Source organism: Mesoplodon densirostris, chromosome X (genome assembly GCF_025265405.1).
Source record: "Mesoplodon densirostris isolate mMesDen1 chromosome X, mMesDen1 primary haplotype, whole genome shotgun sequence".
In the NCBI taxonomy this organism is placed as follows: domain Eukaryota; kingdom Metazoa; phylum Chordata; class Mammalia; order Artiodactyla; family Ziphiidae; genus Mesoplodon; species Mesoplodon densirostris.
Genome location: NC_082681.1, coordinates 32006300 through 32078388, shown reverse-complemented (window position 1 = coordinate 32078388; position 72089 = coordinate 32006300). Strand labels below are relative to the sequence as shown.

Here is a 72089-nt window from a genome sequence, read left to right as displayed (position 1 = left end):
AGAAAGGAGACCAGACTATTGCCAAACGGGTCCTGTGCTATTGGTAGGGTTTTATAAAGCACGGGAGCAGGGTAAGTTAGGATGAGGAACAGCAAGGGCTAGAGGCAGAGTAACTCTTAGCCGAGGGCTGCCCCAGAAATCGATCAGGCCTCACGACAATGTTTAGCATTTGTTGTAGAGCTGGTTTGGTGGTGCTGAGTTCTCTTATCTTTTGCTTGTCTGTTAAGCTTTTGATTTCTCCATTGAATCTGAATGAGACCCTTGCTGGGTAGAGTAATCTTGGTTGTAGGTTCTTCCCTCTCATCACTTTAAGTATATCATGCCACTCCCTTCTGGCTTGTAGAGTTTCTGCTGAGAAATCAGCTGTTAACCTTATGGGAGTTCCCTTGTATGTTATTTGTCATTTTTCCCTTGCTGCTTTCAATAATTTTTCTTTGTCTTTAATTTTTGCCAAGTTGATTACTATGTGTTTTGGCGTGTTTCTCCTTGGGTTTATCCTGTATGGGACTCTCTGAGCTTCCTGGACTTGGGTGGCTATTTCCACTCCCATGTTAGGGAAGTTTTCGAGTATAATCTCTTCAAATATTTTCTTGGGTCCTTTCTCTCTCTCTCTTCTCCTTCTGGGACCCCTATAATGCGAATGTTTTTGTGTTTAATGTTGTCCCAGAGGTCTCTTAGGCTGTCTTCATTTCGTTTCATTCTTTTTTTCTTTATTCTGTTGTGCAGCAGTGAATTCCACCATTCTGTCTTCCAGGTCACTTATCTGTTCTTCTGCCTCAGTTATTCTGCTATTGATTCCTTGTAGTGTATTTTTCATTTCAGTCACTGTATTGTTCATCTGTTTGTTTTTTCTTTAATTCTTTTAGGTCTTTGTTAAACATTTCTTGCATCTTCTCGATCTTTGCCTCCATTCTTTTTTCGAGGTTCTGGATCATCTTCACTACCATTATTCTGAATTCTTTTTCTGGAAGGTTGCCTATCTCCACTTCATTTAGTTTTTTTTTTTCTGGGGTTTATCTTGTTCCTTCATGTGGTACATAGCCCTCTGCCTTTTCATCTTGTCTATCTTTCTGTGAATGTGGTTTTTGTTCCACAGGCTGCAGGATTGTCGTTCTTCTTGCTTCTGCTGTCTGCCCTCTGGTGGATGAGGCTATCTAAGAGGCTTGTGTAAGTTTCCTCGGACCTAGAGATTATTATGCTTAGTGAAATAACTCAAACACAAATACTGTATGATATCACTTATATGTGGAAATGAATAAATAAAAGAATGTATATAGCAAAACAGAAACAGACTCACAGATTTAGAGAACTAGTGGTTACCAGTGGGAAGAGGGAAGGGGGGAGGGGCAAGAGAGAGGTATGGGATTAAGAGGTATAAACTATTATGTATAAAATAGATAAACAACAAGGATATATTGTACAACACAGGGAATTATAGCCATTATTTTGTAATAGATTTTAATTGAGTATAACCTATAAAAATACCGAATCACTATGTATGCTGTACACCTGAAACTAACATAATATTGTAAATCAACTATATTTCAATAAAAAAATAAAAAATAAAAGATAGGGCTTCCCTGGTGGCGCAGTGGTTGAGAGTCCGCCTGCCAGTGCAGGAGACACGGGTTCATGCCCCGGTCCAGGAAGATCCCACATGTCGCGGAGCAGCTGGGCCCGTGAGCCATGGCCGCCGAGCCTGCGCGTCCGGAGCCTGTGCTCCACAGTGGGAGAGGCCACAACAGTGAGAGGCCCGCGTAACGCAAAAAAAAAAATAAAATAAAAAAAATAAAAGATAGTATGTTAAAAAAGGAAAAATAGGATGGTTTACAGAAATGAGCCAGTTGAAAGCATGAACAATTTGAAATTTCTTAACCATCAAATGCAAGTTTGAAAATTATTGCAGACACTTAAAAATTTTTTTAAATAATAATACCATATTGAAAAAATAACTTCTTCACGAAGATACCAATGATGCATTATAAAAGGCAGGACTAAGAAACTGCTCAGACTATTTGAATATGAACCAATATTAATTACTGTACTTACGCTATTTTTATTCTGATTTATTTATTTTTTATTTTATTTTTTGGCTGCGTTGGGTCTTCATTGCTGCGTGCTGGCTTTCTCTAGTTGCAGCGAGCAGGGACTAGTCTTCATTGCAGTGTGTGGGCTTCTCATTGCGGTGGCTTCTTTTGTTGTGGACCACAGGCTCTAGGTGCGCAGGCTTCAGTAGTTGTGGCACGTGGGCTCAGTAGTTGTGGCTCACGGGCTCTGGAGCACAGGCTTGGTAGTTGTGGCGCACGGGCTTAGGTGCTCTGCGGCATGTGGGATCTTCCCAGACCAGGGATTGAACCCGTGTCCCCTTCATTGGTAGGTGGATTCTTGACCACTGTGCCACCAGGGGAGTCCCCCTATGCTGTTAAAAAAAAATTTTTTGGCCATGCTGTGTGGCATGCGGGATCTTAGTCCCCCCACCAGGGATCAAACTTGCACCCCCTGCCATGGAAACACAGAGTCTTAACCACTGGACCGCCAGGGAGGTCTTCTTATGCTATTTTTAAATGTTCAGATAATCAATATAAATAACTTATATCTTGCTTTAATATATACAAGTAGATTTAATTTTCATTTTTTAAAGAAGGATTTTCTTTTTGACCCTGGGTTTTGAACTCCAATATAATTAAATCAGTTTGGTGAAAAACTTAATATTTCAAAAATTATAAGGTTATTTTTAGAGTTCCCTTCACTCTCAAAAGTGTCTCGGTTTGGACAAGAAGTTATATTATCACCGTAGCTATAGCACACTTAGCACATTTGCTTTGGCAGCAGCTGGCCAGGGCTTCAATCCAAGCTCTGCAATTTAGTAGCTTTCTGACCTTAAGTAACTTATTTGATCTCTCTCAAACTCAGTTTCCTCATCTTTAAGGTGGGAAAATAACAGAAACCCTTTCACTGAGTTGTTGTGAGGATAAAATGAGATAACATGTATAAGGCACTTGGCACAGTGCCTTGGCTTATCTAGCACTCAATAACCATTATTGAATTATTGATAAATATCATTATCGTTTTTGTTATTATTATTAGGAGGCTATGTTCATGATTGTTGTCAGACTTTATCACTGACTTGGCATCCTAACATTAGCACATTGCTTGCCTGACCTTGTCTTTGGTGATCAGGAAGATTCACCAAACTAAATTACTGCACAGACCAGCATTTTCAAGAATATTTTTTGTAGAATATTGTCATTGCAAGATGCTCTGCCAGCAAAGGGTTCTGCAGTCAACTGACACTGGGAATCTATAGTCATGTCTTGCAAATTCAGAACACGTACTGTATTAGCACTGCAAAATGTGAGAATTCCTACAGTCAAGAAACACTTTTATTTTGTTTAACACCCCATTTTCCAAATTTATTTGATAACATAGCCTCTCCTCTCTCGATTGTGTGTATGTGATACCTCAAAATTAATAGAGTATTCTACAAAGCATATTCCGCAAAACATGGATCTTGTCTAACTTTTTCATTTGAAAAATGGGAGGCCTAATTGGGAGAAGGACTTTCCCAAGGCCACACAGTAATAGTTGACACATAGGTCTTGATTCCAGGTCTCCAAATCTTTGTACCTTTTCTTCTAGGAAAGTCTCTTTATATGTAATAATCTTTGTGTATGGATACAATAATGTGAAATGTAGGTTAATAAGTAGCTATGTGATACCTTTGAAAATTCAAGGCCAAGGACAATTTTATAATAGCCAGAGGTTTTTTATTGTGAAACCTGCAGCTTTAACAGCCTTCACGTTCTCTGGGACTGAGGGTTTCTGCACATAAGCAGAAACCGCAGATCACAGGGACTGCAGATCTGTTATTGGGACATTGTCTCTTGAACTGACACAAGATGAAAGCCAGAGGGCGCGCGTTCCCAAGGCTATCAATTTAGATGCAAAGAGTAGGAAGACACAGAAGCAGCAAGTTTCAAAAAGACTGAGGAAGACAGAAGATACTATCACTGAAGGCATGATAATGTTTAAGATATAAAGCCATGGAAGACAAATTAGAAAAGAAAGGGAGGCCGAATAGGAGTATATCAATGTATAAACTTGTTTCATAATCAACAAAATGAAGAAAAAAATGTAATGTGAAAATAGATATGTGTGTATGTATACATATACATACATACATATATCCTATACAAATCTATGAGACCAGCAATTTTCCAACCAGCCAAAATATGTCAAGTTCATATTAGATGAAATAAGATAGAAATAATAATTGCTAATATTTATTAAGCACATTCTATGTGTTAGGTATGTGTGCTATCTCATGAACACTTAAACAAGCCTATGAAGTATTATTAGAGCACTGTCCTCATTTTACACATATGAAAACTGAGGCTTAAAATTTTAAATAACTTGTCCAAGTTCACACTACTAGTTATCAATAGAATAAACAGCTGAGACTCCAAGTGTCTCCTTCCAGAGCACCCAACTATTCCTCACTCCCTCCCCATGGGTTATAAGGCCCTGTGTGGCCTCACTCTGGCTTCCCTCTGCAGCCCTTCTCATCACAATTTGCATCCAGCAGGACTGAAATACAGTTCCCTGAACAGGTCATGTTCCTTGTATAGGACCCTCTTCCCTCCATCTTTACCTGACTCAATCCTACTTGCCTTTCTGGTCTCAGCTTAGACTTCACTTCCTCCAGAAGTCTTCTCTGCTCTGCAAGTCTGGCTTAGGTGACCTTCCTCTGTGCTTCCATAGCTCCCCATCATTTCATCACACTGCATGGCAGTTGCCCTTTCCTGATCTGTGCCCTCTGTTAGACTGAGAATATGGGGAGAGCAGACACTAGGTATCTCTTGCTCCCGACTGCATTTCAGCTCCTGGCACAATGCCTGGCATATAGTAAAGTTCCCTATACACACAGAAACTCCTCTATTTGAGACACTTCTTAGAGCCACAAAGCTGTATGGAGGGAAAATGTCATTAACTCTGTCAGTCACCAGCAGCTTATTGACTGTCATTTTGGTCTCTGGCATTGGCATTCATTGGATGTGTTTGCTGTGATTTTGCCTAGGTTTGAGCAGTTTAATGAACATTATTAACATATATCTGATACATACAAAAGCAGTGAGAGTGTTGAAAGTCCTAGTAATAAGTGACGTAGGGTTACAATAGAAAGGAAATTAGAATATGAAAATTACAAGTGCTGCACAAAAATATACATGAATAGTTGAAGAATAGTAAACATTCTGATGGGCAAACACTAGATCATGCAACATGTGAACAATGATGAGCCTATGGAGGCCAAAAAAGTCAAGAACTATGTATTTTGTCTGAGGAAATCAGTGTCCTAAGCTAGTTCCTAGAGCACCTTATTTTGGGGAGAGCTAGAGGTCTTTGCCCACTTTCCGGAAGTCATTTTTCAATCCTCTTATGACACTACTATCTGAGCTTCTCTGAAAATTATTATTGTGAAATCTTGAATTTAAAGATGTTATGGGAAAAAAAGACATCATGGCAAAGAACCAGGATAATCAATCTTTATGAAGAAGGGCTACATCCTTTAAAAAAAAAAGCAAGTTCCTCCCATTGCGTATCTCCTTGTTCCATTTGTATAGAATTTTACAAAATATTATCTAGATTTTGTAATTTATTATAATTTCTTGAGTGCCTTTTAGAGGTCAGGCACTTTTGAACTCACTTAATCCTCACAATGTCCCTGTGAGACAGATATTATCCCATTCTACAGATTCGGAAACTATGGCTCTGAAACGTTAAGTAACTTCCCTAAAGTCACACAACTATAAAGTGTTTATATTGGAATTGGAAGCATAATTTTGTTGAATCCAACATGCTCTTTACACTACACCACCAAGTTCTCCCTATTATCTAATTTCATCCTCACAACAGTCATGCAAATGAAGGTAAGAAAATTATTTTCCCCATCTTCAGATGAAGACAGGGAAGCCCAGAAATGCTCAAGGTCCCACCATTAGGTAGTGATAGAGAAGTAAACTCAAATCTTTTTTTTTTTTTTTTTTTTTGCTGCACCTCACAGCTTGTGGGATCTCAGTTCCCTGACCAGGGATTGAACCCAGGCCATGGCAGTGAAAGCCTGGAATCCTAACCACTAGACCACCCCTACGGAACTCCCTAAACTCAAATCTTTTATTTCTAAGTGCAGTGCTCTTTCCAGCTCACCATAATTTTACTTCTTCATAGATTGGTTAAACGCTAATGGTTGGAGCCTTTGCAAGGGTTGGACATTCTTAATGGCTGAGGAGCGTGTGCCTGAGGGGAGGTGGGGGAGGGGCTGGTGTGCTCTTTTGGTGGGATGAGGAAGGGAAGCAGCAGCAGCAGAGGCCCTGGCCATTGGATTTTGTCCCCCAGCTACTAGGCACTTCCCACTGCACTGGCCTTTTGGTGACATTCCTAATCTGTCCAGTGAAAACTGTCCATCGCTGACCTGTACTCTTCAAATGCAATCCTGGCCAGGCTATGTGGGGGCATGACAGATTTCGTGTGTCCTTTCAAAACACTGTGTTCTGGATTATGAGGCCTTTGGACAATTGATTTGATGACAAATTGGTCTTATATGATTAATTGCCAGCTTGTATCTTTAGGGAAATAGAACAGAACGACCCATTTGTGGATTAACTCTTTATATGCTATCCTGGAACCCAAGGCTAGCTGGGAGGGTCCCAGGGCACTGAAGCAGATATTAAAGCCTGAGGACAGATTCTGGTCAAATTTCTTGAAATGATTTCCCTGAGAGTTATATGTTTTGCATTTTAATGAGATTGTACCCATTTCTGATGTGTTTATCCCTAAGAATTCCAAATATTACTATTAGTTTAGCTTGCCATTAATCTGATATTGAACTCTTTCTTATGCAGTTGCATAATACTTATGCACAATACTAATGCATAATACTCAAGATAAATGTATGGAAATGTAGAACACTTCTGCCTCCAGCCAAGATGGAGTAACAAGGACTGAATTCACCCTCTGCCTGAAACAAGCAAAAAAGAGAGAGAAAAAAAACATACAAAATTCATGAAACAATGATTTTTTAAGATACATCAGGCAATGAAGAAAAAGTGATCCCTGAAAGATGGTTAAAAAATAAGGTGAATCCTCTGATCGAGACCGGCTACATAAGCTGCAGAGCCCAGTACAAAATGAAAAAGTAAAAGCCCTTATTCAAAAGGCAGGAAAAGGGCTTCCCTGGTGGCGCAGTGGTTAAGAATCCACCTGCCAATGCAGGGAACACAGATTCAAGCCCTGGTCTGGGAAGATCCCACATACTGCGGAGCAACTAAGCCCATGAGCCTCAACTACTGAGCCTGCGCTCTAGAACCCACCAGCCGCAACTACTGAAGCCCATGTGCCTAGAGCCCGCACATCAAGAGAAGCCACCACAATGAGAAGCCCGTGCACCGCAACGAAGAGTAGCCCCCACTCGCCGCAGCTAGAGGAAGCCCACGCACAGCAACAAAGACCCAACTCAGCCAAAAATAAATAAATAAATTAATTTTTTTTAAAAAGGAAAAATGTTTTCCTTTCTTCCACATTCTCTCTCTTAACCCATCATGGTGGTTTTTATGTGCTATTTAATGTTACATTCCCTCAGACATGGGATACTTGAAGGGCAAGTGTAGACCCTCAGAGGTACCCAGAAGCTGTGCCCTCTGACAAGGCATGCACACACACGCTTGCAGCAAACCAACTGTTGGCTTCTCCCTCATGCCACCAGCTGAATCAGTGCCCCCAGGAAGACGAGCCAGAAATCCCCACTTCCCATGGGTCTGGCACCCCAAACCACTGTGGATAGGCAGCCCCAAAGAGTATTACAACTTCTGTGCCAGGATGGGTAGGTAACAGGAAGAAAGTAGGCAAGAGGCTCATCCCAGCTGAATCTCCTGTTGAATGTACTGTGGAACTGCCAGCTTGGGGCAGGGATGGTTGCCACCATGCCCCAGCCTGAGATTCCACAGAAACAGGCATCTGATTCTCACTCTCCCTGTGCCCATGCGAAAGCCCCCACTGGAGAGAGAGGGTATCATTAGTTGCTGGGCGGGGGATGAGGGAGGAAGCTGAGGTGCCAGGGATAGGAGAGTGGTTAGCAAGAACCTATCCGAAGAGGCAGTGAGACAGAGAGAGGAAGGGCCACATGTGAACCCTGGCTCCAAGCCCCCAGTGTATGCTCTGTTGTCCCACAGGATTTCACTTACAAAACACAAAATAAGATTATTATGAATTTCAAGATGGTGGCCACAGAGCATTAAATCCAAACATGGGCCCTTCTGGAGCTTGGGGCCCTGCACTACCGTCACATGTCCATGAAGCCAGCCTGTCTACCAAAAAGGGGAAACCAAGGCAGCCTGGCAGACTTCCCAGATTGAGTAGGCACAGCTGAGCATCTGGAGACTCCAAGGCAACTGGAGCACATACAAAAGAATACCAGAGAGGAGAGAACTTCACAGAGGCAGACCTCCAAAGATCTGCAGATGGTGCCCCTCAAGTGTTAAGCAGAAAACTAAGCAGTGCATTCACATGAGGAAAATAACTCACACAGAAAAGAACTATCTGAAAGAATCTGAAGAAAGAATGCCCGGTGCTCATATAAGGACAGGAATACTGCCTGTTCCCACCAGCCAGAATAGAAAACCTCATGATTCACAGGGCACTGAGTAGAGTGGACAGATAGGTCTTGCTGGAGTAGCAGAAAATAATCAACACTAGGAAGCTCAAGAAGATTCACAGAAGTACAAAAATATCCAAGACCCAAATGGTAAAACTGACAGTGCCTGGCATCCAATTAAAATAACTAGATGTGCAAATAGGCAAAGAAACACAACCCATAATAAGGAGAATAATCAATTGATCAAAAACAAAGCAGAAATGTTAAAATTAGCAGATAATATTAAACCAGTTATAAATATATTCAACATGTTCAAAAAATTAAGCAGACATATGGAAGATATAGAAAAGACACAAAATGAACTCATAGAGATAAAAACTACAATGTGTAATATGAAATATATACTGGATGGAATTAATAGCAAATTAGACATTACCAAAGAACATATTAGTGATTTGGAAGGCATAGCAACTGAAATTACCTGACAAAAAAAAACCAATGAAACTGGACCCCTATCTTATACCATGCACAAAAATCAACTCAAAATGGATTAAATACTTTAACATAAGACCTAGAACCATAAAATATATAAAGAACACATACAACTCAATAGAAACAAAACAAAACAAAAAACAAACAAAAAATCCAATCAAGGGACTTCCCTGGTGGTCCAGCAGTTGGAGTCTGCCTTCCAATGCAGGGGACGTGGGTTCGATACCTGGTCGGGGAACTAGGATCCCACATGCCGCAGGGCAACTAAGCCCGTACACCACTCAACGACTGCGCCCACACGCCACAACTAGAGAGAAGCCTGTGCGCCACAATGAAAGATCCTGCATGCCGCAACAAAGAAACCACGTGCTGCAACTAAGACCCGATGCAGCCAAATAAATAAATGTTTTTAAAAAATCCAACCAGGACTTCCCTGGTGGCGCAGTGGTTAAGAATCCGCCTGCCAATGCAGGGGACACGGGTTCAAGCCCTGGTCTGGGAAGATCCCACATGCCGCGGAGCAATGAAGCCCATGCACCACAACTACTGAGCCTGCACTCTGGAACCTACAAGCCACAACTACTGAAGCCCGCATGCCTAGAGCCGGTGCTCTGCAACAAGAGAAGCCACCACAATGAGAAGCCCGTGTGCCTCAATGAAGAGTAGCCCCCGCTCGCCACAACTAGGGAAAGCCCACATGCAGCAACAAAGACCCAATGCAGCCATAAATAAATAAATAAATCCAATCAAAAAATGGGCAGAGGAACTGAACAGATATTTTTCTACAAAAGACATGCAAATGGCCAATAGGTACATTAAAATATGCTCAGCATCATTAATCAAGGAAATGCAAATCAAAACAATGAGATATCACCTCACACCTGTCAAAATGACTATCATCAAAAAGTCTACAAATAACAAATCCTGGTGAGGATGTGGAGAAGTGGGAACACTTATGTGCTGTTGGTGGGAATGTAAATTGGTGCAGCCACTGTGAAAAACAGTATAAAGGTTCCTCAAAAACTTAAAAATAGCCCTTCCATATGATTCAGCAATTCCACTTCTGGGTTTACATCCAATGGAAATGAAAACAGAATCTCAAGGAGATATCTGCCCTCCCATATTCATTGCAGCATTGCTCACAACAGCCAAGGTATGGAAACAACCTAGGTGTCCATCAACGGATGAATAAAGAAGATGGTGTGTGTGTGTGTGTGTGTGTGTGTGTGTGTGTGTGTATAAACAAACATGACAGTTATGATTAAGAAGTAAATCTTTCCATTTGTGACAACATGGATGGAGCTGAAGGCATTATGCTATGAGAAATAAGCCAAACAGAGAAAGATAAATACTGTATGGTATCAGTAACATGTAGAATTTAAAAAAAAAGTCAAACTCATAGAAACAGAGAGCAGAAAAATTGGGACAGGTTGGAAAAGGGATACAAACTTTTAGCTGTGAGATGAATATGGTCTGAGAATCCAATATAAAACATGGTCCCTATAGTACTTCCCTGGTGGTCCAGTGGTTAAAAATCCACATGCCAATGCAAGGGACACAGGTTTGATCCCTGGTCTGGGAAGACCCCACATGCCGCAGAGCAATTAAGCCCGTGCACCACAACTACTGAGCTGTGCGCCATAACTACTAAAGTCCGTGCACCACAACTATGAGCCCATGTGCCGCAACTACTGAAGCCCGCACGCTCTGGGGCCTGCGTGCCACAACTACTGAGCTCGCATGCTGCAACTACTGAAACCTGCGTGCCTAGAGCCCATGCTCCGCAACAAGAGAAGCCACCGCAAAGAAAAGCCTGTGCACTGCAATGAAGAGTAGCCCCCAATTGCCACAACTAGAGAAAGCCCATGTGCAGCAGCAAAGATGCAGCACAGCCAAAAATAAATAAATAAATAAATAAATAAATAAATAAATAAATAAATAAACAAAACCATGATCATTACAGTTAAAACGGTATTGTATAATTAAAATTTGCTAAGAAGGTAGAACTTAAATGTTCTCACAGAAAAAATAAATGATGTGATGGATGTGTTAATTAGATGGTGGAAATTCTTTCACAGTATATATATATATATATATATATATATATATATATATATATATACCCATATCAAATCACCACAATGCACTTTAAATATCTTACAATTTTTCCAATTATACCTAATTTTTAAAAATTAGTTATTTTAAGAGGATATCATTTGGGAATATGTCTTTCATTTTGACTGAGGACCAATCTGAATATGAAGATCAACACATGCATAGTGAACAAACATTTCAAGGCTGACTGTACAACTTTTAAAATTTCTCTTCCTATTTGTAGTATAAAATATACAGATAGGGCTTCCCTGGTGGCGCAGTGGTTGAGAGTCTGCCTGCCGATGCAGGGGACACGGGTTCATGTCCCGGTCTGGGAAGATCCCACATGCCACAGAGCGGCTAGGCCCATGAGCCATGGCCGCTGAGCCTGCACGTCCGGAGCCTGTGCTCTGCAACGGGAGAGGCCACAACAGTGACAGGCCCACATACTGAAAAAAAAAAAAAAAAAAAAAATATATATATATATATATATACACACACAAATAAAAAAGGGTTAGAATTTTTCTGAAGACTTCTTTGTAAAGTATGTGGCCATGCTATGTATCATGAAGGGAGGGGGTTGGGGTAGGGAGGGGAGAGGTGGATGAGTTGGTAACTCCTTCACCTCAAGCTTCCTTGGGATAGTTACTTCCATTGAGATGACTTGAAAGTTTGAAGTGTGTTTAGGGCAATTCAGCACCCTTAGACCTGGTGTCTGCCATATGTCTGAAAACTAAAGAGAGCTATGGCAACAGGATGGAGGGATTTGTGTGGGAAGCAAATATACTTTCTCTGATTGTAGAAGTCAAAGAAAGATGGCTACATTCTTACTGACCTGAAGTTTATTGTCATAATACTAAATATGTTAAAGATAATATCATTCATCTAACATTTCTAAGTATCATGTTTGCTATAACGCTGGAAATTGAAGATTTATGTTACTATATAGATACGTAGCTTACTAATATCTTGCTTGAAACACATCAAAGTGGTTCATATTTAATATGGTTTGCCTTTTCTTTTACCAAACAATATTTAATGTAGTGTACCCTCCCTCTTATTGTTGGTGTATTTATCCTAGAAAACAGGCAGGAGATTTAGAAAAGCAGAAAAAATTAAAACAATAAACACTGCATGTTCCAAAGCTGGAGAAATCTTACACAATGATTTATTCATGGTTCCTAATTTATAACTTCTGATTTCTTGATAATATACTACTTAGAGAACTGAAACTATTAACTGAAAGACTTAAAACAGTATAAAATTGTATCCAGAAAATTAATTTTATTGGCTTTAAAAAATTTTTCTCTGCATTGGGTCATTGTTGCTGCACACGGGCTTTCTCTAGCTTCTGCGAGCGAGGGCTACTCTTCACTGTGGTACGGGGGCTACTCATTGCAGTGGCTTCTCTTCTTGCTGAGCATGGGCAGGCTTCATTAGCTGTGGCACGTGGGCTCAGTAGTTGTGGCTCACGGGCTTAGTTGCTCCACGGCATGTGGGATCTTCCTGGATCAGGGCTCGAACCCATGGTCCCCTGCATTGGCAGGCAGATTCTTAACCACTGCGCCACCAGGGAAGCCCTTATTGGCTTATTTTATAATTGTTCATATATCAGAAACATTCTTCTCAGTAACAAGGGACAAGGGATCTATACATAAAGAATACAGCCATTAAGTAAGAACTCTTAAACTTGAGTTGTGGAGATTATTTTCTTGTCATCACCTGTTTAGTTTGTGACCTAGATAAATGCTACTTGCATTAATGATTTAAAGGAAGAAATAAATAATCTATTCTATTAAATATTTGCCCTGTCCTTGAATACTTGTACAGAACAAGGTAGTTTATAATAACAGTTAAATATCAGACGTATATGATCACTAAATCATTTAGTCTTGATTAATATTAAGATATATCAATTTGCACATGACAGCAGAGACGTTTAACCCAACTCTTTAAGAGCTCATTTATTTTTGACCCATTTTGAGGTATAAATTAAAAATTCTTATAATAATAAAAACTGATTTTGAAAACAATCAAACAAGCAAACAAAACTATCCAAAAGGAAACACAGAGAGAAAAATACCAAAAAATGTAAAGACCATTAATGAACTGTGTGACAATTTCAAATGGCCTAATTGGAGTCCATAAAGGAGGGAGAGGGAAGAAAAAAATATGTGAAAAAAAATAGCAAAAAACTTTCGAAACTTTATGAAAATTATAAACCCACAGATACCAAAAGCTCAATGAACCCCAATTAGAAGAAACACGAAGAAACAACACCATAAGGAACACCATAATGAAACAGCTCAAAATATGTGGCAAAGAGAAAAACTTAAAAGCAACCAGAGGAAAAAAAGGCATTTTGGAGGATTGGCAGACTGCAGGAGAGGAGTGAGCGCCTGTGGCTCTACTAAGTTTGGTAATCTGGAAGAAAAGAAGTGAACAGGCAATACTCCCACAGATAGCCTCATCCACCAGAGGGCAGACAGCAGAAGCAAGAAGAACTACAATCCTGCAGCCTGTAGAACAAAAACCACATTTACAGAAAGACAGACAAGATGAAAAGACAGAGGGCTATGTACCAGATGAAGGAACAAGATAAAACCCGAGAAAAACAACTAAATAAAGTGGAGATAGGCAACCTCCAGAAAAAGAATTCAGAATAATGATAGTGAACATGATCCAGGACCTCGGAAAAAGAATGGAGGCAAAGATCGAGAAAATGCAAGAAATGTTTAACAAAGACCTAGAAGAATTAAAGAACAGAGATGAACAATACAATGACTGAAATGAAAACTACACTAGAAGGAATCAATAGCAGAATAACTGAGGCAGAAGAACGGATAAGTGACCTGGAAGACAGAATGGTGGAATTCACTGCTGCACAACAGAATAAAGAAAAAAGAATGAAAAGAAATGAAGACAGCGTAGGAGACCTCTGGGACAACATTAAATGCAACAACATTCGCATTATAGGGGTCCCAGAAGAAGAGAGAGAGAAAGGACCCAAGAAAATATTTGAAGAGATTATACACGAAAACCTCCCTAACATGGGAAAGGAAATAGCCACCCAAGTCCAGGAAGCACAGAGAGTCCCATACAGGATAAACCCAAGGAGAAACACGCTGAAACACATAGTAATAAACTTGGCAAAAATTAAAGACAAAGAAAAGTTATTTAAAGCAGCAAGGGAAAAACGACAAATAACATACAAGGGAACTCCCATAAGGTTAACAGCTGATTTCTCAGCAGAAACTCTACAAGCCAGAAGGGAGTGGCATAACATATTTAAAGTGATGAAGGGGGGCTTCCCTGGTGGCACAGTGGTTGAGAGTCCGCCTGCCGATGCAGGGGACACGGGTTCGTGCCCCGGTCCGGGAAGATCCCACATGCCGCGGAGCGGCTGGGCCCGTGAGCCATGGCTGCTGAGCCTGCGTGTCTGGAGCCTGTGCTCCGCAATGGGAGAGGCCACAACAGTGAGAGGCCCGCGTACCGCATAAATAAATAAATAAATAAATAAAGTGATGAAGGGGAAGAACCTACAACCAAGATTACTCTACCCGGCAAGGATCTCATTCAGATTCAATGGAGAAATCAAAAGCTTTACAGACAAGTAAAAGCTAACAGAATTCAGCACCACCAAACCAGCTCTATAACAAAACTTCTCTAAGTGGGAAACACAAGAGAAGAAAAGGACCTACAAAAACAAACCCAAAACAATTATGAAAATGGTAATTCAAACATACATACTGATAATTACATTAAATGTGAATGGACAAAAAGCTCCAACCAAAAGACACAGGCTCACTGAATGGATACAAAAACAAGACCCATAGTATATGCTGCCTACAAGAGACCGACTTCAGACCTAGGGGCACATACAGACTGAAAGTGAGGGGATGGAAAAAGATATTCCATGCAAATGGAAATCAAAAGAAAGCTGGAGTAGCAATACTCATATCAGATAAAATAGACTTTAAAATAAAGAATGTTACAAGAGACAAGGAAGGATACTACATAATGATCAAGGGATCAACCCAAGAAGAAGATATAACAATTATAAACATATATTCACCCAACATAGGAGCACCTCAATACATAAGGGAACTGCTAACAGCTATAAAAGAGGAAATCGACAGTAACAGAATAATAGTGGGAGACTTTAACATCTCACTTACACCAATGGACAGATCACCAAAACAGAAAATTAATAAGGAAACACAAGCTTTAAATGACACAATAGACCTCATAGATTTAATTGATATTTATAGGACACTGCTTCCAAAAACAGCAGATTACACTTTCTTCTCAAGTGCGCACGGAACATTCTCCAGGATAGATCACATCTTGGGTCACATATCAAGCCTCAGTAAATTTAAGAAAACTGAAATCATATCAAGCATCTTTTCTGACCACAACACTATGAGACTAGAAAACAATTAGAGGGAAAAAAACGTAAAAAACACAAACACATGGAGGCTAAACAATACATTACTAAATAACCAAGAGATCACTGAAGAGACCAAAGAGGAAATCAAAAAATACCGAGAGACAAATGACAAAGAAAACACGATGATCCAAAACCTGTGGGATGCAGCAAAAGCAGTTCTAAGAAGAAAGTTTATAGCAATACAATCCTACCCTCAAGAAACAACAAACATCTCAAATAAACAACCTAACCTTATACGTAAAGGAACTAGAGAAAGAAGAACAAACAAAACCCAAAGTTAGTAGAAGGAAAGAAATCATACAGATCAGAGCAGAAATAAATGAAATAGAAACAAAGAAGACAAGAGCAAAGATCAATAAAACTAAAAGCTGGTTCTTTGAGAAGATAAACAAAATTGATAAATCATTAGCCACACTCATCAAGAAAAAGAGGGAGAGGACTCATATTAATAAAGTTAGAGATGAAAAAGGAGAAGTTACAAGAGACACCACAGAAATACAAAGCAGCCTAAGAGACTACTACAAGCAACTCTATGCCAATAAAATGGACAACCTCGAAGAAATGGACAAGTTCTTAGAAAGTTATAACATTCTAAGACTGAACCAGGAAGAAACAGAAAATATGAACAGACCAGTCACCAGTATTGAAATTGAAACTGTGATTAAAAATCACCCAACAAACAAAAGCCCAGGACCAGATGGCTTCACAGGTGAATTCTATCAAACATTTAGAGAAGAGCTAACACCCATCCTTCTCAAACTCATCCAAAAAATCGCAGAGGAAGGAACACTCCCAAAATCATTCTATGAGGCCACCATCATCCTGATACCAAAACCAGACAAAGATACTACAAAAAAAGAAAACTACAGAACAATATCACTGATGAATATAGATGCAAAAATCCTCAGCAAAATACTAGCAAACAGAGTCCAACAACACATTTAAAGGATCAGACACCATGACCAAGTGGGAATGCAAGGATTCTTCAATATATGCAAATCAATCAGTGATACACCATATTAACAAACTGAAGAAGAAAAACCATATGATCATCTCAATAGATGCAGAAAAAGCTTTTGATAATATTCAACACCCATTTATGATAAAAACCCTCCAGAAAGTGTGCACAGAGGGAACCTACCTCAATGTAATAAAGGCCATATACAACAAACCAACAGCAAACATCATTATCAGTGGTGAAAAACTGAAAGCATTACCTCTAAGATCAGGAACAAGACAAGGATGTCCACTCTCACCATATTATTCAACATAGTTTTGGAAGTCCTAGCCACGGCAATTAGAGAAGAAAAAGAAATAAAAGGAATACAAATTGGAAAAGAAGACGTAAAACTGTCACTGTTTGCAGATGACACGATACTATACTTAGAGAATCCTAAAGACGCCACCAGAAAACTACTAGAACTAATCAATGAACTTGGTAAAGTTGCAGGATACAAAATTAATGCACAGAAATCTCTGGCATTCCTATACAATAATGATGAAAAATCTGAAAGAGAAATTAAGGAAACACTCCCATTTACCATTGCAACAAAAAGAATAAAAAACCTAGGAATAAAACTACCTAGGGAGACAAAAGACCTGTATGCAGAAAATTATAAGACACTGATGAAAGAAATTAAAGATGATACCAACAGATGGAGAGATATACCATGTTCTTGGATTGGAAGAATCAATATTGTGAAAATGACTATACTACTCAAAGCAATCTACAGATTCAATGCAATCGCTATCAAATTACCAATGGCATTTTTTACAGAACTAGAAGAAAAAAATCTTAAAATTTGTATGGAGACACAAAAGACCCCAAATAGCCAAAGCAGTCTTGAGGGAAAAAAACGAAGCTGGAGGAAGCAGACTCCCTGACTTCAGACTATACTACAAAGCTATAGTAATCAAGACAATATAGTACTGGCACAAAAACAGAAATATAGATCAATGGAACAGGATAGAAAGCCCAGAGATAAACGCACGCACCTATGGTCAATTAATCTATGACAAAAGAGGCAAGAATATACAGTGGAGAAAAGACAGTCTCTTCAGTAAGCGGTGCTGGGAAAACTGGACAGATATATGTAAAAGAATGAAATTAGAACACTCCCTAACACCATACACAAAAATAAACTCAAAGTGGATTAGAGACCTAAATATAAGACCAGACACTATAAAACTCTTAGAGGAAAACAGAGGAAGAAGACACTTTGACATAAATCACAGCAAGATCTTTTTTGATCCACCTCCTAGAGTAATGGAAATAAAAAATATATAAACAAATGGGACCTAATGAAACTTAAAAGCTTTGCAAAGCAAAGCAAACTACAAACAAGATGAAAAGACAACCCTCAGAATGGGAGAAAATATTTGTAAACGAATCAATGGACAAAGGATTAATCTCCAAAATATATAAACAGCTCATGCAGCTCAATATTAAAAAAAAACAACCTAATCCAAAAATGGGCAGAAGACCTAAATAGACATTTCTCCAAAGAAGATATACAGATGGCCAAGAAGCACATGAAAAACTGTTCAACATCACCAATTATTGGAGAAATGCAAATCAAAACTACAATGAGGTATCACCTCACACCAGTTAGAATGGGCATCATCAGAAAATCTACCATTAACAAATGCTGGAGAGGATGTGGAGAAAAGGGAACCCTCTTGCACTGTTGGTGGGAATGTAAATTGATATAGCCACTATGGAGAACAGTATGGAGGTTCCTTAAAAAACTAAAAATAGAATTACCATATGATCCCACAATCCCACTACTTGGCATATACCCAGAGAAAACCATAATTCAAAAAGACACATGCACCCCAATGTTCATTGCAGCACTATCTACAATAGCCAGGTCATGGAAGTAACCTAAATGCCCATCAACAGACAAATGGATAGAGAAGATGTGGTACATATATACAATGGAATATTACTCAGCAATTAAAAGGAATTAAACTGGGTCATTTGTAGAGATGTGGATGGACCTAGAGACTGGCATACAAAGTGAAGTAAGTCAGAAAGAGAAAAACAAATATCATATAGTAATGCATATGTGTGGAATCTAGAAAAATGGTACAGATGAATCGGTTTGCAAGGCAGAAATAGAGACAAAGATGTAGAGAACAAATGTATGGACACCAATGGAGGAAAGCGGGAGGGTGGGTGATGGTGGTGGGATGAATTGGGAGATTAGGATCGACGTATATCCACTACTATGTATAAAACACATAACTAATAAGAACCTGCTGTATAAAAATAAATAAATAAAATTCAAATCACACACACACACACACAAAAACCAAAGGTGAAATAAGTTCAGATGTAAGAAAGCAGAAAGGACTCATCAGTAGATCCCCCACTAAAAGAAATGTTAAATGATGTCCTTCAGAAGAAAAGTGATACCAGATGGAAATCTGGATCTATACAAAGGAATGAAGAGCTTTGGAAGTGATAACTCCATGCGTAAATATGTAAGATTTTTAAAAATCATTTAAATCTCTTTATAAGATATGTGACTTAAAAACAAGAACAGTGTTTTGTGTAGTTTCCAACATATATAAAAACAAAACAAATAAAGATCCAGAGGGGAGAAATGGAAGAACACTATTGTGTGATTCTTATACCATAAGTGAAATGGTATAATATCACCCAAAGGTAAAATATGACAGGTTAAAGATGTATAACTATAAAATCTAAAGCAATCTCTAAAATAACAAAACACAGTTATAGTTAATAAACCAACAAAAGTGAGAAAATAAAATGATAACAATGCTCAATTAATATTAACTTGAAGTCTAATTTATCACTTTTTCCATTTATGAATCATATTTTTGATTTGATATTTAAGAACCTTTTATCATAAATCCCCATAGATTTTTCCCTGTTTTTTCCTAAAAGTTTTATATATTACATTTAAGATCATGATAAAATTTGAAACATGAAGCCAATTTAAGAGATAACATTAAGTGTACCAACATTTGCATTGTAAGGGGCCCAGGATAAGAGAGAGAGAAGGGGATTCAAAATGTATTTAATGAAATTATGGCTGAAAATTTCCCAAACCTGAAGAAGGAATCAGATATCTATACAGGAAGCACAGAGGGTCCCAAACAAGATGAACCCGAACAGACCCACACCAAGACATATCATAATTAAAATAGCAAAAGTTAAAGATAACTAAAGAGGTTTTGGGACTTCCCTGGTGGTCCAGTGGTTAAGACTCCGGGCTTCCACTGCAGGGGGCATGGGGTGTATCCCTGGTCGGGGAAAATCCTGCATGCTGCATGGTGTTAGTTCTATAGGCAGCAAGAGAAAAACAAAATCATATACAAGGGAATCCCCATAAGGCTATCAGCTGATTTCTCTGCAGACACTTTGCAGGCCAGTAGGGAGTGGCATGATATGTTCAAAGTGTTGAAAGGGAAAACCCTACAACCTAGGATACTGTACCCAGCAAGATTACCATTTATAAAAGAAAAAGAGATAAAGAACAAGACAAGCAAAAACTAAAAGACTTCATCAATACTAAACCTACCCTGAAAGAAATATTAAAGGGTCTTCTCTAAGTGGATAAGAAGAATGTATAGGAAAGGGAAAATCCCACGAGGAAAGGCAAATATATAGTAAGGACTGAGAATCAACCACTTAAGCCAATATGAACATAAAAAGACAAAAAAAATGGTAAAAGTACCTATAGCTAAAATAAACAGTTAATGGATAAGCATGAAGATATAAAATAGGACATCAAAAACACAAAATGCGGGGAGTAAAAAAATGTAGACCTTTTTAGAATGTTTTTGAACTTAAATGACTACCAGTTTAAAATTAGTAGATATAGGACTTCCCTGGTGGCGCAGTGTTTAAGAATCCACCTGCCAATGAAGGGGACACAGGTTCGAGCCCTAGTCTGGGAAGATCCCACATGCCGCAGAGCAACTGAGCCTGTGCACCACAACTACTGAGGTGTGTGCTATAGAGCCCGCGAGCCACAACTACTGATGCCCGTGCACCTAGAGCCTGTGCTCCACAACAAGGGAAGCCACCACAACGAGAAGCCCGCGCACTGCAATGAAGAGTAGCTCCCACTCGCCGCAACTAGAGAGAGCCCACACACAGCAACGAAGACCCAACGCAGCCAAAAAATGAAATAAAATAAAATAAATTAAATTAAAAAATGAAAAAAAATAAAATTAGTAGATATAATTATAGGCCAACACATGAACCCCATGGTAACCACAAATAAAAAACAATAGATACACAAAAACTAAAAAGATAGGTACACAAGCAAACTACTAAGGAAAATCATCAAACCACAAGGGAAGAAACAAAAAGAAGAAATGAACAGAGAAGAACTAACAAAAACAACTGGAAAACAAGTGATAAAACTGGCAGTAAGTACACACCTATCAATAATTACTTTAAATGGCAACGGGCTAAATGCTCCAATCAAAAGACAAAGGGTGGTTGATTTGATAAAAAAAAACAATACACTTGAATATGTTGCCTACAAGAGACTCACACCATATACAAAAATAAACACAAAATGTATTAAAGCCTAAATGTAAGACCTGAAACCATAAAACTCCTAGTAGAGAACATAGGCAGAACAGTCTTTGACATAAATCATAGCAATATTTTTTTGGATCTGTCTCCAAAGGCAAAAGAAATAAAAGCAAATATAAACAAATGGGACTTAATTAAACTTAAAATCTTTTGCAGAGCAAAGGAAACCATCAACTAAAGGAAAAGACGACCTATGGACTGGGAGAAAGTATTTGCAAATGATATGACCGACAAGTGATTAATATCCAAAATATACATAAACAACTCATACAATATTAAAAAAAACAATAAAAAATGGGCAGAAGGGCTTCCTTGGTGGTGCAGTGGTTGAGAGTCCGCCTGCCAATGCAGGGGACACCGGTTCATGTCCCGGTCCGGGAAGATCCCACATGCCGCAGAGTGGCTAGGCCCGTGAGCCATGGCTGCTGAGCCTGCGCGCCTGGAGCCTGTGCTCCGCCAACGGGAGAGGCCACAACAGTGAGAGGCCCACGCACCGCAAAAAAAAAAAAAATGGGCAGAAGACCTGAATAGACATTTTTCCAAAGAAGACATACAGATGGATAACAGGAACATGAAAAGATGCTCAATATCACCATTAGAGAAATGCAAATCAAAACAACGAGATATCACCTCACACCTGTCAAAATGACTATCATCAATCAGTCTACAAATAACAGTTGCTGGTGATAATGTGAAGAAAAGGGAATCCTTCTACACTGTTGGTGGGAATGTAAATTGGTGCAGCCACAATCGAAAACAGTATGGAGGTTCCTCAGAAAACTAAAAATAGAACTACCATATGATTCAGCAATTCCACTCCTGGGTATATATCCAGAAAAAATGAAAACACTAATTCAAAAAGATACATGCACCCCAGTGTTCACAGCAGCATTATTTACAATAGTCAAAATATTTAAGCAACCCAGGTGTCTATCAACAGACAATTGGATTAAGAAGATGTGGTATATATATACAATGAAATATTACTCAGCCATAAGAAAAGAATGAAATTCTGACATTTGCAGCAACATGGATGGACCTAGAGATTAGTATGCTTAGTGCATTAAGTCAGAGAAAGACAAATACTTAAATGCAGAGTTAAAAAAATAGTACAATGAATGCACATAGCAAAACAGAAACAGACTAAGATATAGAGAACAAACTAGTGGTTACCAGTAGGGAGAGGGAATGGAGGACTGGCAAGTTGGACTATGGGATTAAGAGATACAAACTATTATGTATAAACTACATAAGCGACAAGGATATATTGTATAGCACAGAGAATTATAGCCATTGTCTTATAATTTTAATGGAGTATAATCTGTAAAAATACTGAATCACTATGCTGTACACCAAAACTAATATAATATTGTAAATCAACTATACTTCAATAAAAACATAAGAAAATAAAGTTTCCAAGAAAAAAATATACTTAAGACCTTGTGGTAGGGAAATACTTTTTCAACGAGATACAAAAAAGTTCTAAACATCAAGGAAAAGATTGATAAATGTGACTAAATTAAGAAATTCTGTACATCAAAAGTCACCTACGAGAGTGTAAAAAGTGGGTCATCCCTGGTGGCACAGTGGTTAAGAATCCGCCTGCCAATGCAGGGGATATGGGTTCGAACCCTGGTCCGGGAAGATCCCACATGCCACACAGCAACTAAGGCCGTGCGCCACGACTACTGAGCCTACACTCTAGAGCCCGAGAGCTACAACTACTGAGCCCATGTGCCACAACTTCTGCAGCCTGCATGCCTAGAGCCTGTGCTCCACAACAAAGAGAAGCCACCGCAATGAGAAGCCTGCACACAGCAACAAAGAGTAGCCCCTGCTCGCCACAACTAGAGAAAGCCTGCGCACAGCAACGAAGACCCAACGCAGCCAAAAAATATTTTTTAAGAAGCGTAAGAAGTCAAGCTACAGTGTATCATACAACTGTCTCTAGTCATATGCAGTTACTGAGTACATGAAATGTGACTAATCCAAATTCAGATGGGCTGGAGGTGTAATATACAGTCTGGGTTTTGAAGACATCGTATAAAATATAAAATCTAATAATTTTTATACTGATTTCATGTTGAAACAAAAATACTTTGGCTATGATGGCTGTGATGATTAACTTCATGTGTCAACTTGACCAGGTCACAGTGTACGCAGATATTTGGTCAAACACTATTTCAGGTATTGTCTCTGAGGGTGTTTTTGGATGAGATTAATATTTGAATTTGTAGACTGAGTAAAGCAGATTGCCCTTCCTAATGTGGGTGGGCCTCATCCAATCATAGGCTTGAATAGAACAAAAAGGCTGACCCTCCCATGAGTGGGAATTTCCTCCTGCCTGACTGCTGTGGTGAGACATCAGTCTTTTTCTGCCTTTGAACTCCAACTGAAACAGCTCTTCTTGTTTCTCCAGTCTGCTGGTTTTTTGGACTGGAACTACACCATTGGCTCTACTGACTGCAGATCATGGGACTTCTCAATCTTCATTACTGTGTGAGCCAGTTCCTTATGATAAACCTCTCCCTCTCTCCACAAACACACACACACACACACACACTCACTACTTGTTCTATGTCTCTGGAGAACCTTAATAGATTGGGTTAAATAAAATATATTAAAATTATTTTCACTTGTTTATTTTTGGCTTTTTTAAAATGGCTATTAGAAAATGTAAAATTACACGTGGCTCACATTATATTTCTATTGGCCACTGATGATCTAACATATATAAGGAACTTCTGTAAAAAAAAGAAACAAGTTTATATCCCCCAAGTGCTTTAGATTTTGGAATTACCTGATACAGGATACAAAGTTACTAGTTTAAGAAAAATATTTAATTAAAAGAAAGAACCACAAAAATGAGCAAGCAACAGCAGATTATCAAAATGACTAGGCAGACTTATATAAGAATCAAATAGGACTTTTAGAAATAAAAAAATATAAACTGTTGAAGTTAAAAGTTTGGTGGATGAATTAAAGAGAAGAATGGGCAATGAAGACACAGTTAGTGTACTGGAAAACAGTTCTAAAGAATTACCAAGAATGCAGCCTTAGGGATGGAAAATATGATAGAGATAGAGGATAAAATAAGAAACTCTACATGTCTGACTTAGTTCCAAGGGGAGAAAAGAGAAAGAATGGAGGAGAGGCAATATTTGAAAAACAAAATAATGGTTGAGGGCTTCCCTGGTGGCGCAGTGGTTAAGAATCTGCCTGCCAATGCAGGGGACACGGGTTCGATCCTGGTCTGGGAAGATCCCACATGCCGTGGAGCAACTATGCCCACGTGCCACAACTACTGAGCCTGTGCTCTAGAGCCCGCGAGCCACAACTACTGAGCCCACGTGCCACAACTACTGAAGCCCAAACACCTAGAGCCCATGCTGCACAAGAGAAACCACCGCAATGAGAAGCCCACACACTGCAACAAAGAGTAGCCCTGGCTCCCCACAACTAGATGAAGCCCATGCACAGCAACGAAGACCCAACACAGCCAAAAATAAAATAAATATTAAAAATAAATACATTAAAAAAAAGATGTTATGGAACCAGCTTTTAACTTGGAGGAAGGGACAAAAAAAAACAAAAATAAAATAAAGTGGAGGGAGGGGACATGAGCCAAGGAAATGTAGCTCTAGAGGGAGTGTGGCCCTGTGAACACCTTGATTTCAGCCCAGTAAAGCTGATTTCTGACTTCTGGCCTCTAGAAATGTGAGAGAATTAATTTCTGTTGTTTTAAGCCACTACATTTGTGGTAATTTGTTACAGCAGCCACAGGAACCTAATGCACCTACTATGGCTAGAAACTTCCCTAAGTGTTTGAGATACATCAATGAACAAAACAAAGGTCTCTGCCCTAATGGAGCTTAAACTCTACACTAGTGGAGTAAAGAGACAATATGCCGTAAGTATCGTTAACAAGTAAATTGCATAGTATGTAAAAGGTAACAAATGATATGTAAAAAAAGTAAAAGAGCAGGGTGAGTGTGGAATCAGTAGTGTGTGTGTGGTGGTGTTGGTGGGCAAGTTGAAATTTTAAATAGAATGGCTATGGTAAGCTTCACTGAGAAGGTGGTGTTTGAGCAAAGACTAATGTTTTAATTTGTGGTGTTCATTTTTAAAAAGAGGACAAAACTAAAACACTGGACAACAACACTGTGTTAAGTTGGGGGAGAGGTGATCAGTATTAAAGTGTTTTAACATCTTTATATTAATTGGGAGGAAAATTTAGATATTTTTGACTTTGTTAAGCACACATGCTGACATATCAAGGGTAATCAGTAAAAGAACAGAAATAGAATATATAACTTCCAAATAAGTAGTGGGGAAAATGGAATAAAAAACAAAATAAACAAAACTCAATATAAATTTTTTAAAGCTGAGAAAGGAGAAAAAGCAAAGAAAATTAGAAGAGATAAAGAGCAACCAGTGAGATGTTAGAAACAAATGCAAATGGATATAATCTTTCAGTTAAAGGACAGAAATTGTCTTCAACTATACCTCAATCAAAAATAAATGTATATTATGAAAAAAATGACAGAAATTGTCAGATTAGGGGAAAGATGGGAAAATCCATCTAATATGGAAGAGACACACCTAAAATTTAATATAAGAAAAGGCTGTTAAGCAATGAAGAGATATACCAAGCAAATACTAGACAAAAGTCAGGGTAGTAAGACAAAATACTAAAACTGACTCAAGAAGAAATAGAAAATCTGAAAAAAACTATTAAGAGATTGAATCAATAATCAAAAAACTCCCCGTAGGGCTTCCCTGGTGGCACAGTGGTTGAGAGTCCGCCTGCCAATGCAGGGGACACGGGTTCGTGTCCCGGTCTGGGAAGATCCCACATGCCGCGGAGCAGCTGGGCCCGTGAGCCATGGCCGCTGAGCCTGCGTGTCCAGAGCCTGTGCTCCGCGGCGGGAGAGGCCACAGCAGTGAGAGGCCCATGTACTGCAAAACAAACAAACAAACAAAAAAAAAAACTCCCCATAAAAGAAAGCCCAGGACCAGATAGCTTCATGAATTCTAGTAAGTATTTAAAGAATTAACACCAATCCTTCTCAACTTAAATCTAGACTAGTTTCATACTGACTTTATGAAACTACTTGACTTTGAGGATCTGGATGAAAAATGTTTCTACTTGTGCTTGATTTTTCTAAAATAGAACATTTAAGAATAAATACTCACCTTGAGGATTCCTGGGAATCATCCGTTACCATACCTTCCCCTCCACATTCCTACAGCATTACCATCAAACCACGACAAAAATTAAAGAGAAACTTAAAAAATAACAAAATTGACAACTGTGAATTCACTAAAGAAATCATTAGGAAGAAGACGTTAAGTTCTGTGGTTTTTATAATATTCTTACAATATTTGAATTTTAAAGATCTTCTCCAGAAACTTTTTTTAAATAAAAGTTTTATTGGAGAAAAATAGAACCACCACGTACACAGGGAAAAGAGCACAAAAATTCAACTGATACAGAACTGAAAGTCACAATTATCCAATGTTGTTTGCGATTACTTTTCAATTTCTTAAACAGCTCCCCTCAATTTGTTTAATAGTCTCACCAGTTTTTTTCAGCTGAAATAGCATCAAGTTTTCAAAAAATTAAGAGCCTCAGGGAAGGGACCAGCTTTCAAGACAACAAAGGTAACACCAAGAGTCTCCTAATGGTACCAATTCTACCTAAAAATTCCGTAAGAGTAATTATCGAGTCTGGTGGAACAGTCTACATATCTCACAGACCATCAGGGATGAGTTAGAACACTGACTTAGATGGTCCAGTATGGAGAGAGGGCAAACAAAATAGCTGCATTTCCTTGTCAGATAAGCTCAGTTAAGGAAACCAGGGAGGCTCTAAGAAAATACAGGCAATGGCTGCTCAAAAATAGTTAGGAAGGCATTCTACATATCACATACTGTTGGACAACAGTGTGTAAGTTTGATGTAATTATAAAGAAAACAGGCAACTTTAAAAAAAATAGCTGGTCACAGGTCTTTGAGAACTCAAGAAAACAATCAATAGCAAACACAAGAGCCAAAAGCCTCAGTTGAGGGTTAGGACCTAGGTATTCTTCTTCATGGTTCCAAATAGTCAAGGAAATACACTGTTGCAAAAAAGCATTAAAGCGGGCTTCCCTAGTGGCGCAGTGGTTGAGAGTCCGCCTGCCGATGCAGGGGACGTGGGTTCGTGCCCCGGTCCGGGAGGGTCCCGCATGCTGTGGAGCAGCTGGGCCCGTGGGCCATGGCCGCTGAGCCTGCACGTCCAGAGCCTGTGCTCCGTGACGGGAGAGGCCACAGCGGTGAAAGAGCATTAAAGCAGTTCTGATTTTTAAAAAAATCTAAACAAAATTTCTGCTTTTCCTCCAAGATCAATTCCCTTCAAAGCTTCAAGGAAAAACAAGGAAGCAAAACAGAACCCCAAACCCAAAAAGAAAAAAGCATGATGGTAAAACAGAAGAATTTTACTCACATTATCAATTTGAAAAACAATACTTTTGCTATTTTCTATGTATGAACAATCCTAGGACATTCCCCTGAAAAGTAGGTGTCCAGTGGCTATGAGAACTCTTTATCTTCAAGCAATTTTGAAAGGAATAAGATCAGCATAATACAGAATTTGAAATTCCCAACTAGGGGGTGTACGGGGGAAATGAGGAAGGATCTAGTTCTATCTAGGGCTTTAGGAAGTTAAAATAAGGATGAAAGGAAATGCTTATATGCCAACAAAAAGGAGAGTTGAGGTGCTTCAAAAAAAAAAACTTTGGTAGAGAAAATAGGAATGCTAAATCCCAGGAAGCCTGTAACAATCTACAATTGGTCCAAGTTAAAGACAAAACTGTCCAAACAACATTAAAGTCTAAAGGAAGCTGAAAACTAGTTTATGAATTTTTGCTCTTGTAAAAAGTTACACAACACGTGGGTTTTGGTCTCTTTTGCGATGTTCATATTATATTCATTTTTAATATGAAGAAAGAGTTGGATTTTTCTCTCCTACCATGTTCTTCTAGTACAACTGACCAGCAATTTTCTATTTCAGCTATTTTTATAAGTACCTGTTAATCAGCACAGTAAACTCAGGGCTGAACCATATACACACATCCCATGGGAACATTTTAGGATGTGCGTATATAAGACTATGTAAGCAACTTTCCCTCTGCTTGAAAACTTGTTTCCAAATAAAATTTTTTAAAACATCCCTTTCAGTGTAACAGAACATTACTTAGTAAAATATCAATAGCTATGACAACTTATTTTTCTCTTCAAGGGAAATCACAAAACAGGTGAACAACCAAGTCCAGGGTGGTTTTTCTATTTGATAAATACATCCAGAACTCTGTACAGTAAATAAAGTTTGCATGCAGTTTAAGTATCTTTAAATGACATTTTAAGCAAATAAACCTTTTGCTTCATAATTAATGGTGTATAAGAACCCCCCTCCTCTTTTTTTTAATAGCCATAGGGACCTCTTCCCCAGTTCCAAACAGGAATCATGAAGACCAGGTACTTTCTTAAGAGTTTTCTGCACATCATACTAAATAACATGCAAAGAGTTCAACAGCATTCTTCTTAAAGGTAAGTATTACTCTTTAAATGGGCATGTTAACCACTGAAAAGTCACTCAACTATTTCCATTACACTGCTTCATTTGGTCATTGGTAGTATAAAAGAAGTCAAATAATAACAGGTTAGTTTATTCACTGGCTACTGCTTATGACACCAAATGCTCCAAGGCCAACATTTTAAGCAATATAATTGTACTGGTTTGGATTTTCTTTATCTCTTTCCATGTAGTCCCGGTCAATTAAGGATTCTATTCTCTTCTTAAGATCAGCAGGCTGTAAGAGAAGGCAAATTTTCAGTGCAAAGCTCATAATCAGTGGCTCAAGCCCATTCACCAATACCCCATGAAAAAAAAAGAACAGTTTTGGCTCACTGATTTAATGTATTTAATCTCAATATTTTTTAATTTTTATTTTTAAAATCTTAATATTTTTTAATTTTTATTTTTTAAATCTCGTTTTTTAAAGAGGAAAGTATAATGAAAATAAGCCAGGTTAAAAATGTTTTTACACTATACATACACTGTCACATCTTATATTACTTATTTATCTGTTTATCTATTTATCTACCTATCTATCTATCTGGCTGTGTTGGGTCTTAGTTGCGGCAGCACGAGGGGTCTTTGTTGCTGCATGCAGGATCTTTAGTTGTGGCATGTGGGATCTAGTTCTGTCACCAGGGATTGAACCCGGGTCCCCTGCACTGGGAGTGGGGAGTCTTAGCCACTGGACCACCAGGGAAGTCCCCTGTCATACTGTTATACAATACTTTACTTTTCTATTTTAAAGAGGTCTTCTAAGAACCAGCTATTCTCTGCACAAATACAAAAGACTACCATAACTTCACAAAAGGAACACATTATAGTTTAAGGAAACAGAATGCTATTTAGTTTTGCCAAGATAGTTTGAGAAAATAAGTAGACCCTAAATTTGGACAAAAGCTGGTTCTCAAAGTCAGGTTGCATATTTATAAATTAAATAAAAAATGTACTATGGAAATCACTATTTACAAGAATACTACAACAAATGGTTTGATAAGTGAAGTATCATCTCATAATTCAGATCTTTGTATTTCAGGTTTAAGGTTTAACTATTACCTGCTATAAATGATTGGAGTTTTTGAATCCAAGTTGTTGAAAAATCATTGAGAAAGCTTATAGCTTGTTCTCATGATTGCATTCTTAGCTCTTGGGTAACAAAATTCCACTGTCTTTTGTATCTAGCCTATAAAGAGAATATAATCTTGCTTGCTAACAGTTTTTCAGATTGTGTAAAATGGCTACTTGATCAAGAAATGTAAAGAGGTAAAGTAGTTTGATGGGGCAGCCAAAATTTCACCAAAGTTTGAATTCCAAGATTTGAAAATCAAAATGACTTTCTCTTAATTATGGTGAAAGACCTAGAATATCAGCACAATATTTATTACAGTGATCCTCTACCTTCCCTAGCTAGCTAGCAGCAGTGATCTCTCTGGCTAGAGGTGAAATGATTGTTAAGGCAGAACGTGAGGGTGAGAGTGTGGTAATGAGGAGGCAGTATTAGGTTTGGAGGAGAGAGAAAGCCTACCTTATTAGCAGTGACAGCTAATGAGCACTTATGTGCCAGGCCCAGTGCTAAGTTTTACATATATTATCTCATTTAAGCTTCACAATAATCCTACGAGGTAAGTACTATTATCATCTCCATTTTACAAGAGGAAACAAGCTCAAAAGGTGAAATGACTTACCTAGGCCCAAAGCTCATGAGAACCCTAACAGCCAAGGGTCTATCCAAACTTTACGAAGTGTTTATCATCACAAGAGTTTGGGAATCTTCTAAAACATGAGATACAGTCCAGTACAACACCACATTGTGTAAGGCGCTTTATTACTGGGCATTTATAATGGAACATGTCCATGTGACGACTAATTTGTCTGCCAGAACTACCGCTAAGCTTTAAAAAAGATGCCTAATGATTACTAGTTATCTGTACAGTTTTTAATGGACACTTACAAAAGCTAACTAAACAGATTTAACTTAATTAAAATAACCAAATCTGTCAAATAGCTAGGTATTTCAAGGAGAAAAAGGAAACAAAAATACCAAAGAAGCTCAAAAAAATAAAGTGAATAAACTTGAAAATTTCAAAGACTCACTTAGCAGCTAAACTTTCAGGTATAGGAGCTTTTATAAATTGTTTTCCCCTTTTGTCACAGCTCCCCACATATGTCAACAAAGGTTTTTTTTGGAATCATATATATGAGCATAAGAAATGAAAACTTTTGTCCCTCCAAATGGTCTTGAGGTTTTATTCTCTGTTTGTAAGATTTGTGTCTGAAAAGTCTAATTTTTATATATAATAAGCTCAATATTTTTTATATATAAGCAGCTCAATAATAAAATACAGAAGTACCTACCTTTACTGGAAATTTCAACTGGTTGTACACTTCTGAAACAAGGAGATTGTGGCTAAGCGTCTTTCTCATCTTCATAATTCGAACAATTGCAGCATCAATTTGATACTGTCTGTCTTGAAATACTCTTTCTGTGGTGCTTGCTTGTTCCTCAACCTAACAAAAAAGTTTTAAACTTAGGAACTGTACCTGAAGTGAAACTTGATTACTTATACAAATTGTACATTTTAGGGACATGACACAGTTAATGCTTTAAATATGCTGAACTACCAAAAGAAACCTTATAAATACAGACAAGGACAGATAAAACCCTACAAACATAACTCCTATCTGTCCTAATGTCCTACATCAATGAAGTAATGCCAATATTAGTTAATATAAAAATACCATCTTTGAGCTGCTTTTCTAGAAAGAGACAGCTGATGAAGAATTTATCATTTTCTTTTACTCTCTTCTCAAAATCTTAATGTGTCACAAGAGGTTATTGACCAGATTTCTGTGTGACATTAGCTTATCTGTAAAAGTGACTGATTCTGACATCTGACTCGAAGTATGATACTAACCAGCTAAGCTAACCAGTGTCAAACTTTTTTTAACATTTTATTTTATTGTATTTTATTTTTTGGCTGCCTTGGGTTTTCGTTGCTGCGCAGGCTTTCTGTAGTTGTGGTGAGCGGGGGCTGCTCTTCGTTATGGTGTGTGGGCTTCTCATTGCGGTGGCTTCTCTTGTTGCAGAGCATGGGCTCTAGGAGCGCAGGCTTCAGTAGTTGCGGCTCGCGGGCTCTAGAGCACAGGCTCAGCAGTTGTGGTGCACGGGCTTAGTGCTCCGAGGCATGTGGGATCTTCCCAGACCAGGGATCAAACCCGTGTCCCCTGCATTGGCAGGCGGATTCTCAACCACTGTGCCACCAGGGAAGTCCCAAATTTTTTTTTCATTGATTTTTATTTTGTAAAATATAAATCAGAAACACGCAGTTAAAAAAAAGTCAGTTAACCAATTCTAATGCTAAAGCAAGAATGTTCCTCTTTAGCATCTAAATTAAGAGTAGTTTGGGCTTTTCTTTTTCTTTTTTTTTTTTTTTGCAGTACGAGGGCCTCTCACTGTTGTGGCCTCTCCCGCTGCGGAGCACAGGCGCCGGATATGCAGGCTCAGCGGCCATGGCTCACGGGCCCAGCCGCTCTGCGGCATGTGGGATCTTCCCGGACCGGGGCACGAACCCGTGTCCCCTGCATCGGCAGGCGGACTCTCAACCACTGCGCCACCAGGGAAGCCCCGGCTTTTTTTTTTTGCCTCATCACTTGGCACGCGGGATCTTCATTCCCCCGATCGAACCTGTGCCCTCTGTAGTGGAAGCACGGAGTCTTAACCACTGGATTGCCAGGGAAGTCCCTAGTTTGGGCTTTTTGCAGTTAGTTTCTTTCTGATACAGCACATGTTTTAAAATAACACAGTAATCTAAGGGAGTATCACACCTTTGATGTGAATGTTAACGAGACAGGAACTTGTTTGCAACCTTGACTTCTATCCCTATTATAAAACTTTTTGTCAAGTACTGCATTAAACCTTGCTGGAATTGAAACCAACTGGTTTCAGGAAATGCTGCAGTTGTTGGTTTCCTTAATAAAAGTCTCTTACAAATTCAAATGGTAAAAACAAACAAAATATTCACTGTTGATCAAAGAAACACTAACTGAACCTTCCAATTTTTCACCAAGCAAGCTGGCAAAGATTAAGAAAAGAAAATATAGTCTTTAGTGCTGGCAAGGGCACAGTAAGACAGGCACTCACATTAGACAGTGTAAATTGGTCCAATCTTTCTAGAACACGAAATGGCATAATGTATTAAGACTCTTAAAATGTTCACACTCTTTAACACAGAAAATCTACTTCCATGATAAATTCGTAAGGAAAGGATCAGAGAGATTAAGATTTAGGTACAGAGATGTATCTTGCTGTTTTATTTACAATACTAAGAAGTTATGAATTTAAGTACCCAACAATGGACGCTGAATAAATTATTATAACTGTGTAAAAGAATATTGTGTGGCCATCTGCCATTTTATAAAGATGCTTAATGGCATGGAAAAATTCTAAAGACTTGGGGCTTCCCTGGTAGCACAGTGGTTAAGAATCTGCCTGCCAATGCAGGGGACACAGGTTCGAGCCCTGGTCCGGGAAGATCCCACATGCCACGGAGCAACTAAGCCCATGCGCCACAACTACTGAGCCTGTGCTCTAGAGCCCGCAAGCCACAACTACTGAGCCTACGTGCTACAACTACTGAAGCTCATGCGCCTAGAGCCCGTGCTCCGCAACAAGAGAAGCCACCGCAATGAGAAGCCTGCGCACCACAACAAAGAGTAGCCCCCACTCGCCGCAACTAGAGAATGCCTGCGTGCAGCAACGAAGACCCAATGCAGCCTAAAATAAATAAAATAAATAAATTTTAAAAAATTTCTAAAGTCTTAATTTAAACACACAAAAAGCAGGATATAAAACTATCAGGCCCAATTGTGTACACCCCCGCCCCCTCAAAACCTGCAAAATCAAATACTGAAATACACTGAGCTAGATATAGGCATAGATAATGTTAATGTTAGTGGTAGTATTCTAGGCTAAAATCTTCTTTATAAATCTTTATTATGAACATATATAATTCCAGTACATTAGAATGAGGAGAATGCAAAAGAAATACCGTTTCTTTCATCTGAATTTGATTGATCTTTATCCTGAAAAGTTTGTGCTTGAAATCATCATTACAAATGAACTTGTCACCATCTTCAATATCTTTACCCTTTGGATTTTTCGCCAGAACTCTAGCTTTGCCACAAGCCAATGACTGCAGTGTTCTTCTTAACTCTCCATCCTCTGAAGAAGAAAGAAGAGTGGCTTAGTTATTTGTTATTAACTCATCAACACACACAGCTACATTCAACCTCAATCTAGCTTCTACCCCACCCATCTATTAAAACTGTTTCCTTTTTCCCCCAAGATCATGAACAACTTCCTCTTTGTCCTATCCAATGGCTTTTTTCCTGGTCGTCCTCTAAAGGCTTCAATTATCATTCCGAGTGGATAACCACCACATCTTCAGAAATGACATCTCATTTTCCCCAGTCCTGCATTTAAAGGATACCTCCAGCTGGCTCTTTTACTATCATCAATTTTAGTATGTCCAACATTTTATTCATCATCTTCCCTATAAAACTGTCTTCTTTCCAACTGTTAGTTATGAAGCTACCAACCTCCTCTGGTGAGAATCCCTGGAATCATCTTTTAACTCTTCCCTCTCCTGCATCCTCCACATATCTAGTAGTTGCTTCCTTAGAGATGCTTCGTCTCTCTTCTCATTGGCCTCATTCTAGTCTAAGCTTGTTATCACTTTATGCCTGAATTACCCCATTAGCTTCTGGACTGGAATCTCTTCATCCTTCAAGCTGCCCTACTATCTACTGATTATAGGCAAGCTGCCCAAATAAGTCACTTCCAATATGTCACACACTTGAGATCCTACAATGTATGTTTCACTTGCTAGATTTGTAAGGCTCTCCATATCTTACCTATCTAACTTTGTATCTCACTACTCTATGCTGCAGTTAAACTTTTTATGACTCCTGCCCACACTGTGCTCATTCCTTCCTCCAAGCCTTTTCTCATGGTATTTCCTCTTGCAACATATGCCTTCTCCCTAACTTAAATCTGAAGGCCCAGACCAAGTCCTACCTCCTTCATGAAGGCTTTCCCAATTGTGCCAGTCCACAGTTATCTCTTGCTTCACTGAACTCCTAACATACTCTGTCAGCACCACAGATTGGTACTTATTGGTTGTGAAATTAAGTGTCACTTCTCCCTTTCCCCATGGTTATAAGTGCCGAGGAGGGGGATTATCCCTTTATAGTCCCCCAGAACTCTTAACCAAGTGGAGTGCACATAGTGGACACCAAATAATGCATGCTAATCAAACGATTCAACACAAACCTATTCCGGTAGCCTGCTTGATCTCTTCTAAACTGAACTCTTCTCCCTCATTAAACATTAGCAGCACCAGTGTTTGAAAAAGAGAGACCTGGAGTTCCTTTTTACCCTGTTGGAGAAACAACAGTGTTTAGCCATCATTTTTTTTTAAATGCATGAAAATTAATCAAATAACTAATCTCTTACTGGAAAAGCATTTTTCAATTAGTGGATTTAGAAACTCGGATTAACATTATCCAGAAAAGCCAGTATGTTCAGTGTAGGGTTTAGGTGTGATCCTACCTAAAACAGGAGAAAGGATTGGGTGACCTTTCTCTTTTTTTAAGCCTTATAATTAAAACAACAAAGTAATGAAAATTAATAACTCAGTTTTATGTGTCATTACAGATATTTATCATGAGCAACAAGAAATCACTATTTCAATGCATTTTCAACTCTTCTGATTCAGATTAGTCATGAAAAGCTGTAGGATTTTTTGAAATTGATATAAGAACTGTTCCCCTTGGGCTTCCCTGGTGGCGCAGTGGTTGAGAGTCCGCCTGCCGATGCAGGGGACACAGGTTCGTGCCCCGGTCCGGGAAGATCCCACATGCCGCGGAGTGTCTGGGTCCGTGTGCCATGGCCGCTAAGCCTGCGCATCCGGAGCCTGTGCTCCGCAACGGGAGAGGCCACAAAAGTGAGAGGCCCGCATACCGCAAAAAAAAAAAAAAAAAAAAGAACTGTTCCCCTTAACGCCCACTCTATTCTCTAGCTCCCAGCAACAAGAAAAGAAGTTTCCTGTCAAGAAGTGGCAGCGTGAATTTTGCATCCACAGGTGGGGAAAGGGTGTGGGGGAAAAGGGTTATTGGTTTTGGTTTTGCAGCAGGGCCCAATCAACTGTGGAAAAGACCACATTCTTATAATATACACAGGGCTGTGACAAGCTATCACTATCTCATGCAGATATTCAGGACAAATTTATAAAACACCTTAAACCTTCAAATTAAGAGGGATGACCTCAATATCAAAGATGAAGGTGAAAACTAAGTTTGGGGAACATCCACTTACCTCTTTAAATTCTGCCTTTAGCACACAGTGTCCTAGGGTTGACTGCCACTGAAGTTTCCTGCCACTATGTTTGCCTAGGTAAAAGGTCTTGAAAATCTCCTGAAGTTTTACCATCTACAATAAATAAAAAAAAGCTTTATTTAAGCTCTGTATCCAATATCACGTTCACCACTTTTTATATTTACCTCATGTGTAAAAATTTCTGGAAGTTTTAAAGACTATACAGAGCAGGTCCACTGATCACTTTGATGTAAGGTAATAACCACCAAATCTAATGGCATTAATCAGTCTTTACACTCTCTGATCTGTCTGCAACATTTTATCATCCCCTCTTTTGAAACATTCATCTCCAATGTCTTCTGTGTCTCTGCAACATGCTGGTTCCTTTATCTCACTATTGCTTCTTCATTGGATTCCTTCACAGGTACCTCTTTCTACCACCTACCAAATGTGAGCCTTTTTCAAAGTTCTGCCTTAGGCCTGCCTGTTCTTCCTGTTTCCACATTCTCCCTCTTAATGAGGGAGATCTGCTCCCTGGGCTTCCATGATTATCTCCATGGAGGACTCTCAGTATCTATCTCTCTAGCCTTAACCCTTTTCTAAGCTTCAGTCCTGGGTTAAGATATTTCCCCAGGAGTTAGGATGGATTTACTCAAGCATCCATCACTCAGCAGTCCAACCCCCAGGTGATATATGGCCAAGAATTTTTGAGAGCCGGGCAGAGTGATGGGTACAATCTGGGGAACTGAAAAAAGAGTCAAGGAAATTGGCCCTGAACTCAGAAACTTGGCATCTTTAGCTATGCTCTAATGATATAAGTACAAGAGTAATATAAATAAAAGAGTAAAGTATTAAAAACAGTTGACATTTGGTGGTGGCGTGCTTACTGACAACAAACTTTTAAAAAAGTACATATTTTTCAATGATAAGCAAAATAGAAATGCCATGTATTTCTATGCTTATAACTCAAGTCCTAAACAGCAACTCTTACCTCTGGTGGTAAATGAACTTCCATAGGCACATATGTTGGCCAATAACCCATCGTCAGGATATTCACAGTTAGTTCAATATTCCCAGGTACATTCTGGTTCTGCATATACTACAGTAAGATCAACACACACACTGAGATCTTAAAAAATAAAAGGGCATACATTTCATGCCATAATAATGACCCATTTAAGAAGTTCCCCATTACAAAACTACATGTGAATACTGACGATCTTTAAAATAAAAGGCAACTATTAAAAGGACTATAAATGAAGCCTATATTAAGTGCACTAGAAAAGTACACTGGGTAACATTTTGCTACAATGGCACACAAAGATCATGTGACTCTGTTAGAGGCATTAACGACTTAAATAAATAATTTCTCACATACAACTGGGCTGTTATAGGATTTCTTCTCCATTCTTTTCCCCATACCACCTGCAGTCCCCATCTCTGGAGACCCCTATGTGGCTTGGAAAACCTGGCAGCAACCCCCATTCCTCACCCTACCAGCCAGCCCAAGTCTCCGGTTTTTCACTTGCTCCACTGCCTGTTTGCAGGGGGTGACCTGAAATGGGGAAGGAAGAAGGGGAAAGGGCAAAGCAAATAAACCCTATTCTGTAGCTACTACAGGACCCATGATCCTACTGACCCTGATCTTTCTCTTGAGTCTTCCACTCTCATTTCCCAGCGTAGCAATATAGTGGTAAAGAAGTCATTATTAAAACCCTAGGAGAGGGCTTCCCTGGTGGCACAGTGGTTGAGCGTCCGCCTGCCGATGCAGGGGACACGGGTTCGTGCCCCGGTCCGGGAAGATCCCACATGCCGCAGAGCAGCTGGGCCCATGAGCCATGGCCGCTGAGCCTGCGTGTCCGGAGCCTGTGCTCCGCAACGGGAGAGGCCACAACAGTGAGAGGCCTGCGTACCGCAAAAAAAAAAAACCCTAGGAGAGGAAAATCTACTTTGCTATCACTATTACCTATAATCTCAAATATTTCAAAACCAGCTTCTACCAACACCTGCAAAACTATGGATCTAGCTTTTCATTTCCAATGTCCCTAAAGGCCTTATACAACCACTCTATCACTTCTCCTCCCTCCCCATCACCACCTTTGAACATGCAACTCACCAACAGCGATTAGATGCTAGAAGCCCTGTTCTCACTAGCTACAGCTTTTCTTGTCCTTACTTCTGTTCAATACATTTTATTTCTATTTTTGTGTGTATACTGAGAATAAATTTTGAAGTAGGTCAAATATACTTACATTTCATTCGTGATTTTTTTCCTCTACTGTGACTATCATCTAAGTTGCTATGAAGTATTTACAACAAATACATGTTTCTATTTATCCTCTTCAGTACAAACCAAAGTAAGGAGATAACTAAATACATTTAAGTTGGAGGAATTAAGTAAGAGTTTAACTCACTTTTACCTGTTTGAACTGAATCATGATGTCTTTAGAAAGTTCCATGTCTTTAAACATTCCTTCAAGTTTGCTGGTGAAAGCAGCTCCACATTCTATTAAAGATGTTTGTACATTTACAGTATTTTAAAGTGGTAAAAACACAGAATTTAGAATTGAAAACATGAAATATAACACTTCCTTTAGCATGAAATATGATCTGTAACTATTCATAAGAACAAAAAAATCCTTACCCCAAAGGGTATGCCCCACTAATTCATTGTCAAGTCTTTAATCCTGTAGTAACCTTATCTACTACTTAGGCATAAGATAAATGGGAAACTTTTATACAAATAATAAAATAACAATGCTTTATTTTTTAAAAAATCACAACAGCTCTGGATATGTAAATAGGTTGGAAACCTAATGAGCTTAATCAATTTACGTTTTTATCATACGAACATACAATGATTGACAAAAGAGGCAACTGACTGAAAGAGTAAAAACTAAGCTAACATTTTCTCTCAGAAATCAAAGAAGAAAAGGAACAGAAAGAATGACAAACATACCATGTTTAAGTTTGGACAGCATTGATTTTTCAGCATCCACAGATGCACTCTTCCCAACTAACAGGCGCTTGGCTAAATCTTTCTTATAGAAGGCCTCAAAAACATCCTTGCCTATGTTAAATAATAAAACACAACTCTCATAATACTCCAATATAAGGTTTTGACAAAATTAACTCAAAGTGCTTAATAAATCGCACCATTACTCCAAGTTATTTAAATTTATAGATTTTATCCAAGTTTGCTAAATGCAAGAAACATTAGAGGTAGATTTTTGTGCCAAATCTTTCAAAAGTTCTTTGCTGTAAAGAATTAAGACTGAATTAACTTTTCTTTAGAAAAGCTTTAGTCAACTAGTAGCTTTAGCATCAATACTCTAGAGATTAAAATAAGTAGCAAAATTCAAGGTTCTTAATAGTGGAAAAGTCAAAGCACAAGGCAATTAAGTAACGTTCCTCAAGTACCCCAATAAATTAAATGCAAGGAATGTAACAGAATTTTAAATAGCTTACCCCCAAATAAATATACCTTCTAGGTTGGTTATACTCGCTAGTTTCTCTGTTGAGTGCTTTGTTTTAAAAGAAAAATATTAAAACAAAAATACGTACCATAGATAAATCTAAATATAATCATAATCTTATCCAACATTTTCTCAAGTTCTTCATCTGTAGCTTCTTTGTTGCCTGCGCGAAGCTTTGAATCTACATACTTAGCTAAAATGGGGGGAAAGTTTGTTGTTTAGTGATCATGGGTATCCATGAGGTACTGGTCACTATAAATACCAAATAGGAGTATGATATACTGACTTTTTCAATGTTTCACATGTATACATGCATTTTTAAAACAGTCTCCAAAGTCAGGGAGACCAAGTGACTTGTTCAATGTCACAGAGCTAAAAAATACAAGAGTCTCAATTCAAACCCAAGTCTTCTGGCTCCACATCTAACGTACTTTCTACCATACTGATGCTTACTAAAATGGGATATGCGGGATATGGGTACCCCGGGGGCGGGGGGTGTATACAGCCCTGTGCTGGGGTCATCAAAGCCATTGAAAGACACGGCACATCTTCTGGAGTATTCACTTTACACTGATGGTAGGCAATCTTAAACCCTTTTCTATTAAAACAAACCAGATACATTACAGAGTAAGAGGCAAATTTTGCAAAAATTTTAAGGGTAAGTAGTAAACCAACAAAATTTCATCCTTTTGGGACTTCCCTGGTGGCGCAGTGGTTAAGAATCCACCTGCAAATGCAGGGGGCATGGGTTTGATCCCTGGTCCGGGAAGATCCCACACGCCACAGAGCCACTAAGCCATGTGCCACAACTACTGAGCCTGCGCTCTAGAGCCCATGAACCACAACTACTGAGCCGACGTGCCACAACTACTGAAGCCCACGCGCCTAGAGCCCATGCTCCACAACGAGAAGCCACCGCAATGAGAAGCCCGTGCACTGCAACGAAGAGTAACCCCCGCTCACCACAACTGGAGAAAGCCTGCGCACAGCAACGAAGACCCAACGTAACCAAAAATTTAAAAAAAAAAAATTTCATCCTTTTGGCGAAGGACCTTCTCAGCTACCTCCTCCTCGACATTAAGGGGTACCCAGGTGGGAAAAACTGAGAACTGAAGTATACCACACCTTTTACTCTAAATGGGCCCAGATTATTAGGTTTATTTTCATCCTGGACATTCTACCTTTCTCACTGGCAATTGTAATTTTGTGCTATCCTTTCCTGTAGCCCTATGTGTGGGCCTCGAGAAATGGCACCCTGCCTCACCTCTAAATTGCAGGAGGCTTGTAAAACAGCTATCAAGCTTTTTATAAATAAAAGTAAATAGGGTCTTACAAAGAAAGACCATGTTTGTGACATGTGGGTTTTGAGATATTCTTTAGTGTGAAGGACTTATTCCTTGCATCCAGCTTCTTAGAAACCACCAAGTATGCAACTCCAAATAAATTAGGTGTTAATATATAAAACCTTGTCAAAATTTCAGGTTAACTGGAATTTTATGAGTAAAAGAAGAACATTAAAGAACTGGGAAAAGGGACTGGAGAAATACCTATAAGTTCAGCAGGTTTGTTTGGTCTTTTGTTAATGAATGTTTCAAATGCTTCTTTCATGGCGTTGATAAATTTTTCATTCTTCAGGAAACAGATATCAATTATATGGTCAACCTTATCTTTAAAATCCAGCAATTCCTGAACCATGGTTTTATCCTTTTCAGGATTAATTACAATAGTGCTACCAAATGCCTAAAGAAACAAAAATGACTTTTTATTAGAATTTAATTATCTGCAATGAAAACAATCCCCCAAATCATATTTTAAGTAGATACACATACTTTAAAATCCCAAAAAATTAAGATAAAGCTGGCTTTGAAGTCAAGAAAATAAAAAAATAAAGTTATAAAACATTCAGACTGATACCATTCATCTATAGTCATAAAATAAGTAATGGCCACTGGCTATATAATATCATAATGGGGCATTATTGTAGAAGTCTCTAGGGTCTTTTTCCTACTTTTAAAGAAGTCAGGTTGAATTTTTGAAAACCAGCAATCTGCCTTCAGTGTAAGATCAAAGAAAGGAAAGAAATTTGGATCCAAAAAAAGCCCTCTTCCTTTTTCCACATTCACTGCTATAATTATTGGAGCTAGAAATCACATCAGACATCAAGAAGAGAACTGTTTTATTGCTAATTTGCCACACAGCTATCATTCTCAGGTTGACTGTTCTCAAAATGCCCATTACTTTAAAAAAAAAAGGATCTAACAAATAAGAAATTCTTGCTGATATGTACTCTAGATGTATAGATTATAAGCCATGAGAGAGAAAAAAAACAGGTTAATGTTAATACCTTAATGTATTCAATCCATTGCTGCAAGAGAACCTGAACGCCACCTCGAACTCTACTGAAGAGCTGATACAGGAGAGATAAATCTTGAATTCGGTTTTCATCAAGGAGGCTATTTAAACCTGAATTTTGAAACATTTGGTATTAAAAAAGTGAACAAAAGTGTCAGATATTTTAATGAAAAATAAGTTATTGTGATACTGGTCTGAACTATGACTAGTCTGAGATTTTAATACAGAGATGTGCTTTGAATTAAACTCAAAGAAACAATCACCTTTCCAAGTGAAAACTAACTATAGGGAACTTTATATATAAAAACAAAAATTGTGTAATGGTTTGTACCATTTAGCATAGTAGATGAGATGTATAAACCAACTTATAAAAATTGGTTTACATAAATACACATTATAAATACCTCATATGTGCAATAGCCACATTATATTTGCATCAGTATACACATGTATATATATTTCAGAGTATTGGATATGGCCTATGGTATATCAAAAACCATGCATCAATAGGCCAAGTTTAAATGAAGTTCTAAAGTATTCGATTTTCAGAATGAAATAAAAGTGTAACTGCACTAATGTACTAAAATACCTTAAACAAAAGAAAAGATGGCTGGAGAGAAAGGTAAGACTTTTTTGCCTATTTGTAGCATTGTCAAAGTAAAATTCAGGGTATACTCATAGATCACTTAGGATTAATAGAATGCTTGGTTTTATATGCTAGAAACAAAAACATTTCAGTGCAAAAAGGAACGCATTTCCTTATTACTGCAGTCTTAAAAATTAAATCAAGAATTCCCCAATTCCCACTGTTTCTTTACTGGAGTTGGTAGTTTGCTCTCATCTCACTCCCTGTATCTTTAAGTTAAGGAAACAGGCACCTCCTGAAAGTATACTGTGATGAATAGGGAAAAGGGGTTGTGTCCCTCCTCAGAAATGCAGCCACACGCTACCAAACTTTTAAAAGGGCAATCTTTAAAAATTTTTCTACTTGTTTGCTGCTACCATTTTAAAAGTAATCTCTTATTTGTAAACTACCAATTACCTTTCTGAAGAATCGCTGTTAAGTGTTCACCTAGAAGTTGTTTTTCCACAGTAGCAATTAATGACTTTCTACAAGGAAAAAAAAAGTTTAGAACTATTGACTTTGACTTTGCTGAAAATTTATAGTCTCTCCTGGGGGCAAAAATCAAATAGCTCATTATAGGTTAATTTCAATATTCCTATTCCTATGTATAAATTTATTGTGCTCAGAGTTACTCTACTTTATGACTAGAAGGAAAACATTGCATATTTCAGAATTTGTTACATCACAAAATAAATATTTTAAGGGTCTTGCTATGGCTGGCTTTTCCCAAATTTCTCTGCTTTCATTAGGAAAGTAAAGAATTTATCTGTGCTGCTTATAGGAACTCCTTGGTTGGTAAAATTCAGGAAAGCACGGAAATACTTTCTCCTATGAACACCCACTGAATTTTAATCGGCCTGAAGATTTCAAAGATCACATCAGCTTGTAATACTATTTTTTAATTACATCCTAAACACATATAGACAACGAATTATCAAATCCTTGATTAAATCTAATTAAGTAGGGAAAATAACAACTCGAAGGTTGCATTATGAAAACAATTGTTAAAGACTCAAGACACCTGAAAATAGTTACTAACATGTTTGGGGATGCCCAAAGTGCCTTAAGTGATTCAACAACACAGGTTAAGGCTATTAGGCTGAGCATGTAATACTTACTGGGTGGTCTGATCTAAGTAAGTAATAAGTCTGTCTGCTTCTTCTTCTAGACGTTTGTTAACATGATGAAGATATTCAGGAACCTACAAAGATAGTTTTTTATATTATTGTTTTCCTCCCCATAAATCATTCAGAAAATGTCAACTCCAAAAGATCCCGGGAGCAGCCCTGTCAAATGTGACAGGGTTGAATCATATGTAAAATTATAGGTAGAGTTTATGATCCAGAATTCTGGCCTTTAAGAAGAGAGAAAAGAAAGGAGCACCTAAGTGAGAGAAAAGCAGCATAATGATGGGAAGATAAATGCAAAGGGTAGCTTATGTTCAATAAAGTAGGGTCTATTGTGAGACACAGTGGATTTATTAATCACGATTTTTAAATACCTCTCTTTCCTGCATTAATTTTTGGCCTTCGGCTGCGTAGAGTCGGTTAGTTTCTTCCAAAAATCGTTGTTCAAAAGAATCCTGATAAATCTGGGAAGGGGTAACAAAATAAAGGAGTTCAATTATCCAATAAATGTTTATTGAATGCCCTTAATGGGAACAGCACTATGAGTTTGGTTTTTATTTTTTTGGCCATGCCTCGCGGCTTGTGGGATCTTAGCTCCCCAACCAGGGATCGAACCTGGGCCCTCAGCAGTGAGAGCATGGAGTCCTAACCACTGGACCGCCAGGGAATTCCCTGAGCTTGCTTTTTAAACATCAAATTAGGGATAGCAATCAGCTCTGTAGTAAGTGAAGTAGTTGACTTACTTGCAAATCAGAGAGCATGCTTAAAAGGCTTCGGAGTAAACTTCTATCAATTGCTTCACCATTCCTTTCCCTCTCAATCAAAAGAAGAATGCCATCAATTGTCTTATTCTGGACTTTCTGATCACTTATAATATGAGCCCTAAATAACTCCAGTCCCATATCCCTAAAATAAAAAAATATATATAATCTAAATTAATTGACGACAATACCACTTCTGGAGAGGCTTGCTTAACTTCTCACCACATGTTAATTAGGGTTCCAGGCTTTGAAGCAGCAATTGTAAAAGTATAAAATCCACACATTTAATTTTAAATAACATTATTAGATTAAAGCATACAGGAAACTCATTTTATCTTTAATGAAAACTGAAGTTAAATTCCCAATTTCCTCCATAACTAAGTTTTATTGTATGATTTTCTTTGGTGGATTTCTTCTTCGGTCAAATCAAGAGGCAAAATTAGTTCAAAGCTATAAAATGGTCTTCACTGTACTGGTAATGAAGGCTTAATTGCTCATTTGTCATCTGGCTTCAGTACTCAAAAATCAGTAAACTCTGATAACTGCTGTAGGTAGATGCTAGGCACATGGTGGGGGGAAGAGCTCATTGTACTCTTCCGTTTTTGTGTATCCATGGAATTTTCCACAATAATGTTAAAAGATAATGAGTGAAATCTTGATCAGCAACAAAATGATGCACACTCAGACAATCCAGAGCAAACTGTAATCCCCTTGGCTAACACAGAAACTTCTTCATAAGTTATTATATGCCCAGGGAATGTTAGCTATCTCCAATATTAGCATAGGCAAAACATAATTAACAAGGTAAAACTGCTATAAACAGAAGTCTAGAAGCCAAATATGAGTTTTCAGGAGAATATTCACAGTATCACTCTCTTCTATTAGTGTAATTAAGATTTGACTATGATTTGTTACAAATCTTTTCATATTTTTTTTCTGGTATCCTTACCAAATGGAGGGTAGCATTGAATTTTGAAGAACGTAAGTCCTATCCAGAAACAAAAAAATGCTCCTGATCATGATCTGCCAATGAAAAGAAGAAATCAAACATTTTTTTATATTTTGTGAAGCTGAAATATTTTATAAAACAAGATTGCAGGGTTTACTTGTATATATACTAGACTACTAGGATCAAACATACAGATAAACACATCTACCTGAGAATATGCCCACACCATTTTTATTAAACTATTAATAAACCTTAATTCTTGCTGTAGTTTCCAGAAAAAAAAAGACACTTAAAATGGTCTATGACTTCTTTGCAATCTGAGAAGCAACTAAAAATAAAAACAGAATAAAGGGGCATACAATTTTTCCTCAGCAACAGTCCTCAGGGTGAAACTGCCTTAAATTGTATACATGGAATTTTGGGTGGGTGGGATGGATTTAAGATTTTTAATTTGCAGAATATAAGGTTTAAAATAATACCAGATTAGGGAAAAAGGAAAAGGTTGTGATCTGAATAAGCTAAAATGTAGAACCATCAGACACCTTCACAAGTAACCAAATAGCGAGTGGGATAGCCATCAAGACTGACAGGCAAAATGTAACTTTTTTAATGAGATAAATACTTTTTGCTTAAGTGTTACAAAAATAAAAATGATCACAAGGTGCAAGTCATTCTAAAATACTGGTTTACCTGTAACTTGCAGTTTTAAAATAGAAAACTCAACCAAAATTAGTTTCAGTCCCCCCACTGCAAAGCTTTTAAAACTAGCATTCCTGCATTTGCAGAAATTTTAACTACAATATTTAGCTGAAATGTAATGCTTTTTCCATCTTACCATTTGTCTGCAATGGTTTTGCCAACATCTATCGATCTTCTTTAGAAAAAGAACACTATCCAATGAATCCGTGAGATATACGTTAAGGATATTTTAAAAGTGCTTAGTACAAGTAATATATGCAAAGTAAAAGCACATTTGTCTTCAATATGGAATGCCCTAGGTACTAAATGAAACTAAACAGCACTTAATTATGAAACAAAATGCTACTTCTTAAACTGTAAAAACATGTTAGATTCCACTAAAAAAAAATACCTCTAAAAACAAGTCTTAGTGGGACTTCCCTGGTGGCACAGTGGTTAAGAATCCACCTGCCAATGCAGGGGACATGGGTTCGATCCCTGCTCCGGGAAGATCCTACATGCCGTGGAGCAACTAAGCCCATGCACCACAACTACTGAGCCTGCGCTCTAGAGCCTGCGTGCCACAACTACTGAAGCATGCACGCCTAGAGCCCATGCTCCGCAACAAGAGAAGCCACTGCAATGAGAAGCCCGAGCACCACAATGAAGAGTAGCCCCCGCTCACCACAACTAGAGAAAGCCCGCACGCAAGCAACGAAGACCCAAAGCAGCAAAAAAAAAAAAAAAAAAAAAAAACCAAACCAAACAAAAAAACTGTCTTTGAAAAAACAAAACAAACAAACAACAAAAAAAACAACAAGCCTTAGGGACTTCCCTGGAGGTCCAGTGGTTAAGACTCTGCACTTCCACTGCAGGGGGCATGGGTTCAATCCCTCGTCGGGGAACTAAGATCCTGCAAGCCGCTAGGCCAAAACAACAAAAAACAAGTCTTAGACATAACTGAGCATTGTGTTTTCAGTTTATTATTTCCCAATTATCTTTCCTCAAAAAGAGTAAAGACATAAAGACATTTTATTTATTTACATTAATAGTACAATGTAGATTTGGACCCTAATTAGAGATAAAAAGTCAAATTTTGCATCTTCTTACTCTAGAGGCAAGATGAACAAAAAATAAATCTACAAAACACAGGCATTCCATTTCAAGCTGGGTTTAAAAGTGAGGGACAGAGAGGGAGCGATAGATGAAAATACAAGGGTTTTTGTTTTTAAAAGGATATTCTCTGAACTGATGAATTTGTGCTTTGATGTGATCTTCACAAATCTGTCTCAGCTGTTTGTACAAGTTTGCAGAAATCTTGTAAGAACAGAGATTTTCCACAGCCTGCAAAATTAAACACATACTTTCTTACGGAGTGAATGGGGTGGGGAGGGGGGATTTCTTGATTACTTACATCAAACTCCTATTATTTGTTATTTCTACCATGTCGACTTATTAAAAAGGATTATTCGTCCATTTAAAACACAAGGTAAGGGCTTCCCTGGTGGCGCGGTGGTTGAGAGTCCTCCTGCCGATGCAGGGGACACGGGTTCGTGCCCCGGTCCGGGAAGATCCCACATGTCGCAGAGCGGCTGGGCCGGTGAGCCATGGCCACTGAGCCTGTGCGTCCGGAGCCTATGCCCCGCAACGGGAGAGGCCACAACAGTGAGAAGCCCGCGTACCGCAAAAATAAATAAATTAAAAAAATAAAATAAAATAAAACACAAGGTAAAATAGCAAAATATCAACATGGGTAGTGAACTTTTTTCATAACCAGTGTACTATACCAACCCCCCCACACACAAATTAATACATTTATTGTGGCAGTACAAGTTAAGGATGGAGGGAATCAAGCCAAATTCTCACCTTGTGAAGACCAATTTGTAACAACTGCTACAAATAAATTCTGTCTTGTTCTTAAAAATGTTAATTGTTTTCATAAGCAGAATTCCATTTTGAGTTTGAAAATAATTTCACCAATTGTTTATTAGATGGGTTGGGTGGTCCAACCACCACTGAAATAAAATTTACTTATACTTTCTTTGGTTTTCTTGAACAGAGCAATGCAGAATTTATTGCTAGCAGTATTATAATGAGTATGATATAATTATACACAGGGATTTTTCTCCAACATTGCAGCTTAAGAATATTTAAATAAATAGAGGTTTTAAAATTTGCACAATGGGATAAACATTAATTACTAAAGAAATACTGAAGTTTTACTTCATTCTAATAGTTGAATTGGTCTTTTATACTCAGATCCCAAAAGGACAAACTTGAGATTTCAGTGAGTTTCTTCTTATGTGCATCAAAAGACTTTCAAATTTAATACAACAGGCATGGTAAAACTCTTTGGATGAACTCTGATATAATCTACAATTCCAACTAGTAATGACTTAAGTATAACACCAGGATTTTTTTCTCACCACAACAGAAGGCAAAAATTCCATTAAAATTGACTCTAAGGGACCATCCAAGTCCTGTTGGTTGGAGTGGAATTTTATAAATATGTAGTTGGAAGTCATATTCCCAGCATGCAGGTCCAGCAAATAAACTAGCAAATGAAAAGAAAGCTTAAAGGAAACCACTTATACCAAAGGAGGAAAGGCACTACACCTTACCAGGAAACAGCAGACCACTTAGATATAGCAGCTAAGGAGGTATAAGAAGGCTAAGTCTCTGCTGGCCACCACTTTCCATGGGGCCTTGGGTCAGGCCACAAATGCCTAAGGGTGTGTTTATGATTATTTCATGTGCCTGACTGGTTCACATTAGTCCTCTATGGACTCTCTCCCTTCCTCCTTTAGTAGTCTTCTCATTGTATCTTGGTGTTCCTTTTGAGTGACTAATTTTCTCAGCATTTCTCATTTTCCTGCTTAGATTCTGTCTTTGTATTTCACCTTCTCCACATTTCCCACCTGCAGTACTTTTCCGAGTCCTCCTTCACCATTCCCTTCTGCTGTGCTACTCTTTCTTCCATATATTAGTTCTCATTGCATCTATTTATCTTCTTACACAGATACCATATTCCCTTACTACTCAGCTAGGTTCCACTTCTTCCAATAAGCTTTCCTTAATTGCCTTGGCTACCAGTGACTCATTTGGCCCTATCACCAATCATACCACACTGACTTGTCCCTGAGTCAATACTGTATCTCTTAATGTGTATATCCTGTCCCCCAACTCTCCTTAATGACAAAAAGAGACCATGTACCTATATGTTCTTTAATACTTTTTGGGCTTTGAACCAGGTGAATATAGTAAATATTCAGAAAACTAATGTACCTATAACTAGCAATGTGTCCTGCACACAGAAGGGGCTTACAGCATAAGGAGAAAACTGGTCAGAAAACATATAATTACAATACACTGTGTTGGGTGCTATGATGGGGATAAGACAGAGGTGAGGTCCCTAACCCAATCTTTAGGGCAGAGGCAAATCAGGAAAGGCTTCCTGAGCACAAGTAAAGAGGTGGAGCCCCAAAGACCCAGGGGGAAATAGATAAAGAGCTTATGGGAATAGTGAGAAATAAGAGAATTAAGCTGGTCTTCATATGCATACAGCTTCAGCTATGTTTAGTTGGAGAGTGGTTTAAGATATGAGAAGCAACAACAGAAGGAAAGGGAAAGGCAGGAGGATCTAAGGTGAGTTTTGAAGGTCAAGATGGAAGAGAACATCCTGATTCCCTAATTTAGCCTTGACTGCTTAACATATAGACCAGATCTAGTAATTTCCGTTCCTTAAGAACTTTTCCATCAAGCTCTTCAGGTACCATTTATGAAGAAATCCCATAAGTGGTATAAAAAAATACAAAGGACTGAATGGTGTGGTGCATGGTCTACTATCATTTATGTAAAAAAAAAGAAAAGAAAAAATTAATTTAAAAAATCTCCACACAGTTGTTTTAACACACATGAACCATTTCTGGAATGATACACCCAATTATGTTTGTCGAGAGGGGAATTAGCTGGGGGAGCAGGGTTGGAGGATGGAGTGGAAGTGAAACTTTTTACTACATGCTCTGTAATACTTTTGGGGCTTTGAACCAGATGAATATACCAACTGTTCAAAAAACTTAAGTACTTGCCTCCCCCAATAAAACCCTATCTTCCCCACCACCATACTTTTTAGCATGGCATTCAAGGCTCAATATTACCATTATTTTACTCTCATGTCTGTCTATAATCTTCCATACACCCCGTGATCTAAATACTCTGCTTTGCTCACTTTCAAGCAAGGTTTGTTTGGAGCAATCATGTGTGCCTAAACCAGTGGCTTCCAAAAGTTTTTGACAAGCCACAGTAAGAAATACATTTTATGTCACAATCCATTATACATAAATTTTATGTAACTGAAACAAAATCTTCATGAAACTGTATTTACCATTACTATGTGTGATGTACTCCGATATTTTCTATTTTACCTTTTTAAAAAAATGCTGGTCACAAACTACTAATTTCATGAGCCTACTAGAATAAAAGCGCCTTAGGGGCAAGGACTAAGTGATCTCTATATGCCCATGGCATTTGTCCAGCTTTGCACACAGTAAGCAGTCACTGATTCAACAAGAATGGGGTGCTTACTAAGTACTCTGTCCTGTTAGGTGCTGGGATAGAAACATGAATAAGTGTTAAATCACTGCTGAGGAGCTTGAGGTAAACTCTATTTTATTCCAGATCTTTGCAAAGCACTTTTAGAAATGTATCATTTTACATTTCACTGAACACTCTGGAAATCCCTGGAAGTTTGACCTGGTATAATTATAACTAATATAACCTTGTTTCACAGGTAACTATTTGTATTAAACATTCTGGATAATTCTATAAGTCTCTTAAATAAAACTATCTTTTACTTAAGCTCCCAATCACTACTGGTTAAATATGCTGCCTTAAATCCTTTTTGCAGGTAGTCGGATATAAGATAAAAACATTCTAATAAGGTTTTAACTTTTATTCCTCCAAATCCCAGCCCCTTTCCTCCAAAATTCATACACTGCATCAAACACATGTTTGTCTGAAGAAAAAAAAAAACTCCTAAGAAAATATAAACGTGTAGCAAATTAAATGCAAAACTATAGTTCCTGAAATTTGCAGAATATAAGATTTAGAAACAGCAAAGGCACATAAGCTTGCATTTGGGACGAGGAAAAGAGTGGAAATGAGGGTAAGAAGACTAGAATAAAAAAATGAAGAGGATTAAAATAAGGATAAAAAATACAAAGAATGCAAAAATAAATGGTAATGGAGGAAATCTGGAAAATTTTCTGATTTAGCAACAACAGACACTTAAGAAATTAAATTCCCACCAGGGTGCTGAACTTTGGTCACTGGTCTAACAGGTTGGGGCTTATTTTTCAAACCATAATGTTTAAAGAGAGAAAGAAAAGCACACCACAAAACTTTTCAACAACTGATACAACAATAAAACTCAAAATTATGTCTTTTTACATCTAGTAAAAATGCCTAAAATAAGATAATCAAAATATATCAAAAACTAAGAATTTGCAGAAAGGAAGCCGAACAATGAAACGTAAATTATTTCTCTTTTTACATCTAGTAAAAAGAGCTTAAATAAGACAAATTATCAAGGACTAAGAATTTGTAGTTGGGATAAATAGCAGGGATAGTATTAACAATTCAGTAAAAATAGGAGTAATAGTAACGTGACAGACTAAGCTTAAACACATCAAAGGTTAAACTTACAGAACACAAAACCTAGTCATCAACATAGAATATAATAGCTTGTCACCTCTGCTAAGAATCTACTACCTGCTCTCCACTGACTGCTTAAGAAACCCGATTTTACAATGGAAAATAACCTATACTCAGATGGATGCACTATTTGCTTCCAGTCTTGCAGTCATGTACTTGATGAATGAATCATTAATTGAAAGGCTCCGTTATTTAAGATTTATTTCACAAAAAGCTAACCAAACAAGAGTTCTCATTATTAATGATGAAATTATTTTCATCGGAATTGAAGTATGGACTAAGCTTACCTTCAAAGATAATAGCTAAAACTTTATACTAAGAATAAATGTAACACTCATACAGAAACCAGCCAGCTCCAAAAAAGGTAGCTGATTTAAAAACACTACACAGCTATTCACACAAGGCTGAGAACATGAGGAAAATAATCCCATTACTTAAAATATTACTTAGTAAAAAAGTCACACACCAAAACCAAGATTCCAACTATTAAGATACTACATATAAAAACAAGACACATTCTTGGGGCTTCCCTGGTGGCGCAGTGGTTGAGAGTCCACCTGCCGATGCAGGGGACACGGGTTCGTGCCCCAGTCCGGGAAGATCCCACATGCCATGGAGTGGCTGGGCCCGTGAGCCATGGCCGCTGAGCCTGCGTGTCCGGAGCCTGTGCTCCACAACGGGAGAGGCCACAACAGTGAGAGGCCCGCGTACCGCAAAAAAAAAAATAAAAATAAATAAATAAATAAACAAGACACATTCTTGAGCAGTGCAGAGGGACACTGTTCCTAGAGAGTTCTCTTTTTCTATTATTTTTTCAATTTGGCTAATGATGTTTTCTGATGCATATTTGGGATGTAATCTATTTATCAGCCAGCTGTTCTGGCCCAGTGTGGATTTAGAATTTAAAAACCTGTGTGTGGGGGCTTCCCTGGTGGCGCAGTGGTTCAGAGTCCACCTGCCGATGCAGGGGACACGGGTTCATGCCCCGGTCTGGGAAGATCCCACATGCCGCAGAGCGGCTGGGCCCGTGAGCCATGGCCGCTGAGCCTGCGCGTCCGGAGCCTGTGCTCCGCAACGGGAGAGGCCACAACAGTGAGAGGCCCGCGTACCGCAAAAAAAAAAAAAAAATTTAAAAACGTGTGGCTTTAGAGCTGTATAATAAAACATAATCTTAAACATACCTTTTTTAAAGACCCAAGTACTACTTATCATCATCATCATTGATGACACGGTCATACAGCAGGCAGTGTAGTAAGTACGTTTTTGCAGTATTTTATTTACAAATGAACAACCCTGCCATATAGGTAGTCTCCCCATTTTGCAATGAGGAAACCAAGGCTTAGAGAAGTAACTCACCCAAAGTTATCATGAGTGGCAGATCTCAAATCTAAGGCAGGCTGAACAACTCAAAAGTCAGTGCATTTAACCATACTCCTATCTGTAGTCAATCAAAAACAAACAAGCAAACAAACAAAAAACCCCAAACCAAAACAACATGAACCACTGCATCACTCTTAACAGGATTTCAAGGTTGTGGAGGAAAGATAATTTTTAAACTCAGGTACAAGTCACACTTTAAATCACTTTTAAAAGACAACATTTACTTATTGCAAATATACTCAGAACAGCACGTTCTTTTCTAGAAATTAAAAACTTATGAGGTAGTATATGCAATCCACATTAGGGAAGACTTCCATGCTTAAACCTTAAAGCAAAATGGTTTTTCATTCATAGAAAAAGTTCTGCATAGACATATGCCAAGTAAGTGTTTACTTCAGGGACGGGGTGGGGGTGATGAGGAGTTTGGAGAACTTTTGTTTGGTACACTACATACTTCTATATTGTTTCAATTTTAGAAGAGTACTTTTAAATTACATTTCAACCTGTTAAAAATCAAACAAGCACCTGAAATCCAGATGGTATGAAATAATTTTACTCCCTTTATCCTTTTATCCTCTTTTTTGAACTTGAACACCTCAAAATAATCTTTCTGAGAGCAATCCCAAGGAGCATTTATAAAATTAAGATCAAAAACAGCAAAAGAGCTAGAAACAAATGCTTTTGAATTTATTATCACAGAAGTAGTACAGTATTATGAAAAATGAAGAGTGAAAAGTCGTAACACTAACTTTAGGCTAAAGAAAGGCAACTGAACAACAGCAGGTAAAAATTCTGAAGTACAAGAAAGGAAAAACACAAAAAAATGTGAGCTATGAGCTCTTGAAACACAAAGGGATTTAACAGAATCAATTTATCAGGAAAAATATTTTTTTAACCCAAAAGCTCTAGAAAAGTATTCAAGGTAAAGTAAATAGGGTTCATTAGCAACTACAATCAATATGTTATAAATATGGGGACTTCCCTGTTGGCGCAGCAGTTAAGATTCCGAGCTCCCAAAGCAGGGGGCCCAGGTTTGATCCCTGGTCAGGGAACTAGATCCCACACGCATGCTGAAACTAAGAGTTAGCATGCCACAACTAAAGAGCCCGTGAGCCGCAACTAAGGAGCTCGCCTGCCGCAACTAAGACCTGGAGCAACCAAATATATAAGTAAATAAATAAATAAAAATGTTTTAAATGTCAGAAATATGAAATATGTAAAGTAACACATTACTGAAATTAAAGATGCTGTACACCAGCATATCCAAAGAAACACCATATACATGCACAAATGAAAAAAATTACCTTTTTAAAATTTATTTATTTATTTATTTTTGGCTGCATTGGGTCTTCATTGATGCGTGCGGGCTTCTTCCTACTTGCAGCGATTGGGGGCTACTCTTCGCTGCAGTGCGCGGGCCTCTCATTGCTGTGGCCTCTCCCATTGCGGAACATGGGATCCAGATACGCAGGCTTCAGTAGTTGTGGCACGGGGTCTCAGTAGTTGTGGCTCGTGGGATCTAGAGCGCAGGCTCAGTAGTTGTGGTGCACGGGCTTAGCCGTTCTGCGGCATGTGGGATCTTCCTGGACCAGGGCTCAAACCCATGTCCCCCAGGCTTCCCTGGTGGCACAGTGGTTGAGAATCTGCCGGGGACACGGGTTCGAGCCCTGGTCTGGGAAGATCCCACATGCAGCAGAGCAACTAGGCCCGTGAGCCACAACTACTGAGCCTGCACGTCTGGAGCCTGTGCTCCGCAACAAGAGAGGCCACGATAGTGAGAGGCCCATGCACCACGATGAAGAGTGGCCCCCGCTTGCCACAACTAGAGAAAGCCCTCCCATAGAAACAAAGACCCAACACAGCCAAAAATACATAAATAAATTATTTTTTTAAAAAAAGTAAGAAGACCCAACTGTCTTTAAAAAAAAAAAAACATGTCCCCTGCACTGGCAGGCAGATTCTTAACCACTGCGCTACCAGGGAAGCCCCCCAAAATTACCTTCTTTGATGACAGAGTTTCTTTTCCTAAAGTAAGACTATTTGCTTCAAACACTTCACTACAGAGGTATGTGAAGTGCTGTGGTGTATTAGTGAAAGTGCCCTGGACTAAAAACTTGGGCATCTCGGTTTAAGTGCCCTGCTCTGCCAATACAGGACTCTAGACTTTGGAGTCCCTGAGACTCCATTTCCTCATCAATAGAGTAGGGATGATAACTACTACCTTATCTAATTCACAAAGAGTTTTCTATAATGCTTAAATGAGATAATCCTACTTTGTAGGCTGTCACATACACTATACGAAGAAAAGATACTGGACCACATAATCACTTAAGGCCTTTCCAACTGTAATTCTGCTTTTATTACTGTACAACTCAGGAGCCACATGTGTAATATACCAACATAGCCAAATAAGGTGGGCTTATCCTTAATACCTTAGTACTACTACTGACTACTACCTGACACTTACATAGCATTATAAAGCTTATAATAGTACACAGCATCATTACTATGTATTCGGCACCGTTCTGAGTGTTTGGCATGCATTGACGCGTTAAATTTAAACAGCAGCAGAAACTGGTGATTTTAATTGACCTATTACAAGTGAAAAAGTCATACTGTGCCTTACGAAAAAGTTTAACTAGTGATAACATCAACTTATATTTCTATCATAGTGCTTCAAGGTGTTTTTCACAAACATCTTATTTGAGTCTTATAAGCAACGCTGTGAGGTAGATAGAGCAGGAGTTCTTCCCCCATTTACAAAGGAGGAAACAGAAGCTAAGAGAGGTTTAGTACCTTGCCCAAGACCACAAGGGTAAGAGCCAAAACTAGATCCCTTTGTCTTTTGACTCCTAATCCACTGTTTGTCCATCACCATACTATCTCTACAACTAAAATGAATAGATGAAAACTATGAATTCTGATAAACAGAACCAACATAATTTCTTACAAAGTACTCATCAATAGAAAAACTCAAGCCATTGGATTTTTTTTTTAATATGAAACTGCTGACGCTATAATGGAAAGTAACTTCTTGAATTGGTTTTGGCAAAAATACAGTAGGTCAAAGTATCCTGGTAGCAAGAAGTCTAAATCAGGAATTGCCCTTAATTGTATATTTAAGTTCAACACTTCAAATACAGATCCATTTGTTAAGCAAAAGAAACAAACCTGAACCTCAGACCAAGTTGCTGAACTACAAACCTGCTGATCATTTCTGGGCTAAGGTATGTCTTGTAGACCAGGAGAAAAGACAAACATAAAGAACAAGAGAAAGAAATGGCAAAAGTATGCTAACAGCAAAGACGTAGAATAAAGTATATGGAGAATATCTGCATTTCTTGAGGGCTTTCCTATATAGGTAACACCACTTAGCAAGAAGTATCACAACAGAATGACATGTCACCAGAAATCATCTTTGGGATCCAGGCTATAGGATTCTATTATAGGTCAAACTTATTACAGCAAGGTACTCCTAACTGTAAATCCTAATTAGAAGGGTCCAAGATAAGCCCAATTTATACCAATAAGACTGTACCCATAGTTTATGTCAGAATATATGGTCTGATTATAAAACAGAGTGCATATATTAATCAAGAAATTGTAATTAGAAGGGAACCAAAAATCTACATAAGTGCCCATTTCAGAAAGTAAAATCCATATACATTTCACCTCAATTTACACTAACCAAATCTGGTAATCCAAGTTAATACATACCTGATAGAGTTCTTCTAAATTGTACTTAATCGAAGTACTATTCTGGATAGCTTCCACTGCTTCTTTCAGTTTCTGCCATGTTTCATCTGTGTAGTTTTCTGGTAATTTAGGCTTATCTAGATGATATGTAAAAGGTTGATAATCAGAATAATATGTAGGATATAGTAATGAAAAGATCCATAAAATACTAGTATTACTGCTCTTTAAGGGTAAATTGTTATAAGTATTATATATAACTATTAAAGTAACCATTATATTCAGGCTTAGTATAAAGAAAAAAACTTGAAATGCCAGAATACTGTGTAAGTCATTTTGACTCACCTATTAAAACTGAAGGTGAGGGTTTTTTCCTGCTATTGACTGAATTGCTTCAAAAAATAAAAATTCAAGAATGACAAGTAAAAAAATAACAATCCTGATCCTATTCCATCATGTGTAAACCAAAGTCAACATGAATTTTGTACCTGAAATGTAAAATACTGAGTGCCTACTATGTACAAGGTACTTTATAAACATCTTAATTTTCCTAATAATGTCCTAAGGAAAGTATTATTATTCCTATTTTGCAACTGAGGCTGGAAGACTCATTTAGTAAGGCTTGCCCAAGGTCACCATAGCTAGTCAATGGTAAAACTGGGATTCTAACTCAGGTCTGTTTGACCCCCTTATTTATGTAGCATCTACAGGAATGAAGAGAATCATCTTAACTCATGTTATAATTTAAACTGCGTTTATGAGCAGAGTAAAATATAAAAAAAATTAAAACATCCAAACAACTCCAGAACCTATGTAGCACTTTCAGAATGGAAAGGAACATCTTAATCCAGGCTTTAATTTAAACTTCATTGACCAGCAATGAGTATTTTTTAATTAATACATCCAGATATGTTAATAATGTGTTTTTATTTTGGGAGGGGGAGAAAAAAACCCAAACAAAATCTCTGAAACCAGTATACAAATGCTTAAGACAAAATAGAGCATATTACTGATTTCCACACTAATGTTGAAAATACAAGCATGGAGAATCTAATTTTCTCAATACTAATATTTAGCCGCAAGGCACTGATCTGGTAAATATTACTTTAGTTCATTCATTTTACTTGCACATTTAATAAACATTTTAGCATCCACTACTTGCCAGTTAAGAGTGTCGAAAAAGTCAGAGAAACAGAAACACACTCAGATTAAAAAGTAATTCAGCTCAGTTACACTTTAAAAAATTGTTGATTTTACATTTGCATCAATGCATTCACAATACTCTCAAGCACATATCTCAAAAACTTGAAATGAGCAAATTTTCCTAAAAGCTGCAGGTCAGTACTTTAAGACCCATTTCAGTGATTAAAAAAAAAAAGATGTAGTAATTGTTCCTATCTTTAGACTAGTGGTACACAGAGTTACTACTGTGTATACACAGTATTTTCACTTCCAAACCCTACCTTTGGAAAGAAATGAAGAGATCATAAATACTTCTCTCCAACTATTGCTTCCACAGTGAGTTTCAAGAGTGTAGTATTCAACATTATAAATCTAACTATAAGTCTTCTTTGAACATGAAAAAAATCACTAGTCCTACCTGCATTTCTAGGGACTAGATAACGTGGCCTACTGAATGATAAAAATAAAAATCCCAGCAGTGCCAAGGTTCACTATGCACCTGAAATAAATAAACCTTTTTAGAATACAAATTTCTCACCTGTAAAATCCAGATCAATCATATCGATTGTCAATGTTATAAGGAATAACAGATTAGATACAGTAGGCTGAGACAGACCTCAAAATACTGCACAGAAACACCTGGTGTCTGCTTCAGCACAAGGATACTAACCACCCCCGGAAAATGAACCCTCCACCCAAAAAGGACCTCCCTCCACCTCACTGATAATGCATAAAACATTAGGCCACCTCTATACTGTTTAATATATTAACATAAATAGAGCACGTGACCACTCAAGTGTCAAATCCTTAGGTGATTATGGATTTTGGCCTTGGTTACCTTTAAAGTTCTTGATCACTAACTTCTTAGCAGAGCCAGGCTTGCTGTTAGCAAAGCTAGAGACGGTGGTAGAAGATTTGGCTAGGCCGTTTGCGTGATGCACCGAAGCCACAGAAGAGATTAATATACTCTTATTTTTAAGTTGCTGCTGCTGAGATGTTGCAGCAGTTGGTGAAGATGAGGAGGAGGAGGAGGAGGATTCCTCAGCCATCTTCGCATCAAACCCTACAAACTCCAGGGTGTCTTCAAAACGCAGCTTCTTCTGTATCGGTACGTGGCTGGGAGCAGCCACTGAAATCCCCAGGCAGGAGAAGGACGAGGTTGAAGGGGATGCCGAATCCCTGGGTTGTAAAGGAGTGGAAGAGGAGGGAGAGGTGGAATCAAAGTCTTCTCTCTCGTTACTACTGTTACTGCCGCTACTGCTGCTGCTGCTGTTTAACTTTCTCTTCTTGGCAGAGGTGGGCGGAGTGGTGCTGGTATTACCATCAGTGGCAGATCTGACCTCCTGAGCAGCAGCAGCAGCAGCTGAGGGATTGGGGGAAGAAAAACCTGTTGGAAACATGAAAATAGCGGGGTCAACAGGCAGACGAGCATCAAAAACCTACGTTTATATGCCTGAGTGCGTGTAGGAGAGAAGGTGGCAATGCTAGAGGGGGAAGGGAAGAAAGAGAGGAGAAACACAGAGGACGAGAAGGAAAGTGAAGGGGGGGCTCCACCGGGGGAATGGGAGGGTTTGGGAAGGAAGATAGGCTGACACCAGGAGTGAGCAGAACAAGGGGGGAGAGCGAATGAGGAGGCAGACAGGTAAACGGCCGTGCCGTCCCCCTCCCCTGCTTTTCGGGCTCTCTCCCCCCTTTCTGCAGGAGCGACTCAGTAAGTCTGTGAGGCTGCAGCTCCTCCTCCTTTTCTCCCTCTCTCTGGGAGGGGAGATGCCGTGGTTGGGGGGAGGGGGGAGGGGGAGAGAACCGGAGCTTGTTATTGTCAATAGCACAAGCAGCTAAAGATGGCGCCACTTCCGGTCACGCGGCGGCGAGGGAGGGGCGGTGTTAGTCCGCGAGAGTGGGGGGTGGAGAGCAGCACTGCAGGCGGCCGGGGGGCGGGGGAGCTGGTTTGTGGGGAGGCGGCGGGAAAGGGGCCGCTGAGGCGCCCGAGACGCTCGCGCTTGCTCTCCCTCCCCCTCCCTCTCCCGCTCCCCTTCCCAGGCAGCACTCTCCTCCCCCGGCCCACCGGTTACTTCCACCCCCTCCTAAACGGTCCCGCGGGAAGCTTCGCGCCGCAACGCCCTTACCGGAAGTGACTGAGCAGACACTTTTCATAGCGCCCAGATCCCGAAGCCCCCAGGTCCACAGGACTTGAGTGGGGGTGGGGTGGGGGAGGGAGAAGGGGGGGCAGAGAAGTGGAAAGGGAGGAGGGGGCGGGCCTTCGAGACACCTTCGGAGCTCCTGATTGGAGCTTCCCGAACGCGAGGCGGGCAGGGAGGGGTGGTGGCGGGAGAAGGAGCGGGAAGGAACCTGAAGGGGAGGGAAGGTGGTGACGGTGAGGGGCGGGGTGAGCTAGCTGGGAAAAAAGAGGGAGGGAGTAAAAGTAAGGGAACGGAGAATGGAAACTTTGAAAGCGATAAAGGAATAAGGAGGGGTTGCAAGGCGAGAGGAGTAACCCGAAATGGAGGAAAATAGAATCATGCCATTATGCTTAGTGCTAGAGAGGAATGTCATGACGTTAAGATACGAAAGGAAAAGAAAAAGAGCTTATATAGAAAGAAGAATGAGTTTTTCATTCGGTTGAGCTATAAATTGTTTCTCTTATGTCAAGGACACAGCTGACCCAATACTGAGTGTTTTGATAGTTTTCTCAGTAATGTAGTTGCAAATCCTTTTACATTCCTACCAGGAGCATTTTCTAAGATGGCTGGCTAGAGTTAAGGGTGCATTCTTTTTTAAAATAATTAATTAATTTATTTTTTGGCTGCATTGGGTCTTAATTGACGGTGGCTTCTCTTGTTGCGGAGCACGGGCTCTAGGCACGCGGGCTTCAGTAATTGTGGCTCACGGGCTCTAGAGCACAGGCTCAGTAGTTGTGGTGCACAGGCTTAGTTGCTCCATGGCATGTGGGATCTCCCCAGACCAGGGCTCGAACCAGTGTCCCCTGCATTGGCAGGCAGATTCTTAACCACTGTCCCACCAGGGAAGCCCGAGTTAAGGGTACGTTCTAAGGCCAAGAAACAGGAAGGTAACTAACACTTCTCCCTAACGCAATTCCCAGGACCAACCCCAACCCCCATCAGTCATTAACCCAGTAATTTATAGACTAAACAAAGCCACTTCTTTTACCAAATCCTGGTTTATACGTTTTGTCTCAAGACATTTTAGGAGAACAATATTGGCAAAAGTCAATCTTTTCTACCAATATAGTACATGAGTGCAAATTTTAAAATGAAGTAATCCTAAGAACAAACCTCTAAATTTGGTTAAATTAGCAACAATAAACCTTGTAAATCCCCTGTTGGGAGTTTTTATTTAACCTGTGGGTATTGGGGGGGAGGGGAGGTAGGAGAACACAATGTCAAATAAAACTAAATATGCCAACCTGTTGATCTTTCTAACTGCGGAAACATTCAAGGAGCATGTACTGAAAGACTCAGTATGCCAGACACTATACCAGGTCCTGCCATCAAGAAGCCAGAGGGAGAAGAGTCTCAAAACTAATTTCTATAACAGTACTATAACAATGTACAAAGTGCTGCGACAACAGTTGAAACAAGACATTTGAGAGAATTCTGGAATATTCAGAGCTTCACAGAGGAACTGAGGTTTATGCTGGGTCTCAAAGAGGAAGTTTCCAAAATGACACGAAGAGAGAGGGTGAAAGGCATCCTGGGCAGTGGAAACGGGCAAAGCAGGGAGTTGTGAAAGGGCCTGGCCTGTTTATGGAAAAATGGAAAGTGCAGTGAGGCTGGAAAGTAGTATGTCTGGTTGAAAGTAAGAAAAAGGAGGCTCAAGGATGCCTGGAACATGAAGCCAAAAATTTTGGAGTCTACCCTGTAGGCTAGGGTAGACGGTATGGAGACCAAACTGGGCTTTTAAAAGCAGGGTAGTGACAGGATTATGGATGGAGTAAAAGCAGTTTGTATTGTATAGTTTGAGATAGACAAATCAGAACCCTAAGAATAAATCAGTTTTCTTAATTTTGTTTACACAGGTCCACTTTTTATTTTTTATTGTCTTGAAAAGTCCTTGGTTAAAAAGCAAATCCTCCTAGAAAAGGCACCAACTTGGGCCACTATCAGCTTTGTGCTGTTTGATGACAACAGGCTGAAAGCAAGGCTCTAATGGAACTAAGGCCCCAGGGCCACAGAGAAGAGAGATAAGAAGCCTCAAAGGTGGAAGATGGACTCCTACCTGTTTTGAATGTACCGTGTTGTTGTTCCTGTCCAAAATGAGACTGTAAACTCTTAAGGCCAGGGAAGGTATCCGAAAATATTAAACCCTCTTTTATTGTGTCTCACATTTCACACGGTGCTGAACAACTGTGTAAATTCAGAGTAAATACTTACTGAGTTGAGTATTTCATTGAATGAGAATAAAATAATGCCATGTCTTCATAAGGGAGGATTAACTGGCTAATTTTCAGGACAATGATAAAGGTCATTCTAATTCATGTACTTATATTCCTTAGAAGGGTGTATGGATGGGCCAACTGATAATGGCCCAAAGTGGTACCCTTTCTAGGAGGATTTGTATTTTAACCAGGGACTTTTCAAGACCAAAAAAAGTAGGCCTTGTTCTAATTCATGTAATTATATTCCTTAGAAGGGTGTATGGAAGTGCTAGCTATTTTAAAAATTACAAAAATTAGTGCCATACAAAGATTAACTTTTATACTAACATACAGGATAGCTGAATCCTGTTAATATTCAACTACGTGGTAGTAATAATAGCTCCCAATCTGACACGGTTACCTAAGCCCTTCAGTCTTCCACATTACATGTTAGCTCTAAAAGCACAGATACTTGACTCTTGAGCTCTAGCTCACTTTGAATGACCCAGTAGTCTAACCTACTAGTTAAGTTTTCCATGAAATATCCTTAAGTGAGTTTTGTAGGAAAATATTTTTTTCTTTTTTTTCTTAGTGATTAATAAAAATCTTCCTTTTGAGGACTTCCCTGGTGGTGCAGTGGTTAAGAATCCACCTGCCGATGCAGGGGACATGGGTTCGAGCCCTGGTCCGGGAAGATGCCATATGCCACAGAGTAACTAAGCCCATGTGCCACAACTACTAAGCCCACACGCCCTAGATCCCGTGCCCCACAACAAGAGAAGCCACCACATTGAGAAGGCTGCACCGCAACGAAGAGTAACCCCTGCTCGCCACAACTAGAGAAAGCCCGTGTGCAGCAATAAAGACCCAACTCAGCCAAAAATAAAATAAATAAATAAATTTATATAAATAAATAAATTAATTAATTTTAAAAAATCTTCCTTTTGACATTCTACAGTCTTAATTTATTTTGTGCCAGGTCAATTCTCACATATTTAGCACATCTTAATACGGATATGTAATTTATGTAATTTTTTAAATTTAATATTTACATTTTGTGGCACAAACCAACTTAGATATTACTATGTGATGTATGAAGACCAGGACTTTGTGTCTTTTTGGAACTTTGGACCAATTTAAAAGGAAGAAAAACCCACATGGCTTTGTAAAACATCTTTTACATCAAGAATCGACTAATTGGGGCTAACTAAATACCCAAATGTTTGCCAACCAACATTAAAGATATTCTCAGCATTAAAATACATTTTTCAAGGTTAATTCAATGAAACCACAATAATCAAGTCGTGCAATGTAGGACACCATACAATTATGGCCATTATCAGACTAAACCCGATTGGGCACTTAACATATTCCATACACAGAATCTTTCATCTGGTGAGTTCAACTCATATCTTAGAAACAATAAAACTTCACAATGCCGCCAGATGAGGTACAGTTATTATTGGCCTTCTTTTAATCAAGTAAATAAATAAATCTGTAGCTATTTATAAAGGTAAGTATATGCATAAAGGAAGAGATACAAATAAAGACAGAGGACTATCTAATGTCCATTCCCCTATTTTTGTAGGCATCTCTCTAAAAAGGCAGAGTGTAACCAGTTTCCCTTTTTTGATCATGGAGATCCCCCAGGGTGCATGGTTTGGTGTCTTCTCCAGACATCTCTGAGGAGGGGTTTGTCAGTGAATAGTCACTCCTTGAAGCCTTGTTATCCATGGGTGGGATTTTCCTTAAAAATAGGAGATACTGCTTGCTCAGAAAGATGTTCCTGCAGCAAGCATTGTTTAAGAATGTGTCCAGAAAAGACAACTGCTGGGTAAAAGCTGATCCATGTTCTCTACCCACTTTTTGGAAGGACCATCTCTGAAGGAGGGAAATACAGAGGAGTCAAACCCAGCAGTGGTGACATAGTAAACATTATACCATAATAAGGGTTTTGTTATGCTATCAGTAGCAAGGGACTGCTAGGGGATGACCGAGGAGGCCAAAGCTTAAGCAATGATGATCCAGCTACACAATGTGAATTCACCTTTTGTCCATCCTGGAGTTGCTTTATAAAGCGAGGAACTTAATAACAAATGCTGAACCTATGGTGTTCAGTAAAATGTAAATAAATGGCACAGATCTCATGTTTTTAACAAAATATTTCTCTTCTATGTAAAGTTATCTCATCAACTGAATATTTACTGACTTGGGTACATTAACCATTAGAGTACTTATCTCCTTATCTCAGAGATTTTATCTACTGTCATAACCTGTGAACCATCTGGAAAGTAGATTTTTAAGGACCAACAGTTAGGGGCAGGCAGTTTCTCCTGGGGATTTGGGAGTGGGGGACAGATCAGTCACAGATTACTTCTTCCTTTGGTGCTGCCAAGCACTTGCTTATTATGGAGTTGCTGGGCCTATTTTTAACCTTCTGTTCACTTTATCAATGACTCTCACAGCCCTTCCACTCCCACCCTGCTTTAAGGTTTGATCTTCCAATGGCTTCAGCTTTTCTTAAGAGCAGGGCCAATTTAGGTTTAAATCAGAGGTTCCCAACTCTAACTGCACAACAGAATTGCCTGGGGAGTTTTTAAAAAAACACCTTTGCCCAGGTCTGCACCTAGTCCAACGGAATTAGAACCTCGGTGAGTAGGGCCTCAATTATCAGTTTTTTTAAGAAGCTCTCTGGGTGATTCTACATAACTCCAGGGTTGAGGCCACAGCTGTAGGTGAAATAAGTACCACTGTGATCTGAATGAGGCTGATAAGCCTTTGTATTCCTTTAATGCCTGAAATTTCACATTTATTCATTCCTTTTGATAAAAATAGCCGTCTTCTCTAGGAATCCTTTTTTCAAATGCAAATTAGCCAGGGAGACTTAGTTCCTGACCCTTTTAGGTGAATGCTTCTTGGGAACAAAGGATAATACAAAAGTCCTAAGTGCCTGGAGGTAAAACAGAACTATGTGTAGGCACTGCAACGTGGGTAGAGGAGGAAAGTTACCATCAAGGGAGGAAAGATTTCTGAGAGTACATTTTGCTGACCTCACAGTATTGCCTGGGGCCAACCCTGCTTTGAGAGGACTGCATATTTAGCATCAAGTCAAATTTGACAGCTTATCTCAGCGCCAAAATCATGTTAAAAGAAAATTTTAATTTTTTAAATAAGCAAAACAAAGAGCAGACATTGGGAATGTAGGTTTGGAGCTATCCATAAATGCCCAACTTTTGAATTATCACTCACCATATGGATGTTTCTATTGCCAAATGATCTGTTTTTCCTGATTCTATTAAATGTTCTTTATTCCCACAGATAGCATTATCTCTCTTGCCAATTCATTTGGTCATTCAACAAAAATGTATTGAGCAAACTACTCTGGGCAAGGCATGGTGCTAGATGTCATAAGGGAATACAGAACTAATACGAAATTCCATTTGCAGTTGATTTTACAGTTTTTCAAAGCACTTTCACACACAGTCTTATTTTATCCTCATAACCACACTGTGAAATAGGTCAAGTGCCATCCCCATTTTACAGATGAGAAACATGCTCAGGGCAGGAGGTTAAAATGACTTGCCAAAGTCACAAAGCACAGACTTAAACCAAACCCAGCTTTTCTCTAACTCCAAATACAGTACTTCCCATAGTTTATAATTTAGTAAGGAGACATGCCATAAAAATGTTTCAAGTAATAGACAAGTTAGGAAAAAAATGTTCAGAGCCCCACTCACCAGGAGGAAAAAATGAGGAATAATAAAACAACTCCTTTATGGAGATGAGCCAAATCACAGTGCCCAAAAGGAGCCCAAGCTTCGATTTAGTTCAGGCCATCATCAAGCACACAGCACACAGCACCAAGCAATGCACCTTCAAAGAGAGAGTGGCAGTTTGATTATAGAAAATCAGTCCATTCCCTGGCTGGACCCTCAGCCAGTGGCTGATCTTCACCAAAGGTTGAATCCAGCTCCTCCTAGCCAAATACAGGCAAACACTGAACAAACCTTGCCCGAGGACCCATCATGATCCAGTCACCGAGTATACAAAGACAATCCTTGCCCTCAAGCAGTTCTCAACTGGCCTAGTGGGCAAGGCATACAACTACAGGACAGAGCAGATAAAGGCTGGTAATAGGAACACAGAGAGACACCTGCACAGCCTAGGAAGGCAGGGTGTGGTGGGGTGGGGAAAGGGTAGGGGTGGGGAGTTAAGAACAGCTTCCAGAGAAAGTAAATTTAAATCCCAGAGGGTAAGTGTGAATTAGCCAGGAAAGCGGAGTGGGAAGGAGCAGGGGGTGGGGCACAAAAAAGGGAAATGGGGAGCACAGTTAAATCCTGAAGATGAGAGAGAATAAGGCATATTCAGGGAATTGCAAGGAGACTAGTTCTCAGGAGTAGTTTCAGTCTTAACCAGAAACCCTGGAGTGCTCAGGACAGAAATCAAGGCAGCATCCCAGTCTCAAATCTGGTACAGCAATTCCTAGGCCTCTTAGCACTGAGCCTTACTTCTATACCCTACTTGCTGTTGGACCTGTGGCTACTGATAATAATTCTTGCTTTGAGCCACACTGGTTCAGGAATTGGACAAGTTGGGCTCAACATTAGATACAGGAGCTCAGAATCACAAAGGGCAGGAGGAGGGGGTGATGAGGCTTGGGAAATAAGATAATGAGAAAGAAATGAGATGATACAGATGCACGTATGACCACAATATTGGACAATGCTACAGGAATTCAGACGAACTAGAGCAGGGTTTGGGAAATGATGGCCAGTGGACCAAACTCAGCCAGCTGCCTATCTTTATAAAGAACGTTTTATTGGAACACTGCCATACTCATTCAATTACATATTTTCTGTGGCTGCTTTTGTGCTAAAACAACAGAGTTCAGTAGCTGCAACAGACCATATGGCCCGCAGAGCATAAAATATTTCCTACCTAGTCATTTACAGAAAAAAAAAATTGCTGACCCTTGCTCTTAAATAAGCTAAGTGCTAAAAAAAGTTACATGGAGAATGTTTAGTGGTGGCACAAAGGATGAAGTGATTCAAAACACGCTAAAGATTTTCTGTTCCTAGTCTGCATCACCTTTGACACAGACCTCAAAGAATGGCAAGAGAATATTCTTCGACAGAATGACTAAATGTGGTATATTCACACAAGAAAATACTACACAGCATTGAAAAATAAACTGCAGTTACATGCATAAATCACAGAAATAATGTTACATGAGAAAAGCAAATCACAGAATACATACATACAATTTGGTAATTTTTTTGTAAAGCTCAAAAATAAGAAAACTCATGGATATATAATGTGATAAAACTTAAAATATAGAAGGGAAATAATAAACACAAAATCCATGATAGGGGACTGCTTTAGGGGAAGCAAATGGGGAGAATTTAGGTAGATTCAAAAGCATTGGTAGTGTTCTAGTTCTTAAGCTGATGATAGGTTCTTGGATTTTTGTTTTATTATTATGCTCCATAAATTACATGTCACACTTATTCTTATGTATATATTAAAATTATATAATAATTTTTTTTTTAAGTATAAAGACAGCAAGTGGTGATCAGTTGAACGCTAGAGCATAGCAGTTTGGAGAATGAATACCTGGAAGAGATGGCAAATGACAACTAGGACTGATTTTTGGAACATTTAAGCATTTCTCCTGGATTCCCTGAAATTACTCAGGAGCTGGAGGAATCGCCCTCCAACCTGGTAGAAGAATAGACTTCCCATGGTCCACAAGATGGGGGCTTGGAATTGTTATTTGTATACTAATTATACAAATCTGAACTTAATTTGTAGTATCAGGATGGTGAGATCTGGAAGTCTACGGGTTACCTGAAAAAGGGAACAAAGACATGGAAGTATGAGGAAAATCATGGCCCATTTAAGCAAATGCAAGCATGACCATGCTGTGTGACTGATGTGCAATAGGCCTACAGGGAGGATGGTGGGAGACGAAGACAGGCAGGGTTCAGATCATGACGAACTTTGTACGGCATGCTCCAGAGTTTGGATTCGCTCCATTAGGTCATGGGTAACCCACTGAAGGGCTTCAAGCAGTGAAGGGGGTAATACGATCAGCTGTACATTTAGAGATGTCCAGGGCTCAACAACCTTTGACTACAAAGTGAGGTGACAGCTCCCCCCAATCCCCAAAGGTAACCTCAGTTAACAGTTTGCTAATTAAAGATATTTTTCTATATATTTAGCTGTATACAGAGTTTTTGCTTTTTTAAAAAAATAGTTCACACTGTGTGAATTGTTATGTGACTTTTATTTCACTTAATATTATATCATGGACATCTTTCCGTGTCAGTATTCATAGATTTACCTCACCATTTTTACAGGCAGCATAGTACATTTAGCCTTCTGTATCCACCAGATCTGCATCAGTGGATCTGGAGGGTGGAATGTACTATACCATTTCAGGTAAGGGACTTGAACATCAGGGATTTTGTTATTCCTGCAGGGGGTTGGGGGGAGGTGAGGGCAAGGGGGAGGGGGAAGGGGGGAGGTGGAAGGAGGGGGGAGGGGGAGGGAGGGATAGGGGTAGGGGTGGGGCAAGGGGGTCCTGGAACCAATCCACTGTGGATACCAAGGGACAACTGTATATGGATGTACATATTCCTGTCATTTTTTAAAAATTCTAATTATTACACTTTCTTGTTGTTTCTTTTTCCCCTTTCTTTACTTTTGCTGGACTGACTGAATTTCCTTTTATCCTTTTTTTTTAAACTATTAGTGGCTGGGAAGTTCTATGAACTATTTATATTCAATTAATGGTTACCTTTTGGTTTTGTTTACTTATACAAATGACACACAAACACATTTTTGTAAAAAAAATACAAAAACAATATAGGATAAAAAGTGGAAGTGTCCCTTCACTGTTAAGTTTGGTGCACAGCCTTCCTCAGCATTTATGTACATATATATTTATATTTATACAAATAAGCTTTACTGTCTTTTTAAAAAATGGTATCATTACTGTACATGAAGTTCTACAATTTGCTCTTTAAACCTAATATACATTAGAGATCTTTTCATGATAGTACATGGAGATCTATCTAATTCTTTTTAAAGACTGTGTACTATTTGGTAATAAAAACATACCACATTTTATGTAACCATTCCCTTATTTTGGGATGTTTGGTTACTTCCAATTTTTTGCTACTACAAACATGCAGCAATGAACATCCTGTAACATATATCTTTGTGCATGTGTAAAAGTATTTCTGAGAAACCATATGATCATCTCAATAGATGCAGAGAAAGCTTTCAACCAAATTCAACACCCATTTATGATAAAAACCCTCCAGAAAGTAGGCATAGAGGGAACTTTCCTCAACATAATAAAGGCCATATATGACAAACCTACAGCCAACATCGTCCTCAATGGTGAAAAACTGAAACCATTTCCACTAAGATCAGGAACAAGACAAGGTTGTCCACTCTCAGCACTCTTATTCAACATAGTTTTGGAAGTTTTAGCCACAGCAATCAGAAGAAAAAGAGGGGCTTCCCTGGTGGTGCAGTGGTTGAGAATCTGCCTGCCAATGCAGGGGACAGGGGTTCGAGCCCTGGTCTGGGAAGATCCCACATGCCACGGAGCAACTAGCCCCGTGAGCCACAAATACTGAGCCTGCACGTCTGGAGCCTGTGCTCCGCAACGAGAGGCCGCGATAGTGAGAGGCCCGTGCACCGCGATGAGGAGTGGCCCCCACTTGCCGCAACTAGAGAAAGCCCTCGCACAGAAACGAAGAGCCAACACAGCCATAAATAAATGAATACATAAATAAATAAATGAAAATTTAAAAAAAAGAAGAAAAAGAAATAAAAGGAATCCAAATCGGAAAAGAAGAAGTAAAGCTATCACTGTTTGCAGATGACATGATACTATACATAGAGAATCCTAAAGATGCTACCAGAAAACTATTAGAGCTAATCAATGAATTTGGTAAAGTAGCAGGAAACAAAATTAATGCACAGAAATCTCTTGCATTCCTATACACTAATGATGAAAAATCTGAAAGTGAAATTAAGAAAACACTCCCAATTACCATTGCAACAAAAAGAAAAAAATATCTAGGAATAAACCTACCTAAGGAGACAAAAGACCCGTATGCAGAAAATTATAAGACACTGATGAAAGAAATTAAAGATGATACAAATAGATGGAGAGATGTACCATGTTCTTGGATTGGAAGAATCAACATTGTGAAAATGACTCTACTACCCAAAGCAATCTACAGATTCAATGCAATCCCTATCAAACTACCACTGGCATTTTTCACAGAACTAGAACAAAAAATTTCACAATTTGTATGGAAACACAAAAGACCCCGAATAGCCAAAGCAATCTTGAAAAAGAAAAACGGAGCTGGAGGAATCAGGCTCCCTGACTTCAGACTATAATACAAAGCTACAGTAATCAAGACAGTATGGTACTGGCACAAAAATAGAAATATAGATCAATGGAACAGAATAGAAAGCCCAGAGATAAACCCATGCACATATGGTCACCTTATCTTTGATAAAGGAGGCAAAAATGTGCAATGGAGAAAAGACAGCCTCTTCAATAAGTGGTACTGGGAAAACTGGACAGCTACATGTATAAGAGTGAAATTAGAACACTCCCTAAGACCATACACAAAAATAAACTCAAAATGGATTAAAGACCTAAATGTAAAGCCAGACACTATCAAACTCTTAGAGGAAAACACAGGCAGGACACTCTATGACATAAATCACAGCAAGATCCTTTATGACCCACCTCCTAGAGAAATGGAAATAAAAACAAAAATAAACAAATGGGACCTAGTGAAACTTCAAAGCTTTTGCACAGCAAACGAAAACATAAACAAGACGAAAAGACAACCCTCAGAATGGGAGAAAATATTTGGAAATGAAGCAACTGACAAAGGATTAATCTCCAAAATTTATAAGCACCTCATGCAGCTCAATATTAAAAAAACAAACAACCCAATCCAAAAATGGGCAGAAGACCTAAATAGACATTTCTCCAAAGAAGATAAACAGATTGCCAACAGACACATGAAAGAATGCTCAACATCATTAATCATTAGAGAAATGCAAATCAAAACTACAATGAGATATCATCTCACACCAGTCAGAATGGCTATCATCAAAAAATCTACGAACAATAAATGCTGGAGAGGGTGTGGAGAAAAGGGAACCCTCTTGCACTGTTGGTGGGAATGTGAATTGGTACAGCCACTATGGAGAACAGTATGGAGGTTCCGTTAAAGACTAAAAATAAAACTACCATACAACCCAGCAATCCCACTACTGGGCATATACCCTGAGAAAACCATAATTCAAAAAGAGTCATGTACCAAAATGTTCATTGCAGCTCTATTTACAATAGCCAGGACATGGAAGCAACCTAAGTGTCCATCAACAGATGAATGGATAAAGAAGATATGGCACATATATACAATGGAATATTACTCAGCCATAAAATGAAACGAAATTGAGTTATTTGTAGTGAGGTGG

At 38.8% G+C, this 72089-nt stretch overlaps 1 protein-coding gene across 2 annotated transcripts; it reads right to left on the bottom strand.

Moving 5' to 3' along the window:
* Nucleotides 1–26702: 26702 nt before the first annotated feature.
* CUL4B (cullin 4B) lies at nt 26703–60413 on the bottom strand. 2 transcript variants are annotated; one of them, XM_060086919.1, is made up of 21 exons: nt 60316–60413; nt 59028–59576; nt 57032–57147; nt 47463–47566; nt 46380–46449; nt 45545–45618; nt 44578–44740; nt 44209–44298; nt 43826–43908; nt 43125–43192; nt 42075–42193; nt 41278–41470; nt 39819–39923; nt 39214–39324; nt 38675–38760; nt 37246–37353; nt 36255–36368; nt 35211–35316; nt 33928–34100; nt 31235–31387; nt 26703–29114 (listed from the first exon to the last, which is right to left on the bottom strand). In XM_060086919.1, the coding sequence occupies exons 1-21, from the start codon at nt 60341–60343 to the stop codon at nt 29019–29021; spliced, it is 2709 nt and encodes a 902-aa protein (XP_059942902.1). In that variant the 5' UTR covers nt 60344–60413; the 3' UTR covers nt 26703–29018. The 2 variants fall into 2 exon arrangements, with proteins under 2 accessions (XP_059942902.1, XP_059942901.1); XM_060086918.1 differs by having other exon boundaries at nt 38669–38760; nt 60316–60400.
* Between the last annotated feature and the right edge of the window lie 11676 nt (nt 60414–72089).

Excerpts from the sequence above, each read along its gene's own strand:
- CUL4B (XM_060086918.1), bottom strand. The coding sequence starts at position 60,343 with ATGAAAAGTGTCTGCTCAGTCACTTCCG. Across the intron at positions 42,194-43,124 it reads AACAGCGATTCTTCAGAAAG|GTTTAAATAGCCTCCTTGAT; the intron begins GTAATTGGTAGT and ends TTCAAAATTCAG. Across the intron at positions 39,325-39,818 it reads TATATTTAGATTTATCTATG|GCAAGGATGTTTTTGAGGCC; the intron begins GTACGTATTTTT and ends TATTTAACATAG.